Source organism: Pelobates fuscus, chromosome 3 (genome assembly GCF_036172605.1).
Source record: "Pelobates fuscus isolate aPelFus1 chromosome 3, aPelFus1.pri, whole genome shotgun sequence".
In the NCBI taxonomy this organism is placed as follows: domain Eukaryota; kingdom Metazoa; phylum Chordata; class Amphibia; order Anura; family Pelobatidae; genus Pelobates; species Pelobates fuscus.
The window spans coordinates 100847637-100918729 of NC_086319.1; the positions used below are offsets into that span (position 1 = coordinate 100847637).

At 42.9% G+C, this 71093-nt stretch overlaps 1 protein-coding gene across 1 annotated transcript; it reads left to right on the plus strand.

Moving 5' to 3' along the window:
- The first annotated feature begins 19639 nt into the window (after positions 1 to 19639).
- On the plus strand, positions 19640 to 60601 carry LOC134601647 (protein kinase C delta type-like). The gene is made up of 8 exons (XM_063446166.1): positions 19640 to 19712; positions 57628 to 57786; positions 57953 to 58044; positions 58823 to 58885; positions 59112 to 59250; positions 59718 to 59900; positions 60113 to 60241; positions 60458 to 60601. Exons 1-8 carry the CDS (start codon positions 19677 to 19679, stop codon positions 60599 to 60601), a joined length of 945 nt encoding a protein of 314 aa, XP_063302236.1. The 5' UTR covers positions 19640 to 19676.
- Positions 60602 to 71093: the final 10492 nt, after the last annotated feature.

Sequence of the window (71093 nt, forward strand, 5' to 3'; positions counted from 1 at the left end):
AAGGGCCAGGAAAGTGTATGGTGCATGTGTTTGGAGCCTGCTTGAGGGATTGCGTGTGTGTAGAGTGTGGTGTGGTATTGTGTAAATAGGTCAATTTAATTTGTGTTTGTGGTGTAATATGTGTGGCTAGGGGCTGTAGAGAGTGTGTGTATAGGGAGCATAGTGTTATAGGGGATGTAGCGAGTGTGTGCATACGGGTTGAAGTGTGTGTATAGGTGACGTAGTGTGTGTAGGGGTTGTAGAGAGGGTGTGTTTAGAGAATGTTGTATGTGTTTGCTGACAAGGAATGTAGTGTGTGTGTAGGAGATCTACTGTGTAAAGGACCCAGAGTGTGTATAGGAGATTGTGTGTGTGTGTGTGTGTGTGTGTGGAGGATTAAGAGTGCATATAGGGTAAGGGATCTAGCGTGTATCTGGAGCGTAATGTGTGTAGTGGTGCAGTGTGAGGGGTGCTTTAGTGTGTGTGTATATATATATTTGGACATATTGTATGCGTGAGGGGCGCAGTGTGTGTGTATGTAAGAGGGGTGCTGTGTGTGAGGGTGTTTTTATGTGCCGTCACATGCTAGGTTTCTAATTTTCTTAGTCTGTTAACCCTCAGTGAGTTAACAGACAAAGAAAATTAGAAAGAGCTTATATATATATATATATATATATATATTTATATATATATTTTTATATATATATGTGTGTGTGTGGGAGTGTGCTGTATATGTGTCAGCGAGGGTGCTGTGTGTGTCTGAAGGTGCTGTGTGTGTGTCTGAGGGTGCTGTGTGTGTGTCTGAGGGTGCTCTGTGTGTGTGTCTGGGGGTGCTCTGTGTGTGTGTCTGGGGGTGCTGTGTGTGTGTGTCTGGGGGTGCTGTGTGTGTGTGTCTGGGGGTGCTGTGTGTGTGTGTGTCTGGGGGTGCTGTGTGTGTGTCTGAGGGTGCTGTGTGTGTGTCTGAGGGTGCTGTGTGTGTTTGAGTGCGCTGTGTGTGTTTGAGTGTGCTGTGTATGTTTGAGTGCGCTGTGTGTGTTTGAGTGCGCTGTGTGTCTGAGGGTGATGTGTGTGTCTGAGGGTGATGTGTGTGTGTCTGAGGGTGATGTGTGTGTGTCTGAGGGTGCTGTGTGTGTCTGGGGGTGCTGTGTGTCTGGGGTGCTGGTGCTGTGTGTGTATATATATATTTGGACATATTGTATGCGTGAGGGGCGCAGTGTGTGTGTATGTAAGAGGGGTGCTGTGTGTGAGGGTGTTTTTATGTGCCGTCACATTCTAGGTTTCTAATTTTCTTATATATATATATATAAATAAAATAACCCTCAGTGAGTTAACAGACAAAGAAAATTAGAAAGAGCTTATATATATATATATATATATATATATATATATATATATATATATTTATATATATATATATATATATATATATATATGTGTGTGTGTGTGTGTGGGAGTGTGCTGTATATGTGTGAGCGAGGGTGCTGTGTGTGTCTGAAGGTGCTGTGTGTGTGTCTGAGGGTGCTGTGTGTGCGTCTGAGGGTGCTGTGTGTGTGTCTGGGGGTGCTCTGTGTGTGTGTCTGGGGGTGCTGTGTGTGTGTGTCTGGGGGTGCTGTGTGTGTGTCTGGGGGTGCTGTGTGTGTGTCTGAGGGTGCTGTGTGTGTGTCTGAGGGTGCTGTGTGTGTTTGAGTGCGCTGTGTGTGTTTGAGTGTGCTGTGTATGTTTGGGTGCTGTGTGTGTGTCTGAGGGTGCTATGTGTGTCTGAGGGCGCTGTGTGTGTTTGAGTGCGCTGTGTGTGTTTGAGTGCGCTGTGTGTGTTTGAGTGCGCTGTGTATGTTTGGGTGCTGTGTGTGTCTGAGGGTGATGTGTGTGTGTCTGAGGGTGCTGTGTGTGTCTGGGGGTGCTGTGTGTCTGGGGTGCTGGTGCTGTGTGTGTGCCTGGGGGTGCTGTGTGTGTCTGGGGGTGCTGTGTGTGTGTCTGGGTGCTGTGTGTGTGAATGTATATTTTATTTACATTTAAATATATATTTTTTATTAATAAAAAAAAAAAAAAAAGTTATATCCCCATGTCTGTTCTGCCTGTGGGGAGAGGGGGATCCGTTCTGCCTGGGGGGTGGGGGGGGGTGCCGTGCAGCTTCCTTCCCTGGTGGTCCAGTGGTGAGAGTGAACTTTAGCCTGAAGGCTATAGTTCACTCTCGCGAGATCTGAGCGTTGCCGCGGTAACCGCGGCAACGCTCAGACCTCGCGAGAGGACCCGGCGGAGCTGCTGGCTAGAGCTCCGCCGGTCCTCTCGCCTGCCTTCCTACCTCACACCCTCTCATGCCGGCGGCCGCCTGTCAGTGTCTCTGGGCCGGTGAGGGAGATCTTTGATCTCCCCACCGGCCCATGGAGACACACAGCAGGGCCGGCGCTCGGGTAGCGCTAGCCCTGCAGGGGCTGGCAGGGGAGATCCTGTGATCTCCCCTGCCGGCCTCGGCCCCACGGCCATCGCGGCCCACCGGGCATTTGCCCGGTATGCCCGATGGCCAGTCCGGGCCTGTGTGTGTGTGTCAGTATGTATGTATGTCTTTGTGTGTGTCAGTATGTATGTCTTTGTGTGTGTCAGTATGTCTGTGTGTGTCAGTATGTATGTCTGTATGTCTGTATGTCTGTGTGTGTGTCAGTATGTATGTGTCAGTCAGTATATGTCTGTGTGTCAGTTTGTATGTCTTTGTATATACATGTTCTATGGGGTATGCTGACCCATACTCAGTTAGCACTCTGTGATTTTTATCATTGAGTGCAACCCTCTTTTCTCATTTAGAACAACACAATGCATCACAGTTTGCTGCATATGGGGCTGCGTAACTGCAGAACAGTAAAAGTGCCAATGTCCACCAAAGGACCATGGAGCAATGGAAGAAGGTTGCCTGGTCTAAGGAATCACATTTTCTTTTAGACCAGGTGGATGGACGGGTGCGTTTCCATCATTTACCTGGGGAACAGATGGCAGCAGGATACACTATTGGAAGAATGTGCTGACATTGATAGGGGTCTTTGCCCAATGCCGACTAGTATTGTCTTAGGTCTATGGCTAGATGGGCCAAACTGCGGGTCATGCATCAGGGGGAAGCCACGTGTGTAGGCAGTACGCCTGAGAGAGCGCTCTATTGGGTAGGGAGTGATACACGAGGGGCTAACCTGCCGTGCTATTCATATGGGCTTGGACCCTCGCAGGTGCTGAGTAAGGGTGTGCTAGCTAACTGGCTATTTAGTAGCTATGCCATCAGTTATGAAAAATAGAAAGAACAAGAAAGGAAAAAAAAAAAAGAACATTTAGTTTAACATGAGTCATGGGTAGCATTGTAGTGTTCTCCTAGTGCAGTTGGAAGGGTCTTGCTCCTGGTTTGGCTTCATCCAATGCCCCTTCTGGAGGGTTTCTGGTGGCTAGGGCATAAGTCCATTATCTCGGAAGAGTATGTGACTGTGACAAGTTCCCATCGCTGGATCCCATCGGTTGCCGCTCGCCGCCGGTTGTTACGGGTGCTCTTGTGTATATAGCCAGTGGGTTGTAGGTCTGTTGGGGGGCAGCCATAAGGTGCCATGTTCGGGAGTGTGCGGCCTTCTGCTGTGACAATGCCGGAGTTTTGTGGAAGGAGTGGTGAAGGGGAGCCCCTGAAGTAGGTCCTTATAGGGGGTGGTTGTTGGTGTACGGGTGGTGGCGTCCATGTTCGTGCGTCTCGTCCTTACCGGTATCATGCTACGGGGTTAAGACTCAGGCGGGTGGGTACCTTCTTGTTTCTAGGTCGTGATCGTTGCGTATGCGTCTGGCGTGGAAATTTGGGGGGGTGAAAGGGACGGTCAAGTCTGGGTCCCAGATGTGGGTGCGATTTGGGGAGCTGCTGTTGTTGCCGGCCAGCCCCACCAGGGGCAGGGAGTCCTGAGGTAGATTAAGGGTCTGCAAGAAGGCCGGGGCGTCGTGCATATCTTGGATGGTGTGCACAGTTGCACCTCGGTGGACCGCCAGTGTCCTAGGGGACCGCCAGTGGTAGTCTATCTTGTGGGCCCGTAGCGTTGTGGTGAGTGGCTTGAGCGACTTACGCCAGGCCAGGGTACCGTTGGACAAGTCCGTGTAAAACGAAAGTTCCATATTCTCGAAACTGAAGGGGGTCCTGCCACGGAGGGTGGACAGGATCGTCGCCTTATCCTTTCTGTTGCGGAGCGTCATGATGACATCCTTTGTGGCCTTGATTGGTGCGCTTGCTGGTTTAGGGATACGGAACACCTCTACTGGGGTGATCGTTGTGGCCTGTCTGGGAGGCAGAATAGCTGGGATCAGGCGCCCCAGAAGTTTAGGTAGGTCGGCTTCTGGGATGTCCTCCTGGATTCCCCTGATCTTGATGTTGGAGCCACGCCTGGCATCCTCAAGCGCCGCGAGGCGGTGTTCATATTGCTGGTTCTGCCTTTTTAATTCTTGTACAGTATGTTGCAGTGCAGTGACTTCCTGGGCCTGAGAGTGTATGGAGCCCTCTAGGTTGGAGATGCGGCCTGTCAGGCCTTTCAGGTCTGCACGGAGTGTTGTAATATCCTCGTGGATACTGCTTTTCAGGTCCAGCAGCAGTGCCTTCAAGACCGCTGTGGTGACCGGTTCTGAGTCTATTTGTTTGCCACGTTGTTTTGCCTTTTGTGGTGGTGGATGAGAGGGCTGAGTGGTAGCAGGTTGTGTGCATCCCTCTTCCTCCTCCTCCGACAGTTCCTCGGAGAAATCCGAGTATCCGCCATGCAGGGCCGCCATGCTTGATTCTGTTGCTCCCTGTGCCTGCCTCCACATCTGCCCTATCGTGAGTCCCGTGGCGGGCTTGTTCGGGGTTTTTTTGTTCCCCTTTTTCCCCATACTGTCCAGGAGGTTGTGCCCGGTTATTGGGGTCCCGCGGGGGGGATATTTGGGGTGTTTCTGCACTTTTTCTCAGTTTACCGCTCGGAGCTCCCCGTGTGTGCGACCGTTCGCTTCGGCCGTGCCTACCTTTCTATACAGAAATGTAAAGATTAAAACATATACTTACCTGAAGATTGCTTTTAATTTCTGTAAGATACCTACTTCAGTTGTGCGCTGAAGCCTGCTGTAGTGGTTATGGTGCGATGAGTGCCCTGGCACTATCTCAGTGTAATTTGTCAAACTGTCTTAGCATGGTTTGACAAATACCTGAGCCCACTTGGCTTCCAATCTACTTGAGCTGGAGAATCCAGATACCAATGTAGGTGTAGGTTCATTCATTGCCTGAGAGCGTCATCTGAGCGTTCTCACTGAATGAATGAATTAAACGAGTTCATGTATTGAACAAACTGACATCTAGCTTTTCTGATCTATAACGCAATGTTGTCACACATACTAGACCACATGTAGTTTTTGCTTTCTAGACTCACTTTAAATAACTTGAGTAATAAAAAAAACATTTCACAGAAAAGTATGGATTGACATTAAAGGAACTGTAGGGGTACGATAACAACATCATTTAGATCCTTTAACATTTTTCTTGGGGAATGGGCGTAGTAATATATTTACAATTCGGGTATAATGTTATTGAAATGTTTTCTGCAACCTGCAGTGAGTAACATCTTATTAAATCTATGGAGAATCTTGTGCCTCCGAGGCATCTTCATCATATAGTGGTCCATTCACAGTCTGCTACCTGTGATTGGCTAATTTTGCCTCTTTATAAATCGCTGGTAAGACCACACCTTGCATTTTCGGTGCAATTTTGGGCACCTGTTTTAAAGAAGGATAACATGGCACTAGAAAAAGTGCAGAGACGAGCTACAAAATTGATAAAAGGAATGGAGCATTTTAGTTATGAAGAAAGGTTAAAAAAATTTAAATCTCTTTAGTTTGGAAAAACTGTGCCTCAGAGGGGATATGATTACATTATGCAAATATATTCGGGGCCAGTACAAACCATTGTCTGGAAATCTGTTCATAAACAGGGCTATACATAGGACACAAGGTCACGCATTTAGGCTGGAAGAAAGGAGATTTCATCTAAGGCAAAGAAAAGGTTTTTTTACAGTAAGAGCAATAAGGATATGGAATTCTCTGCCTGAGGAGGTGGTTTTATCAGAATCCATACAGATGTTTAAACTGAAATTGGATAAATACTTGCAAAAACATAACATACAGGGATATCATTTCTAATTAGTGGGGTAATAGCTGCTTGATCCAAGGAGACATCTGACTGCTATTTTGGGGTCAAGAAGGAATTTTTTCCTATTTTGTTGCAAAATTGGAAGCGCTACAGACTAGGTTTTTTGCCTTCTTTTGGATCAACAGCAAAAACATATGTGAGGAAGGCTGAACTTAACAGTTGGATTTTGTGTACTCAGATGTCGGTCTGTGTGTATTCAGCAGTCTTTGTGTGTAGAAAGAAGTCTGTGTGTGTATTCAGCAGTCTTTGTGTGTGTTCAGCAGTTTGTGTGTATTCAGCAGTCTCTGTGTGTGTGTGTACTCAGAGAGGGCGTGCCTGAGTTTTTTCCTGCCTAGGGCAGCACAAAACCAGGATACACCGCTTAATACAGGTATACCATAAACCATAAAAGAATACAAAGCAGCCCTGGAAAAAATGGTATGCCAACCCTATAAGTCTATATAGCAGTCTATAGTTTATAGCAGTCTGTGTGTGTGTATGTATTCAGCAGTCTTTGTGTGTGTGTATTCAGCAGCATGTGTGCATGCCAGCAAATTCGCTTTACCGCGAATCACCTGTGTGAGCTGTCACACAATTAAGCCTGCATATCCCAGTCCTGTTACACGCATCTGGGTGCTGCTGTTTACAGGTACTAGTAGTCTAGAGATTGGGACATGGGTATATGCTCCGCTATCTGTAAAATACTATTATGCTATTCTCTCTATAATACAGGTCTGTGTATAATATCCTGGGACAGTCAGCACTCCCTGTATAGTGCTGCTCTCTGTATAACACAAGTTTGTGTATAATATCCCGGGACAGTCAGTGCTCCCTGTCAGGGGCGTACCTAGAGCATTTGGCACCCGGGGCGGGTCCTATTTTTGGCACCCCCTCCACCCCCCAACTTTAAAATGTAAAAAGCAACCACAATTTTTTTTTTATTTTTTTTATGTATTTAGCACTAAGCAGTGTTTATGCTTTTAAATGTAAGCATGTTTTTGTATGGAGTATGTTTGAGTGAATGTAGGATGTGTGTCTGTATGTGGTGTTGGCGTTTGAATGCAGGCATGCATTTTTATGTAGTGTGGTTTTTGAAGGCAGTGGTGTGGTTATATATAATGGTGACGTTGAAATGCAGGGTTGTATTTGTGTGTAGTGTTGGCGAGATTCTGAGATGTATGCACATATACACATACACACACCTAAATACACACTGACACACATGCAGATACATAGACACATAGGAACAATATATAGGGGGTAAGATACCACAATCCAAACTGGGGGGGGGGGGGGGGCACTAAAACTTTTCACTAAGGGATGGGGTAATGTGCTGCCATTGGCAGGATGCAGTGCACGTTGGCATCAGTCAACAAATTTGCATATAGTTCACATTAGCCACCCAGATTTCTTGTTCGTGGGCTAGCTGACACCTCTTAACGTCGATCTTTGTTTATCAGATAACTCCCTTATTTGCTCTGCTTATGTGGGATTGCCATATTTAGGGACACCAAATAAGGATAAGGGAGCTATCTGCTAAACAGAACCCTAATTTGGTATCTTTAAATATGGAAATCTCACATAAGGACACCAATTTAGAGAATTATCAACTAAACAGCTAAAAGATGAGTTAAAAAAAAAACCTTTTCCTAATTTCAGTTGTTTAGTAGATAACACCCTTATTTGTTATCCTTATGTGGGATTGCAATATTTAAGGACACCAAATAAGGGAGCTATGTACCAAACACATACACATTTATATACACACACACAATAACACAATAGGTGTATGTCTGTGTGTATATCTGTGATTGTGTGTGTGTGTGTGTGTGTATGTATATATATACACGTGTGTATGTATGTGATGTTTGCGTGTGTATATCTAATTATGTGTGTTTGTAATTGTATGTGTGTGGGTCTGTGATTGTGTATGTCTGTGTTGATGTGTGTGGTTGCGTGTGTATCTCTGTAGTTAAGTGTGTTGTGTGTGTATATATATATATATGTGTATATATATATACACACACACACACACTTAACTACAGAGATACACACACAACCACACACATAAACACATACATACACAATCACAGACCCACACACATACAATTACAAACACACATAATTAGATATACACACGCAAACATCACATACATGCACACATTTAATAATTAAGAGGTCCACCAGCCTCCCTACCTTGCTCTGGGAGGGCTAGAGTGGATCCTCAGTCCCTGGTAGTCAGTGGTTGCTGCTGGGATCTCTGTGCTCTTCATGCACACGTTCCTTGCACATCCTGTAATATGACGCCGATGCTTGGATGATGTTATGTGCCGACTCACTGCAGGGCGAAGACAGTCAGATACAGTCAGATGTACACAGTTATACGCATATACTGTCAAATACAGCCACATGCACACCGTACCAAACACATAGTCACTTGCACACTGTCAAACGCACAGCTGCAGGCAGACAGTAACACACACAGTTACAGACCGACAGTCACACACACACAGTCTCACACACACACAATTACAGGCAGACTGTAACATAGTTACAGGCAGCACACAGTCACACACACTCAGTGACATGCAGACAGTCCCAGGTAGACAATCACAGGCAGACATTCATACATACAGGCACAGGCAGACAGTCACACACACAGTCACCAAAAGTCAGTCTCATGCACAGTCACAGGCAGGCAGTCACAGACGCAGTCACAGGTAGACAGCCACAGGCAGACATTCACACACAGTCACAGATAGCCACAGGCAGACATTCACACACAGTCACAGATAGCCACAGGCAGACATTCACACACAGTCACAGATAGCCACAGGCAGACATTCACACACAGTCACAGATAGTCATAGGCAGGCATTCACACACAGTCACAGATAGTCACAGGCAGACATTCACACACACAGTCACAGATAGTCACAGGCAGACATTTACAGACACAGTTGCAGGCAGACATTCACACACATTCACAGACACAGGCAGACATTCACACACAGTCACAGACACAGGCAGACAGTCACACACAGTCACAGACAGTCACAGGCAGACATTCACACACAGTCACAGACAGTCAAAGGCAGGGATTCACACACAGTCACAGATAGTCACAGGCAGACATTCACACACACAGTCACATATAGTCACTCCTCCCAGCATACTGAGAGCCCGCGCGGGAGAAAACAGAAAGGAGGAGGGAGTCAGAGTGAGAACTCTGACTCCCATCAGGCTGAGCCACCACTGGACCCCAGGGAAGTCACACATGGTAGGAAACATTTTGTGTCTCTGTATGTGTGTATGTATGTGTGTCTGTGTCTCTGTATGTGTGTATGTCTCTCTGTGTGTGTGTATCCGTATGTATGTATGTATGTCTGTGTGTGTGTGTGTGTGTCTGTGTCTCTGTATGTGTGTCTGTCTCTGTGTGTGTGTGTGTATCCGTATGTATGTCTGTGACTGTGTTTGTATGTATGTGTGTGTCTCGGTGTATGTTTGTCTGTGTCTTTGTCTCTGTATGTGTGTGTGTGTGTATGTGTCTCTGTATGTATGTGTCTGCATGTGTGTATGTATGTGTCTGTCGGGGGTGTGTGAATGTGTTTGTGTCTGTATGTATGTGTCGGGGGGGAAGGACCCACAGTCAGGGGGGAGAGGGTCAGGGTAGGGGGGGGGGACACGGATCAGATTCGCCACTGGTCACAGGCAGACATTCACACACAGTCACAGACAGTCAAAGGCAGAAATTCACACACAGTCACAGACAGTCAAAGGCAGGGATACACACACACAGTCACAAGCAGTTTCACACACACACACTCTCTCTCTCTCTCTCTCTCTCTCTCTTACTTACTGGTGGAGGAGTCCAGTCAGTGAGTCCCTGGTGTGTTGGAGTTGGGGAAGCAGGGCCTCCTTCCTGCTTCCCCTCAGTGTGCTGCAGTGAAAGGCAGCAAATGGAGGCTGGCTGTAGCTCCGCCCCCGCATCCGGTTTGGCTCCGCCCCCATTTCTCCGTGCAGTACAGTGTACTGCTGAATTCCCAGCCCCCGCGTGTGTGAGCTGTGTGGCTCCCGGCGCCCTGTGCAGCCACACAGCTCACAGAGTCACAAGCCCTGGAGGCACCCCTTACCTGGTGGCACCCCCCTAACTGGTGGCACCCGGGGCGGACCGCACCCCCCGCCCCCCCCTTAGTACGCCACTGCTCCCTGTATAATACAGGTCTGTGTGTATAATATCCAGGGACAGTCAGTGCTCCCTGTATAATACAGGTCTGTGTGTATAATTAATACCCTGGGACAGTCAGTGCTCCCTGTATAGTGTATAGTGCTGCTCTCTGTATAATACAGATCTGTGTGTATAATATTCCAGGACAGTCAGTGCTCCCTGTATAGTGCTGCTCTCTGTATAATACATGTCTGTGTATAACAGTCTGGGACAGTCGGTGCTCCCTGTATAACACAGGTTTGTGTGTGTAATCTCCTGGGACTGCCAGTGCTCCCTGTATAGTGCTGCTCTCTGTATAGTACAAGTCTGTGTGTGTAATATCCTGGGACAGTCAGCTCTCTGTATAATACAGGTCTGTGTATAATATCCCGGGGCAGTCAGTGCTCCCTGTATAATACAGGTCTGTGTGTATAATATCCTGGGACAGTCAGTGAACCCTGTATAATGTATAGTGCTGCTATCTGTATAATACAGGTCTGTGTGTACAATATCTCAGGACAGTAAGTGCTCCCTGTATCATACATGTATTTTTGTATAATTAATATCCTGGGACAGTCAGCGATCCCTGTATAGTGTATAGTGCTGCTCTCTGTATAATACAGGTCTGTGTGTACAATATCCCAGGACAGTCAGTGCTCCCTGTATAATACAGGTCTGTGTGTATAATTAAAATCTTGGAACAGTCAGTGCCCCCTGTATAGTGCTTCTCTCTGTATAATACAGGTCTGTGTATAATAGTCTGGGACAGTTGGTGCTCCCTGTATAACACAGGTCTGTGTGTGTAATATCCTGCTGATCCTTCTCTCCTGCTGATCCCTGTATAGTGCTTCCTGCATAGTGCTGCTCTTTGTATAGTACAAGTCTGTATGTATAATATCCTGGGACAGTCAGCTCTCTTTATAATACAGGTCTGTGTATAATATCCCAGGACAGCCAGTGCTCCCTGTATAGTGTATAGTGCTGCTCTTTGTATAAAGCAGGTCTGTGTGTACAATATCACAGGACAGTCAGTACTCCCTGTATAGTGCTGCTCTCTGTATTGTACAGGTCTCTGTATAATATGCCAGGACAGTCAGCAGTGGCGTCAGCAGGTTGCTGGCATTTGGGGGGGCACAAGGGGGGGGCATTATGCTGTGCCCCCCCAAATGCCAGCAACCTGCTGGCCATGTGTTAAAAATTATATTCCCTCGGGCTGTAACAGCCTGAGGGAATGCAGGGCAGAGCAGCTGGAACTGTGCAGGGGGCTGTCTGGGGCCGGAGGGAGCACTGACAGGCTCCCTGGCACAGGCCCCCCCCCCAAACGAAGCCCCGCCTCCCGCACACAAGCCCCGCCCCCGCCGTTAAGCAGCAGCCCATGCTGCTGCTGGAAAGGATAGAAGATGGCTGACCCCCAGCAACAGGCTCCAGGGACAGGTAGGCTTAATGTGCTTGTGTGTGTGTGTGTTAGTGAGGACGTTTGTGTGTCTGTATGTATGGACTCAGCCTCCCTACCACCCTCAGCCTCAGCACCCCACACCACCCTCAGCCTCAGCACCCCCACCACCACCCCCACCAGCCTCAGCACCCCACACCACCCTTAGCCTCAGCACCCCCACCACCCTCAGCCTCCCCACCCTCCCCAATAACCTCAGCCTCCCCACCCTCCCCAGTACCCTCAGCCCCACCACCCTCCCCACCACCCTCAGCCTCAGAACCCCCCACCACCCTCAGCCCCACCACCCTCAGCCTCACCACCCTCAGCCTCACGACCCCACAAGCCTCAGCACCCCCCACCACCCTCAGCCTCAGCACCCTCAGCCTCAGCACCCTCAGCCTCACCACCCCACCACCCTCAGCATCACCACCTCACCATCCTCAGCATCACCCCCCCAACCACATCACCCCCTCACCCCAACCACCCACATCACCCCCTCACCATCACCCCCCACCCCCCTCAGCCTCACCCCTCACCCCCCTCAGCCTCACCCCCCTCAGCCTCACCCCCCTCAGCCTCACCCCCCTCACCATCAACCCCCTCACCATCAACCTTCTCACATCACATCACCCCCTCACTCTCACATCACATCACCCCCCTCACTCTAACATCAACCCCCCCTCACTCTCACGTCAACCCCCCTCACTCTCACGTCACCCCCCCTCCACTCTCACGTCACCCACCCTCCACTCTCACGTCACCCCCCCTCCACTCTCACGTCACCCCTCCTCCACTCTCACGTCACCCCCCCTCCACTCTCACGTCACCCCCCCTCCACTCTCACATCACCCCTCCTCCACTCTCACATCACCCCCCTCCTTCTCACATCACCCCCCCTCCTTCTCACATCATCCCCCCTCCTTCTCACATCATCCCCCCTCCTTCTCACATCATCCCCCCTCCTTCTCACATCACCCCCCTTCCTTCTCACATCACCCCCCTTCCTTCTCACATCACCCCCCTTCCTTCTCACATCACCCCCCTTCCTTCTCACCATCACCCCGCTCTCCCTCTCACCATCACCCCCTCACACCATCACCCGCCATACACACAACACACTTCAGTCTCAGACAAAAACGCAAACATGCTCACAGAGACATACATTCTCACACACAAGGATACTCTCTGTCAGACACACTCTCAGGCACATACACAGGTACTGTGCATCAATGTGTATATGTGACACTTTTTTGTTAATGGGGCCTCATGTTTGAGTTCGCCTAAGGCCTCAAAGTCTAGAGCCGCCTCTGCTCAGCAGTCTGTGTGTGTATGGACTCAGCAGTCTGTGTCTGTGTGTGTATGGACTCAGCAGTCTGTGTGTGTATGGACTCAGCAGTCTGTGTGTGTATGGACTCAGCAGTCTGTGTGTGTATGGACTCAGCAGTCTGTGTGTGTATGGACTCAGCAGTCTGTGTGTATGTCTTTGTGTCTGTGTGTGTATGGACTCAGCAGTATGTGTGTGTGTATGGACTCAGCAGTATGTGTGTGTGTATGGACTCAGCAGTCTGTGTGTGTGTCTATGTGTATGGACTCAGCAGTGTGTGTGTGTGTGTGTATGGACTCAGCAGTGTGTGTGTGTGTGTGTGTGTGTATGGATTCAGCAGTCTGTGTTTGTGTGTGTGTGTGTGTGTGTGTGTGTGTGTATGGACTCAGCACTGTGTGTGTGTGTGTATATATGTACTCAGCCCACTGTGTGTGTGTATGGACTCGGCAGTCTGTGTGTATATGGACTCAGCAGTCTGTGTGTGTGTGTGTGTATGGACTCAGCAGTCTGTGTGTTTATGTGTGTGTGTGTATGGACTCAGCAGTCTGTGTGTTTATGTGTGTGTGTGTGTGTATGGACTCAGCAGTCTGTGTGTTTGTGTGTGTATATATGGACTCAGCAGTCTGTGTATGTGTGTGTGTGTGTGTGTGTATGGACTCAGCAGTCTGTGTGTGTATGACCTCAGCAGTCTGTGTGTGTGTGTGGGGGTGGACTCAGCAGTCTGTGTGTGTGTGTGTGTGTGTATGGACTCAGCAGTGTGTGTGTATGGACTCAGCAATCTGTATGTGTGTATGGACTCAGCACTCTGTGTGTGTGTGTGTGTATGGACTCAGCAGTCTGTGTGTGTATGGACTCAGCAGTGTGTATGTCTGTGTGTGTGTATGGACTCAGCTGTGTGTGTGTTGGATTCAGCAGTCTGTGTGTAAGTGTAAAAATCAGCCTGTGTGCATTCAGCAACGTCTGTGTGCATTCAGCAACGTCTGTGTGTGTGTATTCAGAAGTTTCTCGGTGTTCGTATTTGTGTACTGTGTGTATGTTCTCGGTGTTCGTATTTGTGTACTGTGTGTATGTACTCAGCAGTCTATCAATAATTACAATTTTTATTCCTGTGAGTTGTTGTGTAGGAAGGGCCCAGTGCACTGCTTTGCCCGGGGACCCTTAACACTGTTAAGATGGTACTGCTTGTGTGTGTCAGTGAGCTTCTATTTATTGAGCATGTGTGTGTCCCTGAACATCTTTGTAGTGAGCCTTGTGTTTATACAAGTGAGTTTGTCTGTAGTAAGCCTGTGTGCGAGTCAGAGAGTTTTTTGTCTGTCAGTGAGCCTATTTGCGCATGTCAGTGAGCTTGTGTGCTCACTGTACTATATATATATATATATATATATATATATTGACCTGTAGGAATGGTATACATTTTTTTCCAGGGCTACTTTCCAGTTTGGCTCTGCCAGCGAGTGCGCTTTACCGCTGAATCATCTGTGTGAGCTGCCGCACACTTTAGCCCTGTTACACGCATCTGGGAGCTGCTGTTGACAGGTACTTGTAGTCTAGAGATTGGGACATGGGGTATATGCTCAGCTATCTGTATAATACTATAGTGCTGTTCTCTGTATAATACAGGTCTGTGTCTGTATAATATCCTGGGACAATCATTGGTCCCTGTACAGTGCTGCTCTCTGTCTTAAGATATTATACACAAACAGATCTGTATTTACAGAGAGCAGCACTGTACAGGAAGCACTGACTGTCCCAGGATATTATACACACAGCCATGTATTATACAGAGAGCAACACTATACAGGGAGCACTGACTGTCCCAGGATATTATACACACAACCATGTATTATACAGAGAGCAGCACTGTACAGTTGGCGCTGAATGTCCCAATTTCTCAAATGTTGGCAACTTTGGCACTATATCAAGGGAAATGTTTGTTTTTTAATAATCCCTGGTGGAAAATAATGAATCCTCCACCAGGGATTATTTAAAAAAAAAAACAAACACATGGGGCGGGGCTTAACATGCGGCAGGGGCGGGGTCAAACTGCGGCGAGGGCGGGGTTAAATGTGCCCCCCTACTTTTGTCCCTGGCCCACCATGTGCCCCCCCTAAAAATGAATCCTAGAGACGCCACTGACAGTCAGTGCTCCCTGTATGGTGCTGCTCTTTGTTTAATACATGTACAATACCCACAGACTACAGGAACTAGAAGAATCAGAAGCAGTGGAGTGGTAAGTGAAGACTCAATCTGAGACATTCAACATGTTGAATTAGGGGCATGAAAAGGGGTTAATGGAATATGTGCATATGTTTTCCTTTTGCTCCCATTTTTCTCATTAATTCGATTATGTAAATTCTCCTTCTATATCTTTCATTTCCCATTTTCAGCTTTTTTTTTTTACTATATTCACTCCCCAATATAATTATTTTTGTGAACTAATGTATGTTCTATGGTGTAGACACAACTCTCTGACTGAAGCACATGTGCACAAGGTCTTTCTATATTTGTACTTGTACACCACTGATACCCAACTCACCTAAAAGTGATAAAATGTACCTGCCTTATATAGATGCAGGGCCCACACTTCCTATAAGGCGACTTAGGCAGAGCCTCAGGCGGCTGCAGCACTGCGCGGGCCGGCGCATCTATTAGGGTGCACCGGCCCAAGTATGAGGGATCATCAGGAGAGAATCTCCTCTCCGGTCCGCGGTACAGGAACAGGACTCGGTGTGCACCGGCCGGGTACAGGAAACAGAAGCTCCTTTACCGCGGACCGGACAGGAGCTAGGCCATGTTACACAGGGTGGGGGCGGACAGGAGAACGTGGGAGGGTGAAGAGAATGGGGGGGAAGAGACCACTAAGGGAGGGTCTGACTGTGTGTGTGTGTGTGTGTGTGACTGTCTGCCTCTGTGTGTGTGAGTACCTGTGTGACTGTCTGCCTCTGTGTGTGTGTGTTTGGCTATCTGCCTGTGTGACTGTCTGCCTGTGTGTGTGTGTGTGTGTGTGTGTGTGAGAGAGAGGCTGTATGTATGTGACTGTCTGTCTCTGTGTGAGTGTCTGTGGGGGTGAGGGGGGCGCTGCAAAGATTTTTCGCACAGGGTGCCTAAGGGCCTAAGGCCGGCCCTGTGTGTATGCCTCTGTCAGTGTGTGTATATGTCTCTGTCAGTGTGTGTGTCTGTCAGAGAGTGTGTGTCTGTTTAGGTACCTGCCCCCCTCCGATCACATTGGGGTTTTTACTCACCTTTTTCCCCCACGCGGTGCAGGTTTTGCCGTGGCTTGTCCTGCCTCCGTTGCCGAGTTCATCAATCTTTATGATCTCAGCTAAGCCAATCATATAGGAAAGCATTGGGAGATATTGCGCATGTTCTGTATGGGTAACATTCAGCGCCTCCATGCAGAGCACTGACACAAGACTCTCTAGTGGCCGTCTGAGTGACAGCCACTAGAGGTCTTAGTAGGTAGCAATGTAAACACTGCTTTTTCTCTGCAGCTGACAATCATGCAGCGTTTACATTGAAAAGGCTACAGGGACAGGCTATAGGCACCAGAACCACTACATTAAACTGTAGTGGTTCTGGTGACTATAGTGTCCCTTTAAAAAAAAATAAAAAAATAACTGGATCCTAACTTTTTTAGCTGGCTCCTAGATTCCAAACAAATTTGTCAAGCTCTGCTATAGAGTATTCCTTTAAGAGCCATTGGAAGAAGAAGGAAAAAAAAATAGACAAGGAACATAAACCCTCAAACTGCCAATGGATTAATAAGCACACATGTAAAATGTGAGGTTACGTGTACGGTCTTGGTGATTACATATTTACCTAATGTGTTTGAAATTATAAGGAGAAACAAAAAAATATTGCTAGAAGTTGCAATTTCATGTAAGCAAGGCTATGGTGAAAAAAATGGAAACTATAGATTTGAATTTCATTCTGAGGTTTGACCCTGTGATTAAATATTTACGACTCCGGCTTTAGTTATCAGCATCTCTGACTTGTTAAATTGCAATCTTGCATTCAAATAAAAAAAAATCTAGAAATTACATTTTAAATATTTATTCAATGTTCTCTAAGGAGTCTGGAGTTGCATGAGAGCATTTTTACTAGAACCAGATAAATAAACGCATTGCCATAAAATAGTCATTCGAAAGGACATATGACTTTAAAAGACAAACCAATTTGCCATGTTGGATAAAGAATGGTTTTACACTAGTTATTGTGTTCTTTATTTTAAAAAGAAATAATTGCATCCAGTCATTTTAGCAGCTATTTAAGCACTGCGTCAATTGATTGCAAGTTAGAAGAAAAAAGTAAATTATAATTTTTTACTATTACTGCAGCATTTCCATACAAAATCATGATCTTATGACTGCTTCAGTATTATTTCACATTACTGGTGGGTCCTGGGCAGAGCATTTATTTATGAGCCGCCTCTCCGACCCGACTTGTATTGATAAGAACTTGTCAGGCCATATAATAAAATGTAAATTAAAAGTATAAATATTTTTTAAAAAATGCACAAACAGTTGTTCCCCATGCAGTAAACCCGATTTAAACTGCGTCACTCTACATTTTATTTTACCTTGTATTCATTGAAGAGTTTTATCCCATACAAATGTTTTACACAAATACTCTTATTTCTTTGTATCATTGGATAAACAGCTCTTTTAATATCATCTGTAATTTGTAGTAAGTATTGAGGTCACCATGAAGAAAAGTGAGAAGAAACTAAACGTATTGGAAATTTGAGGATTATAGTCTAACTAAAAGAACTTGGATTTTAATTGCATGTCACAAAATGATTGAAATCCTGTTTTAATTGCATATAATATAAATCAAGACTGGTGTCAGTAATATATCTTACATTCTGGAGCACACATCCATCTGAAAAATGATCAATAATTTGTCTAAAAATAGTATCTACAGGTTTTAAAAACTGGATATCTAAGTGTAACAGACAGGGCCGCCATCAGGGGGTGACAACCATAACGGTTGTCACGGGCCCGGCGGCCCTGGGGGGCCCGGCCGCCCGGGCCCCACGTGTAGCGCATGCTGATGGGGCCCATCGGGTGGCCCACTCACTTAGGGCCACCCCATGGGCCCTGTATCTTCAGGGGCCCGGTCAGCGCTGCGGCCATGCAATAGCGCGACCGGGCCCCTTAAAAAAAAATCCCAACCGCAAAGTACTGCTGGGAGGAAGTGGCCGTCACTTCCTCCCAGCTCCCTCCCCTCAGCACCGCGCGGGAGGCAAGAAGGACAGGCCTGCAGCCCGCAGGAGCCACGCCGACTCCCATCAGCCACAGCCTTCCACCTGCAAAAAAAGGTAAGAAAAATTAGCTGTATTTGTGAATGTATGTCTGTGTGTATGTCAGAATGTCTGTATGTATGTTAGAATGTCTGTGTGTATGTTAGAATGTCTGTGTGTATGTTAGAATGTCCGTACGTATGTCAGTATGTCTGTGTGTATGTTAGAATGTCTGTATGTATGTTAGAATGTCTGTGTGTATGTTAGGATGTCTGTATGTATGTTAGAATGTCTGTGTGTATGTTAGAATGTCTGTGTGTATGTTAGAATGTCTGTACGTATGTCAGTATGTCTGTGTGTATGTTAGTATGTCTGTGTGTATGTCAGAATGTCTGTATGTATGTTAGAATGTCTGTGTGTATGTTAGAATGTCTGTATGTATGTTAGAATGTCTGTGTGTATGTTAGAATGTCTGTATGTATGTTAGAATGTCTGTGTGTATGTCAGAATGTCTGTGTGTATGTCAGTATGTCTGTACGTATGTCAGTATGTCTGTACGTATGTCAGTATGTATGTAAGAATGTCTGTATGTCAGTATGTCTGACTGTATGTCTGTACGTATGTCAGTATGTCTGTACGTATGTCTGTGTGTATGTCAGAATGTCTGTACGTATGTCTGTGTGTATGTTAGTATGTCTGTATGTATGTCAGAATGTCTGTGTGTATGTCAGAATGTCTGTGACTGTCTGTGTGTGTATGTCAGTATGTCTATATGTATGTATGCCAGTATGAATTAATGTATGTCTGTGTGTATGTATGTGATGTCGGTGTATGTGTGTGTAAGTCCTCATGCATGTGTGTCTGTATGTATGTATGTTAGTATGTGTCTATCTGTCACTATGTATGCCTGTGTGTCTGTATATGTGTGTATGTCTCAGTATGTGTGTGTCAGTACGTATGCCTATATGCGTGTATTTCTGTTTCAGTATGTGTGTCTGTTAGTATGTATTTTTGTGTGTGTGTGTGTGTGTCTGTGTCCTTTTGTATCAGTGTGTGTTTTTGTGTCTGTGTGTATTCCTGTGGGCGGGATTTGGAGGCGGACCCTGTGGGCGGGATTGGAGGCGGGCCCCAGGGGGCCCAGACCCTGAGCTGAGTTAGGGGCCCCAAAATTTCTGGTGGCGGCCCTGGTAACAGAGTCTCATTAAAACAATGCAAGGCCAGGCCTGGCTCATATTCGTATGTAAGATGAATGTGCTTTACTTAGATGGAAAATATATTGCTGTTTTTTATCAGGTGGAGGGCTGAGGGTCAAACCAGAAAACCAAGGGCATTTATATGATGCAGAAGGTCAACAGATTACGTTGTTACAAGGTCAGGATCCCAGTGTAAATCTGTGGCAATTATTTAGCTTATTTTCCTCAAGGCTAAATGTTTTTTTTGTTTTTTAAGAAACAGAGGTTTTAAACACTCTTTTTCACTCTAATTAACTTAGTCAAATTGCAATCATATATTTTCATCCAGGGATCTAACTTGTGGACACCTGTGTCCTATTGCTTTGAGATCTTGGTTTGACCATTGGGGTACACTGACCTCCTTGTTATATATTTTGTACCAGTTCAAGATGGCAATGTGCTGTGTCCAAAAAAAAGGCCTTTATCAACACATAGAACACCACAGCACGCAATGTGTGTTGTGTTGTGTTTTTCTATGGTTGATAAAGTTTTTTTCTATAATAAATGTTTATAGAAATAAACTTTATACATACTGAACATAAGACAGGAAAAGGATGTACTTTCACATTATCCTGATCAAATATGGTTTTCAGTCCACATTACGCAAGCATTTACATTTTTTATATAATTTATTCAAGCACAGCTTCATACTTTAAAATCTAAATGTGTAGTCGATCATGATGTGTAGCGATGAAAGTTTGACACATTGCGTGTTCAGAAGGGCTCTTTCCATAGCATTGATGTAATGCGTGGTTATTTTAGTTATTGTCACCTTTCTGTCAGCTCGTGTCAGTCTGTCCATTCTACTCTGACCTCTCTCACTGAAAGCCATTTTGTAACCATAACAACAACTATTTATTGAATATGTCCCTTACGGTTCCTATTAAAACACTTCACTTTCTAATGGTAAAAAAAACCACCATAACATAAGATAGCATAATGAAATGATTGAGAAGATAGTCACTTTATTGAGACACTAGATGGCACCAAATATTTGAGTAAAGCACAGTTCGTAACTCAAATAGGGATAAGGATCTTTTCTTTCAAATCGAGAATCTTCCTATAACAGAGATTATTTCAGAACAATGATTAGATTAGAAGCACATTTTTTTTAATCTAACTAGTTCATTGAATCTACTACCATCATCAGCATTATTCAAATGATTAATTCTCATCATGACACAATCTGTAAAAGAAATAAATGAATTACAAATATGTCAGTGATTACAAGTTGAAGCTTACACGCTGCGTCTGGAACTGGGCTTGATGTTTTATGACCCCCCTCCACCTGTTCAAATGCCTTTTCAATATCATGGGATATATATCATGGGGGGGAGAGCTGACAATCAAAGTGGAGGGTGTTTGGAGAGTTGTTTGGGTAAAAGTGCCCTAAACATGTTTTATATTTGTAGCTTTATTTTTTTCAAGATCTGAGCATGTTTCAGTCATATTACTCAACATTTTTTTCAATTATTCTGAATTTGAATAACACTGGAGAATATCCCCTTCTTGTATAGCTACAGGCTAGATACCATTGTAGGTGTATGAAAATATAGGATAGGAGAGGTTGACTATGGATTTAAATGTGAGATGTTGGTGATATGGTAATGTGGGAGGTGTGTGCAAGTGGGGAGATTTGATATGTGAAGACCATATTGATTGTAGTCAGGGCACAGATGTAGATGCAGTTTGGCGCACCCCCCAAAAAAGCATCTTCACCTGTGTACCTCTTAACACCTCCTTTTTTATGCCCTCTTTTAAATGTATTACCCCCTTTAGTGTATCTTATCCCCTATTTTTCCCCACGCACGCGTCTGACATGGGTGTGCACACTTATACTAACTGCGCATGACTCCCTTTTTTCTTTATTCCTATTTTTCCCAATTGTGTGTCTTACACCTCCCTTGTGTATCTTTTACAACCCCACTTTGTGTATCTTACTCCCCCAAGCCCCATTGTTTATTTTACTCTTCCTAGCTCCTTTGTGCTTCTTTTTCACCCCCAGCCCATCTGTCTCCCCTCCTCCCAGCCCCTCTGTGTGTCTCTTTTTCCCCTTCTCCAATTCATCTGTGTGTCTTTCACATCCAGCCCCTCTGTGTCTTTTACCCCCATCCCCTCTGTGTGTCTTTTACCCCCAGCCCCTCTGTGTGTCTTTTACCCCCAGCCCCTCTGTGTGTCTTTCATCCACAGACCCTCTGTGTGTCTTTCTCCCCTCAGGTCCCTCTTTGCATCTTTCTCACCCCCAGGCCCATCTGTGTGTTAGCCATTCTCAAAAGTTGAGGCTTTCCCACAAAAAGCTCTTTAAATTAAAATATGATAAACGGGTGGAAAAAAAAAAGTTTCAAAAGCTGCAGATATTTAAAGGATCACTATAGTGTCAGGAAAACAAAGCGGTTTTCCTGACACTATAGTGCCCTGAGGGTGTCCCCACCCTCAGGGTCCACCTCCCGTGGTGCTGAAGGGGTTAAAGCTATGTTTGCATCTGAAGGGTTAAAGCCTGAGGGACCTGGCACCCAGACCACTTCATTGAGCTGAAGTGGTCTGGGTGACTATAGTGTCCCTTTAAGCATACATATGACCTATCCCCTCACCACTCTCATAACTTTATTTTTAACTATATTTTTTTCAGTGAATGAAGATATCATGATCACTGAATCTGGTGCTAAGGGAGACCTGAAGACCATGTACATCCAGCTTGAGTCCTACCTACAAATGAGGTAACTAAAGGCCAGCAAAGGAAACGGAGTAGGTAACCAATATCAATCTTCTCTGCAATACTTTGTGTTTTAAACATCATACTTTCAGCACCAATATAACATAACTGACATCACTCTACCTCACAGCCAATCATTGTCCGCTTATGGTTTGTACCATTTCCTCTTGGCTCAACATTGAGATACTATACAGATAATAAGAGGAGATTGATTGGTTGTGTGGTGTAGTCAACACTGATTTCTCATTGGCTGAGCTACACGGTTATCCCTTGCGCTCCAGATGGTTTTAGAATAGTTCGAAAACATAGACATAAACAGTACGTATATATGATTTATATGTGACTTCACTTATGGGCTTTATTATGTTCTAGACGCAGTAATCTATTTTTTGTATTTGTCTTCTGTCTCTAAAATTGTTCGGCCGTTTAAAATAAGCATCCCTTCTGGGAACGTTTGGTCAGGCTGAAATTCGAACACATTTCTGTCTCACACAGAGACATCATTGCTAAATCTAAACAATGTTAAAGATAAACACTATGAAGAATGTCTGGACCAAAAGGCTCTATGCAGAAACCAAATGGTTTCATCCCATTCAGTATGGGGCTATTCAGATATTATTAAATAACCTTGTAAATTATAAGAAGTATTACTGTGAGACTATGGGAGTGTTAAATTGGTGTTTAATAAAACTACAGTATTGACATAGAACATATTACACCTCGATGTTCATTTTGTTTTGCTCACTGTGACAAACACTCCTTAACCTGGACATTTGTCATGATCTCCTGGAGGAGCCTGCAAGGTTAGCCTCCTGCCCAAGGACTATGAGCCACATACAAAGACCCTGTTCGGGAGTTTAACCTCCCCAGCCTCCATTACCAGCTTTCCCTGGGTACTAAAGGGAACAAAAGTTACCTAAGAGCCAGGCGGAGCACCCTGTATTGCGGCCACAGGAGCTCCAGAAAGTTGACTGGCAAAAGCACCAAGTGCCCCGGAACTGTCTTGGGCATAAGACTATGTGTGCGGCCGGTCAGAACTTTGACACTGTGGCGTTTCCCCTACACTGCATGGATCTGAGCGCTATTTGGACAACTTGGGCGCTCAGATCCAAGCTATCAAGGGATTTAACATTTGGGGGTTCCTATATGATTATTATGTATTTTTATTTTATGTAATTTATGTTTAATCATGCTGACACTGTAAATCGTAGGAGTGTTCTGGGCGTGTTCTCCAGCCTCCTGATTTTGTATATAAGTGGGCCAGTTGGCCAGAATAAAAACATTTGTTTCTACCCTTCATCAAGTCTAGGGTGATGTTTGGGGAATTGGGAGCTATAATCACTGCTTCATTGAGGATTTGGGAGAACTACAGCGGATATACTCAGCCGGAGTATAGGGGATCCGTTACACACACTAAATATTATTTTCTTAGCTACATTATGTGGCTTTTTAAATAACCTGCATCACTGGAGATTAAAGGCTACACTTTAAATCTCTATTTAATTTTAACCTGTAGAAATGCAGATACGTTACCAGTAATGGTTCTGTAATCTTTACTTACATATTTATTGCAAATCCGATAATCTCCTGGAATTGAAACCAAACCTTTCATTAACTTTCACATTATTTGTGCAGGAGTGCAGAATCTGATATTAAATACAGCTGAACTTCATAAAAAGTTGTTGTGCGTTTTGTATTGTAAATAAAATGTTTAGATACCTGTGCTCTTAGTTCAGACCTATTAATATATTGCTTATCAAATAGCTGGTCAAATAGGATAGGAGCCCTAAATCAGGACAGTCTCGTTGGAGCTGGGACCATGGGAGGGCTGACAAGGGAGGCAGGCATTTCATTGCCCTCTGCGCCACTAGCATTGGAGGGCTTGCAATGGGATGTGGGCTGCCACCTTGCACACCAGTTGAAAATATCAGAAGGCTAGGGTGTCTGTGGACAGAGTATTGCAGGAGGTAGGCAGCAGTCAAGCATTGTGCTGTGCGTTTGCTAGTCAACTGGTGTAGGTTTGTGCATAGGCTTATGGCCAGCAGTCACAATGTTCTCCGTGCCTGATCTGGCCCAGTGGGATTTTCACAGAGACCTGCAATAGCCAGAGTTGACCAGGCTGTTAGTTTATAATGTGCTTACAAATGGCTGCAGTCTGAAATGAGACAGTCCACATTAGATTCATAATACACTCCAGATGTCGTATGTAACAATGGGAAACAGAGATCATACTTATGGAGGTTGCGGGGATATCATGTCACACCAGAATCTTTCATTTATCAAATCCACAGCACCATCTATACTGAGATCAGTAAGTTTTGTTCACAGAAAGGCCATTCATTTGTACTTGCCCTTCAGTCCAAAAGTTACCATCCCTCCCATTGATCAGGTATGAGTATGAGATAGTGATATAAAGGAATGAGATAGACAGACAGACAGACAGACAGACAGTTGGCATTCTAAAATAAACCTATGCAGAATGGTGTTGACAGGAATGCATTTCCCATTTGGTAGAGTAGGTACCTTTCTAAAGGCGTCTGTTCTGTAGGGGGCATCTATTAACAGCCCTTAGAATGTGCCTTTTGGAGCTTAGGTGGGCCGTGGGGAGAGATAAGAACCAGGAGCCTTGGCCAGTGTCCTCTCTAGTGTAGCCAGCCTCCTGTGCTTAATAACAAAACTGCAGGAACAGGTATATGTTGTGTAAAGCTCAGTGCTGTCTCACTCTCTCCAGTGTATGTGTGTGAGGATGGACAGGAGGTGTAAAGGATCACTTCCCATCTGCCCATTAACAGCCTCTCACACAGCTTTGCAGTAGCTGTAGAGATAGTCCTGAATGATTCACACTGTACTACCAGCTACTATAGTTCTTCTATCAATCTTAGGAGGGTGAGTACTTTGCAAATAACCTTTCTAACTCCACATGCTTGTGCCCTTTTTCTCTAACCCTAGATTTACCCCTCACAAAACCTAAACAAGTTCTTTCCTTGGTCCAAAATGTAAGTACTCAAAGCCTAAAACAGAAAAAAAAAACTCTTAATGGGACACTATAGTCAGCAGAACAATACAGCTAGATGTAGTGGCTCTAGTGTGTATAGTCAGTCCATGCAGGCTTTTTAAAGTAAAGTCTACCTTTTCAGAGCCTCTAGTGGCCCCTCCTGTGCAGCACTGACATTCAACATCTCCACATTCTGCATGGAGACACTGAACTTTCCTATGGAAAGCACTGTGATTGGCTGAGATTAGCAATTCTGATAATGTTAATCAAGGAGGTGAGTTAGAGGAGAAACCCTGCGTGGCACTTGAAAAAGGTGAATAAATACCTTTCTAACCCAAAGTAAGGGGGGCGACCATCTAAACGGTGGTTTTAGTACTATAGTGTCAGCAACATTTGTGTTCTTGACACAATAGTGCCCCTTTAACCTGAGCCTACGTTTAACTTTTCTTAAAAATTAAACACATTATGTTCCCTAATACAAAATCTAAATCCAATAATTCTAAACACTCTTTATAATCCAACTCTGATATCAAAGCCCTAACCATTTCTAACATTATGTTAAACCCTGCATGTATTAACAGCTGCATACACTCACTATATGTACAGATTCAAACACAATACATTACAAGTAGAAATATGCACTTCTTGCCTTTCTTCCATCTCTGACTGGATGTCCTCCCACTTTCTGAAACTCAATCTCTCAAACTGAGCTCCTTGTCTTTCCTCCTCCTAATACTGATCCTCCTCTTTCGCTCTCCCTTCAAGTTAGTGGTACCCACATCAGTCCATCCTTGCAAGCGCGCTGTCTTTGTGTCATACTTGATTCTGGCCTCACCTTTGAGCCTCACATCCAGCATGTTGCCAAATCCTGTAGATTCCATCTTAAAAACATAGCCCGCATCCGCCCCTTTCTTACGCAAGATGCTACCAAGGAGCTTGTCCATGCTCTAGTAATTTCCCGCATGGATTATTGTAACCCTCTACAGTCCATAATGAACGCTGCTGCCAGACTGATTTTCCTCTCTAGTCGGTTCTCTCACACCTCACCCCTCTGCCAGTCCTTACATTGGCTTCCTGTATGCTATAGGAGTCAATTCAAGGTACTAATTCACACCTATAAAGCACTGAACAACTCTAGCCCCTCTTATATCTCCTCACAGATCCATAGGTATGTCCCTTCTCGGTCTCTCCGCTCTGCCCCTGACCACCTCCTGTCCGTTATGTGCACCCGTACTCACACTTGCAGGACTTCTCGTGGGCGGCTCCCTTCCTATGGAATAGCCTGCCTACCGCCATCAGACTCTCCCCTAGTCTTGCATCTTTTAAGAAGTGCCTTCAAACCCATCTCTTTAGGAAAGTTTATGGCCTCCAAGACTAACCTCTACCTCACATACCTGTCTCTTGCTCTCTCCTAAAGGGCAGCCCAACTTATTTGACTGCAAATGCCTGTCCTAATGTGTTTTACACCCCACCTTCTATAGAATTTAAGCTAGATTGAGCAGGGTCCTCTGCAACCTATTGTTCCCGTAAGTTTTTTGTAATTGTCCTATTTATAGTTAAATCCCCCTCTCATAATATTGTAAAGCGCTACGGAATCTGTTGGAGCTATATAAATGGCAATAATAATAATAATAATATATGTGGTTGTTAAATTTGAATACGTTTTTTTTGTATATATTTTTTTATGCCTGCAGTTTTCTGTTATTAAATACATAAAACTCACTTTCTTTGCATTTTCTGTGCCTACTGGCAGCTGACGTGTAATTCCGGCCCTGGATGTTAATATGTCCAATTTGCTTATTCATGATACAATACATACAAGACAAATTGTGATTATGTTAACATGAAACGTCTTGTTTGCCAAAGACAAGTACTATGTCTTCCCAGCCTGGTAAACATGCAATATGAACAAGATTAACAGGATGAGATAAAATGCAATATGCACGTGTCCTCTCCATATCTCGTTTTATGAAAAGCCTGAAAGAATATCTATACTGTTCTAACTGTCTAAATTAATTACATTTGAAGAATCACATTTCCTTTATAATTTATAAGTGAAATCTACTACAAGTGTGCCAAAGGTTGATTTTACTTATAAAATCATCAATTTTTTTTATTTTTTTTAAATCAATATCAAGCAAGAATAAAAACAGAAACCCTTATTATAAACCACTCCACTAGCTTTTTCTATATTATATTATAATAGATTAGAATAATTTCTGATGTTGATTTAAATGAATTAACTCAATGCCAGGGGCAGACTGACCACTCGGGCAGATCAGTCAAGGACCAAGGGCCTGAAGCAGTCAGGTGCCCAAACGAACAATCATACTCTGGCTAAGGAGATCATAGATCTCCCTAGCCACATCATTCAGTTCTTGCTGCCAGGTCTCCAAACCCTGAGCGGTGCTCTCTGTGAGGGGGAAGAAGCGGAGCCAGTGGGTTTGGATGTGACATCACTTCCTGCTCTATCCTGCAGAGCATTTGGAAGATATGTTTCCCTGCACCCACCTCAGTCCCTTTAAACCCACAATCCTGTATCTCTATACCCACTTCAGCCTACCAGCACCCACTACAGACCCTATGCATCCACTACAGCCCGTATGCCTCCCTGCACTCACCTCAGGCTCTCACTCCCTGTACCCACCTCACACACTACAGCTCCTATGCCCCTGCACACTCACCTCACCCCTCATCTCTCCCTGAACCAATCTTAGCCACCGTGCCCTCCCTGCATACACCACAGCCCCTATGAATTCTTGCATCCACTAAAGCCCCCATCTCTCCCTGCAGCCACCTACAGCCCCTTCACATTCCTGCACCCACCACAGCCTCTATCCCTCCCTGTACCCATCACAGCCCTTACCCCCACTGCATGCGCCGTAGCCCCCATCCATTCCTGCACACTGCCACTATTGCGTCCCCAAGCACCCACTACAGCCCCTATGCCTTACTGCACCCACTACTTTCGCTATCCCTCCCTGCACCCACCTACAGCCCCTATGCCCCCTACTCTGATCCACTGTGCCCACTACAGCCCCTATGCCCCCCTGCACCTACTTCAGCCTCTATCCCCCCAGTGCACACTCTACAGCTACTATCCTACTTGCACACTTACTGCAGCCTCTATACCCCCAACATACAGCAGAGCCTCTATTAACCATACTAACACACACACATACTACAGCACATGTGACCCACAGATGCTTACTAGAGCATCTATCCCACATACACTACAATAAAACCAGCCCTCTCCACAATATACACTGCAAACAGCCCCACCTAAACATGCAAACCCACAAGGAGCCTCACTGAATGTGCACAATCCCACAAGCAGCATCCCGATACATGCAGAACCACATGCAGCCTCCCTACACATACACATTACAAGAAGTATCCCCACCATTACAATATTGCATGCAGCCTCTTTACACACACAAATTATTACAATCACTTATACAGCACCAACATATTCTGCAGCGCTGTAGAATAGGTAAAACAACAAACAATTAATACTAACACAACACATTGACATACAGGAACACAACATCACTAGCAGCATCCCACACAGTCCCACACATGTGTTTGGAGGCTGCTTGTATGGTTGAACATGTGGGGAATACTGCTAAATCTGTCCTTGTTTGGGGGCCCTGTGGGTTTGGGAGTAATGACTGTCTGGCTCTCTCACAGCCATTTTGGGTGCTCGGCAAGCGCATATAATATCAAGTGTTCTTGGGCAAGATATCTAACAATCTATATACCCCTTCCTCAAATTCTCATTTTAAACTGGTTTCAGCAGGGACTTAAAATAATCCCTTTTAATAACTGTTAAGTGCTGTACAAGATGTTGGTGCTAAATAAAATGTTAATAACAATCTGAAGTACTCCCATGAAACCCATGACTTTACTAAGGCTTGCTTGTTAGCCGTAAAGTTAATATGTATTGAATGCCTGTTGTTAGGTATTCAATAAGAAACAACAATTATAAATAGGAAAAGTATTCTGAAAAGTAGAAGAATATCTATTTGTCATTTGTCTCTAACTTTCTTCCACAATTTTCACATAAAGATTAATGCTGGGAGATTATGTCTTAAAATGTGTGTTTCTTCATATAATATCAAGTGGAGATTATAGGCTACACTTTAAATCTCTATTTAATTTTAACCTGTAGAAATGTATAGGTTACCAGATACAAAGATGAGCTACATCCATCCTTTAAGAAAGCAAGAAAGGGAGATCTGTTCAACTGGAATTACAACTGATGTTTTATTCACACTATCTCCACTACATAAGAATGGCTTTCTTGAGTTTATCCCACCCTCCTCCGGATGGAAAGCATGTGGTCAGGGCTCTCCAAACCCAGAATACCATGGTATTGTCTATGTAAGTGAATCTCACACGAATCTCTATTAATGTTAATGAGTAAGCTAAACACAACCAGACAAATGTGGACACACATCATCGGAATCTCACTGACAAACGGTGGATAGATCCTGACTGAAGCCATCACTGTAAAAGCTCTGTTAATAATTTATACAGTGCTCTGTTGGGTATTCAAGCATGCTAGCACCTATTTTGATACTGAATTGATGTTGGCAAAACTAAACCAACTTTTTTTTAAATTACTTAAGTAACCATTGACCTGACTAGACTATTTGTATTTGAGTATCTCTAGCATACTAGTCCATGACTTTGTATCTTTTAATCATTTGTATCATTTTTAGGATTAATGAAACACTCTAAGCACCACAACCATTTCATGTTATTGAAGTAATTATGGTGCCAGGATATTATCACCATAACAATTTCATCTTGTAGGTTGTAGGCGCTGATCACTGGGAGAAAGTGCTTGTAAGTCCAAAAACTGTCCTTGTCTCTGCGACAATTGGTAGGCATGCACAGCCATTGGCATGGCTTTTAGGAGGAGCTACACTTCTATTATGGCCCAATTGTGTCAGATTGAGAAGTTAATTAAATTAAATACCATAGGAACAGTATCCTGATGCCAATGCTACTTTAATAATCTAAACTGGTTTTGGTGCCTAGAGGATTCTTTGAAGTGCTACTATTCTACGGCTCAGTTATGTGTACTTCAGTTTTCTTTACGTTACTATTTGGTATTAGGTTCTAGGTCTAGCATGTTCTGCTGCAATGGTTCTTTAAGACGTACAAGTATTTTGTATCTTAGCAGATCTTCCTTCCGTCCCTCCCTCCCTGCTTCCCTCCCACGGTTACTGTCAGCAAGCCTTGAGTATTTCAAATCAACAGCACCTGAACCAAATTTGCATTTATGTCAGCAAACGGGATATTTTCCATCGACGCATTACATAGTTTACAAGCATGACATGTCCTCCTGTTCATCAATATCAGCATTTTCTGAAAACAACAAAGGGAAATTTATTGTCTTGGAACAAGGAGATGAGACATCCATCAGTAGTCCTGATTCAGTGACATTGTACTTTTTGTTTGTATTAACATAACGATGATGCCAGAACTGTAAGGGCATTTCATAAACTGTGATTTCATTACAGCAAAAATACATGCAAATAGTGAAAATCGTATTGTAGCTTCCGTAGTTCAGTAAGCTCAGTGAGACTTATAAATGTTAATAAAGAAAGGCAGAATATTTAAAATTATTAAATGGGTTTTGTAAAAAACAAGAAAAAAGTGGCAAAAAACATTAAAACTACGTTCTCTGGTGACTATACAAGAAGATGGCCTGTATCTTTGGCCACACAGATGGGTCTAGCAACAGAGAGGCAGATTTGCCATAAGGTACAGGGGGGCACTGCTTGAAAGGAGAGTGTGGTCTCAGGCTCATATCCAGAGGGAGCACCACTGCAGGAGCTAACCCTCAGCCACATACGTACTCTTGCCCAGGGCTGATATCAGAAATGTTGGCACCCCTGACACAGCTCAAGGTCTGGGCCCCTTGGGCCTGCCCCCTAGTCCACTCACAGGGCTCATCCTGAGTTTGAACATTTGAATTTTGAATTTTATTACCACCTCCCTGCTTTTTACCTGTCCATGGGGGGGGGGGGGGGGGAGGGATGGTGGTCCAGCGGCATGGTTGAGGGGACCCAGCAACGCTTTCTTAACCTTCCATCATCTCCTCTGACACTCGTGAGACAGCCTGCGTGCCGTGTGGAGCTTTGCAGACAGCTTTACAGACAGAGGTGCTGCTGGGCAGTGAAGACTGACTGTACTGGGCCCCCTCTCGCGTAAACAAGTAGTCGGGGGCCCTCAGTGCACAAATATATAGCTATAATCGCTATATAAGTGCACTTAAAGGATCAATCCACACCCAAAAGCACTTCAGCTTGTTGAAGAGCTTTATGGGTGAGGAGTAGCATAGTTTATAAAAGTTCTTTTGGAGTTCTTTTGGAAATCAGCAATTTTATAAATTTGCTAGGAAACACCTCCCTGGCTGTCAATCAAACAGCCAGGGAGGATTCCTTCCTACTTCCATTAGTTCCCGATAGCTAACGGAAGTGGCAGGCATGCTCTACATGAGCGTGCCTGTCTTCCCACTCACCAGCTTTTCAGCTTCAGACCAGACATTCGCGCACGCATGCATGAGCTGGCACATGCACATGTAGCTGTGTGCACCAATTCAGAGGCTTCTCAATGAGGCAGTGGAGTGGAGTGCTCCTTTAAGGAATGTGGGGTTGGGGACTCCCAGAGCAGTCTGGGCAATCCAGGACCACCGGGCCCATGACAACCATCATTATGTGTGAAAAGTGTGTCCTCTTTTTTTCATTTAGCAAAAATGCAGATTTCAATAGAAATTTACACTTCTATAAATTAACCTTGTTACTCCCCTTGGCTTTCGATCAGACAACAGGTCCTGGTTTGGTTAGCTCAGTGGAGCTAAACTCAAGAAGCAGCAATTGCTCAGAGCACCTGCCTTGCAAAGACCTCTCATTGAGCTGAATTGGAAAGACTGTGATTGGACAGCCACATAATGTCTGGGTGTGGTTAGAAGGGGTGGGCTTGCAAAGGCTGCAGACAAGAGAACTGAAGGTTTTGTAAACTATTTTTAGAGAAAAACCCCAAATAAAAAATGCATAATAAAATAAATGCAAGTTTTCATTTGGGTATATCTACTAAACGGTGATTTAAAAAACCAAAAAACGTTTGTATCTGTGCAGTGGAATATCTTTTTTAATGTCTGAAAACATAAATCAGTTTGGATTCACATTCTGATGATTCCTAGTGGACAAAAAAATCCATCATGCCCAATCACTGTCTGGCTAGAGTTTGGGGGATCTCACATTACATGCATCTGCTGAATGTATTTTTTGGATTACAATTCAGGTCAAGGTCAGTCAGTAGTTTTAGTCTAATATCAAATGCAGAGTATGTGTATATCACAGGGCTCTCTATACTGGTCACATTGACAGTATGTACAGTATTTGTATTTGAAAGGCAAGCATAGAGACTGTGTGTGTGAGGGGGAGAGTGTATGTGTTCATGTGTGTCTGCATATATATATATATATATATATGTTTGTATATAGTGTGTAAGAGAGTGTGAGCGCTTGTGCAAGAATGAGTGCAAGTACAAATTAAAAACCCGCACAGACAATCACACTCAGCAAACACACACTCAGCCACCATATACAATTACACTCTGTCTCACCACACACAACCACCACTCAGCCAACCCCACACACAGCATAATCAGCACAAATCACAATTAATCATACTCACTCAGATGTGCTCTGTGATAAACCCATGCACTATGCACATATGGCTGTGGAGCTTTGAGATACACTTTAAAGGTTTGCATTATTGTTAGTTGTGTTGCTAAGGAGTTTGATGATGTAGTCCTGCACGCTGCACATAACTGTGAACTTTATTGCTTTGGAACTCTGCAAGATACTCAAACATACTGCTCATTGCTGTGAGTTTTATTAAAATGTATCATATTATTAAAAGACGGTAGGCAGGATTTTGTTTCTTTTGTATGGTTATCCTGGGTCCCTTGCTGACACATACTGCATAATATATATATACGGGGTGCATTGAGGAAACTGGCCTTGGGGCAGCCGAAAGGCTAAATCCAGTCATGGAAACAGATGAGTTATTGGTTTCCATTAGTTTGTTCTCCTGAGACTGATTCCATGTTGCTAGATACCTTTTTAACAATACCATCTCTGATAATGAGATGTTTGCAAGTTGGCTCTTGTATAAATGCTTTGTTTTAGTGATAGGATGCAAATAAAATTTTCCTACTCTATACGTAAAATAAAACGTTTTTAAAAAGTCATTACAAGTGACAGAGTGATTAGTCAGTATACTATTCTTGGTCCGTCTACCAATTTTGTAGTAAATGTGTAGTGCTTAACTTGGCAAAGTCTTCCATCTATTTATGTATTTATTTATTAGATCAGCCATGTTTGTATACTATGCACATATATTATATGTATAGTATATTTAAAGTCATTGTATGCAAGAATGGGATTCAATTAATTGTCCAGTGTGAAGCTTTAATATCACTGCATACCCTGCCTAGACTCTGTATATACAGGGGTAGGCAAACTTTGTCACTCCAGGTGTTGTGGACTAAATCTCCCATGATGCTTTGCCAGCATTATGCCCATAAGGGCTTTATGGGAGATGTAGTCCACAACATCTGGAGTGCTGAAGTTTGCCTAGTATTCTCCCAATGTGTCCTTGCACTGGTTTATAAGGGACAGTGTCAGAATGTGGCATATTCTCCCAGGACAAAATGGGAGCACACTGACAATGTTTTTTTTTTTTTTTCTACCCAACACGTAGACATCTTCTTACTTGACTAGCCAGCAAGAATTTTCCTTATTCTTGTCAGGAAGTGACAAGGGAATGATATTTCACATCTTAGGAATGAATTAAAATATAGAAAAGAAGCGACTATGGTATAGAATATATCAGGAAAGACATTAAAGTAGACAACACACGAAAGTTGTTCAATATTTTATCAAGAGCGGCCCGACAGCTACACAAAAAAATACTTAAAATCATAAAAGGAAAAAAAATACTTACCTTTAGAGTACTTGAAATAGCAGTACTTTCACAGGCAAGTATAACATAAAAGAAAATAAGTGGTTGGAACAATTCTGCATATCAGCAACAGGCCTGCCAAGGTTCTCTCTTCTTGGCTGAAGTAGCGATATAGAGTAGCAGTGGGGTGGTCGTTGCGCTTTGGATAAGTGAACATGTATAACAAAAAACAGAAATCGTCCAATGGTGGAGTATATTTGACTATCTGGACTGGAATAAAAGTAGAAAGGAACTCACATATAATAGAGCTGCCTTGATTAAAGGATGGCATGGGAGACTGGCCTTGGATGTAGCCTTGAGGGAAGGGTATCACATTTTGATATGAGCTAATCAGCTCCGGAAGGTTTCACAAATTAGCAACTCCCCTGCATGCTGCTATTAATTCATTCACAGCCTGATTTACAGTGAACAGTGATTTCCTGCGCTGCTGACTGGGCATGTTGTGGCTGTGGGTTGAGTAATCTACATGACTGCTGACCCATGTAAACCTCCCATTCCCCAATAAATACACAACACCGGTATAGTGTATAAGGGCAACGGCCACAGCTTTATTGAACTTTTGAACCAGTATTAACTTCCAACTGTCAGCTGATGGGGGTGAGCCTTCAGCCCAAGCAAGCGGCGACTCCCCAATCCGAATTGGCACTTGCCTTCACATGCGCTGGCCAGGTATCCCGCTGTGACAAAAACAAAACAGAGACAACAACACACAGAAGATCACCACAACCACCACCAACCATAAGCAACGCACATTGCAATATCACAGGGAGGGCGGGAAAGAGCTCCTGTCAATTACACTCCTTCCTTTAACCCCTTAAGGACCAAACTTCTGGAATAAAAGGGAATCATGACATGTCACACACGTCATGTGTCCTTAAGGGGTTAAAGTGGTAAGCGCCCTCCCCCAGACTCCCTTTTATCTGTACCCATTTTTGCAAATTGTACAATTTGTGCAAATTTCCCTTGATCCAGCTTCCTTCCTTGGTATACCCTCTTAAACAGGGGAGGGAGGGATATCCATGCAGGTACCATACCCATATATTGGACACAGGTTGGATGACAAAGAGTGAAGTAAATAATTAATTTCAGTGCAGGGAGTATACTTATTGCTGCTATAGCAACATGATCATTTGATTGGAGTAGGGCACACTCAGAGCCTGCAGTCCTGTCATTTATTTTGTTCTAACTATTCTACAAAAAGATAACTTGGTGGAAGGAAGAGCAAGCAGGAGTAGGGGCTTGTAACAGTGATATTGAAAATGTTAGATGCATGTTGAGGTTTGGATGTATGGGTGCCTGAGGGGGGAACATTTGATATGGGATACCTCAAGGTAAACCCACAGTGGGGGAACATTTTTAACAGAGGTGTTTAATGTAATTAACATGTTTAATGAACTATGCTCTACTTTTACATTTTGAGGAAGTGATTGATTTTTATTGCTTATGCTTAGCGGTTGTGTTTGTTTTTACTTATCACTCACAGACATCGAGAACAGTTTAAGAACAAGTTTAAATTTAGATTCTGTGCATGTGATTAAGAACTAGCTTACATTTTCCAATTTTTATCCAATGAAATGTAAACATGGTGGTTTTCTTTTTTTTTTTTTTTTTTTTATTCTTTATTTGTTCCGAGACAGGGTAACAAAAATAATGCGTACAAAACAAGATAACAGTGCGTACCATCATAACTTTGTACAATCATGATTTCCATGTTCATTTACATATTGCCAGCAAAATTACAGCCAGTAACATTGTAACAATAGAGATCTTGAAAAGCGTTAGCGACCGTGTATCGTGAAGTAGAGCACGGATTCGTATAGTAGCATATATCCCGTCTCGGGGTTTTGTTTAAATAAAAAGGAAAGAAGTTCCTATACCACCATACACACAGTTGTCAGAGAACATCGAGATGTCCCGTTTAGAAATGCCCTACAGTAGTATTGTATCTGCAAGCGTTCACACGTGGTCTCTGCAGTTCGTTAGCGACCATAAGTCGTAGATTTGTAAGTGATAAAAGGGAGAGAGAAGATGAGAGTAAGAAGAGAGATAGAACAGGATGTCCCTCAAATAACAAAGAGGGCATAGAGTGGGGTAAGAGGGGGAGAATATAGGAGGGCACTCGGGGCGGGGGGGCATCCATAAATATTGTTTGTGATAGATGAAAACAGTGTGGTATTATATTTATTCATGCTTTGGGGCATTTCAGGTCTCTAGCATATCCCAGGGGGATCCCGCAGGTCTCTAGGCAGAAGATGACATGCATGCGGCTATGGGTCGTTAACGAAAGTGAGATGGTCGGTGCGCTCGGGGGACCGAGCCCAGCTCGCGCCTCATTTAGTCGCTCGCTATGCTAGCCAGCCAGGGGTCCCAAATCTTTTCTAACTTTCTGCTTGTCCCGCGGACCTGTGTTGTTAATTTGTCCATTAGGAATGTATCTTTAATTTTTTGTATCACCATAGAGATATTTGGAGTCTCTCTCTGTAGCCAAACCTGTGCTAGTGCTCTTCTAGCAGCTAGGTTCACCCTGTGTAGAAGGCTTTGTTCCGCTTTTGTCCAATCTTCTACAGATCGTGCCAATAGGAACACCCATGGGTCCAATTTGACCTCTCTATCGAAAATATCGCGGAGTAATACCTCAACCCGTTTCCAAAAGGCTTGCGCCCCTGGGCATTCCCACCACATGTGGATAAAGGTACCCTTTTGACCACATCTTCTCCAGCAGAAGTCAGTTGAGTTTTTATCCATGTGGTGCAGTTTTACCGGGGTAGTGTACCATCTAAATAGGGTCTTATAAGATTGTTCCTGCAAGGAGACACACACAGAGGACGTTGCGGCGGCCTCCCATATCTCCTGCCACTCCACTCCCTCCAGCACTTCACCCAGGTCTGCCTCCCATTTATCTATGTATGTAATCTCTCCCCATTCTAGTGTGTGAGTGCTCAAGTGGGAGTAAAGACACGAAATGAGGCCGCTCGGAAATCGTTCCCTCATGCACATTTTTTCGAAGAATGTTAGCTGCGTTAAGGTGGCCTTTTTAACTTGAGGGTCTTGGGCATAATCCCGAAGCTGAATGTAACGAAAAAAGTCATAGGTGCGTAATGGTGCCCTGGTTTTTAATTCGTCAAATGTCACCAGAAAGCCACCGTCAAATAGATGGCACAATCTCTGTAAGCCTGTGTTCTCTATACCACTGAAATCTCGTGCCTGCATTCCGGGGAGAAACTCTCTATTCCTCAGGAGAGGGGTCAACGGGGGGGGGGGGATGATGCTAGGCCATATTTAAGTGCAGAGACATCCCATAGTTTTATAGAGTTCAGTATGGCTGGGCACGGTATTTGAACTTTCGGTCTGTGTTCCTTAGGGGTCCACATGAGAAACTGAGGCATATCGAGCCCCAAGAGGGAGGACTCCAGATCCACCCATCTTCTCTCCTCTGGGGAAGAATGCCATAGCACTACTTGGGCCAGTTGAGCCGCCAAATAATAAAAGTAAAGGTTCGGGAGGCCCAAGCCCCCTCTATCTTTCGCCCTATAGAGCACATTGCGGGAGACTCTATGCCTCTTATTCTGCCAACGAATTTACCTATGGCCTGTTGAAGCAACCCCAAGTTAGATTTAGTTATTCGTATGGGGAGGGCCTGAAAGAGAAACAGTATTCTGGGGAGCACATACATTTTTATTGAGTGTATCCGTCCAATTCAGGAGATTGGTTTATCCGCCCATTTCTCCATGTCACTCATTAAGGTCCGTATCAACAGGCATAATTGTGTTGGTATAGTTGAGAGGGGTCTGCCGTCAGCCGTATGCCTAGGTATTTGATATGTTCCTTCGATATGTTTAGATGGTATGTCGTCCCTATACTCGCCACGTCTGCCTCAGTCATACCTATGGGGAGTGCGCTAGATTTAAGTTTACTTTGTAACCGGCCAAATCGCAATAGTTCGTTAAGATGCCTTTCAGTGGCATCATAGAATCTTTTGGGTCCATTAGTGTCAACAGAACATCATCTGCAAAGCCCGAAAGAACATATTTCTGTCCTCCTGCTGTGATCCCTTTAATATCCGGGGCGGCCCTCATTTTTTGCAGCAGTGGTTCCAGCGAAAGAGCGAATAGCAAAGGCGAGAGAGGGCAACCTGCCTAGTGCCATTACTCAGTATGAATGGGGTAACCTTTGCTCCCGTGATTCGTATTTGTGCTCTGACATTGGTATACATGGCCCGGACAGCAGTAATAAACCTTGCCGGTATACCAAATTGATACATGGTGGTTTTCTATCCAACCATGCATTTCTATTACCAAAAGAAAGACTCCCTTTCTGAATTTTGTATTGAATTCTCCCCATTGATCACAGGTTTTCTTTTCCGTCTGAAAATCAATAAACCCATTTCTGAATCTGTTACTCTGACTTTGTGGCTTACTGGAAGTGAAAGAATGCTAACAGCATTTTTACAAAAATGGCTGCAGTCATATGCCAAATTGCGCAGGTAGACAGAGATTCACTTCGACGATGCAAAGTTCCTATGGTATTTAGTGTAACCTTTTAAGACTGCTCTCAACTACAGAACATAGACAGCTTATCTCACCTAAAATACCAGCTGATCTTGCAGGCTGTGTTACTTTTCCCAGAGACAGAAACAAATTGGTTCTGCTGACATGATATGACAATGCAGCTGGAGTTCTTCAAACAGTTGGTTATAGCAATAATTAGGGAACTGAGCTCTTGAATTGCAGTCAGCAAGACCCGAGATTTCCCCGGTTACCTCAGTTAAGCATCTGTCAGAGTACAGCCGTGTTTTGTGTTGAAGTGAGAAAAATGGAATAGGCCCAGAACTATAGTTTCCTGCCCACAAACAATGTGTGTTCTTTGTGTAAAATAAGTAAAAGTCGAATGTCCATGGTAACACAAGGCTGCCATTAAACAATTTGCTGTAAAGAAATATTTTGCCTACAGCTTTGGCAGCAAAATAGTTGTTGATTTTTCTGTAAAGAGCAGCTCTATTGACAAGTACCTCAGAGGGGCACCATTAATGGATGTATAATACCCTGAAAACTAGCATTTATATTTAGGACAATTTTAGGAATATTGAACTAAATTTATTGCAGAGAGGAAAGCTTTACTTGTGGTTACACTGTTGCAATATTTATATTATGCAGATATTTTTGCATGTGTGGATATTACTTGTCTTTAATGGTCAAATGCAAAAGGCTCCATTATAATGATCATTTATTTATATTGCACCAACAAGGTTCGTAGCTCTGGAAACAAAAATAAAAGGGATTAAGTCTTAGGGAAGGGTTGGCCTGAATATAAATTCCCAGTTTTACAGCAAAACTACAACTGCCTTAATGCTTTATCAGTCTTTTAGCTGATGAAGCAACATAGAAGTCTACGATAGCTAGTGATATGATATGGTGCGAGAGGGATTTGAGTAACACCCCACCTATTATTTTGTCAAAAAAAATTTCCAGGCAATTTCAAGGAAAAAAAACTCCATTCCGTGTATCCAAAGCTTGGTATGAGTTCTACTTTCTATTTTTTCATCAAAAATATTTGCACAGGATAAGTACATTCATCTGCATCAGGCTATGTTTGTCTGTTTTAGTTTTTTTGTCAATCTAAATTTGTATTGAGGTAGTATGTTTAGAAACACAGTTGTACAGTTGTGACTGAGAATAATTGCAGGTATTCTTACAATAATGATACAGAGAAAAAAACAGTGTATCTAACATCATGAGGGAGAATGATATGTCACTCACAGTTTGCAGGCACCTCATTTTTAAATTAAAGAAAATTATATTGGGGGCGGGGCCTGACAGCCAAGATGGCCGGTCGCACACTCCAAGAGCTCTCTAAACACAGAGCATAAGAACGCTGATATTGATCGACACAAAAGCCTCGGCGGCCCACGGTGACCGGAAACAGATATGGCACAACCAGACAAACAAAATGATACCTGTCCGACACCGGCGGGACACCAAAAAGCCTACAACGGCCATGCGGCCTAAGCAGGAGCGGAGCCTGAGGCCTGGGGGAAGAGGCCGATCCCCTGGCGCGGGATGCGCTCACAAACAAGACTTCACCTCAGCCCTGCTACCCCCCCTTTGGACCAGCGGGGGACATCCCGGTCCTCGCAGGGGACGGTCATCCCCACACAGCTGTCAGACCAAGCGACACAACCCACAACTAAGCGAGACCGACTAGGCCTCACTGAGATGGAGGTACGGACGCAACCCAAGGCCAAACATACAATTATTAAGCCACCCAGGGACACCCTGGAGTTCTTCAATCAGCTATGCACACACCTATGGAGGGGGCACAATACCCAGAGACAGCCCTACAAGCGAGTGATAAGAGAGATGGCGGCCTGGATCCGCCCGGCTACCAGGCGCCGCATATGGGAGATCCCCCCACGAGAAGCAAAGGCGGCTTCCCAGTGGAAACGCAGCCAAGAATCAACTGGGACCAAGGGCGCTCCGAGTTCGCCGGACTCCGGCACTCACACCCCCACGCCCCAGAATAACTCCCGCCAGTGTGCCCGGCCTGTTTGCTGCCCGACGGCGCCAGCAACCCTCGACAGAGCGGGCACCTCCCTGCACAGGGGAACTCTAAAACCTCACCGCAACGCCGAACAGGACACAGCGAGATTGCTGGCTAGCGGGATGCACAACATAATCGAGGTACAGTGGGGAACCCTACCAGCGAAAGCCCATACCTGGCGATCCTCAATAATCGGGGGCAGCGGGCAGCGTCCACCTTGGCTTCGGGACTCTATACACCCTCAGACGGGCATAGGATGAAAATGCCTGAACCGCAAGGACTTAATTACCGTCCACCTTACCCACAAAAAAGGGGGATTTGGCATACAGTCCACATACAAACTTGACGCTTTCCTGGTTTTTATTCCCCCTGACTTTCGAAGTGAAACATATTTCCAGTATACCCAACAGCCATGAGTACACCTCTCTCAAGTTACCTATTGTGCCTCCTATTGCATGCTCTCTATGTCCCACCCGCGTGATAAGCAATACCTGTATGTATACTGTTATTGCCTTGATAATTACGTAGCTTCAGTTTTATTTTTATTCTAACCACACGAGTATTCTGATGTTCAAGCTTAATTTTATAAACAGTGCAGGGAAGCAGATGTATAATGCACGCTACTAGTTGACAATCCCTGTTACCAAACGCATAACTCTACTTGTCGTAAACCACCACTTGGATACACGTCAGCCTGAGCTGACCTTACACACCCAGGGACACCTTGTCTCTGATTATTCAAGGTCCACATACACATAGACTCAGAGCACCCGTTGCAGTTACATATTGCTTGTATTTAATCATATAATTTTGCTTAACTTAATTTTTAAGCTTACACTCAACGCTGCAGTCAGCGCACCTGTTGAATGTATTGTTTGACTTTAATCTAACTTGATCTAACTTAAATGTCAGCTATCACAGCACTCTCAAGCTTGTAACCCGAGTTAAATTACACTGCCATAGCGTAACAGCCTTGCTTTTCGTAATAATATTTTAAAAATGTGCCGTTATCTCAAAGCCACATATGTGACCTTCTGTGTTATTGCTATACTTATTAATGCTGTTGTGGTAACATAAGATGTTCTGTTATTCCATGCACGCAGAAAATAAAGAATTAAAAAATAAAAATGATATTGCAAGAGGAACATATATAGTGCGTTAGGATTTTTACAAGTTAGTTATATATAAAAGGAAGCATGTCTTATGCACTGGTAGCTCTAAAGATATGGTAGATTGCGTTGGTGATTATTATAAAACATGTTGCAAGTTTAAACCACTGGGGCCTTTTTGCGTGGTGGGTGGCCTCTAGACTAGCATATGTGCCTTAATAGCTGTATCAGGCAGCAAAAAAAGGTTTCCAGGCACTCAAAGTCTGATTTATTGTAACAAAACAGACAGCAACATTTCGACCTACCAAGAGGTCTTTGTTACAATAAATCTGCCTGCGGCTTTCACACTTTGAGTGCCTGGAAATCTTTTTTTGCTGCCTTAATGTGTTGGGATTGCTGGTCCTGCTCCGGAGCACATGTAGCCGCTGGGGGTGAGTGCGGCTCCTGTGACCAATTTTGCTTAATAGCTGTATCAATGAGCTTAGCCATAGTGGTATAGTAGTGTCATATTGTAACAAAAGAAAGTAAGATAAGAGGGCAGCAGGCTGAAAGAAACCATGACATTTATAGTAGATGATATTCGCAGTTGATACTGGATCTCAGCCAGTTGGTGCTACGTCCTTCCGAGGTGGCTTGGCTTTCAGCCTATACCCCGGAGTGGGAGTCCCTTCAGGCCCTAAGATAGTCCATGCCATGGCAGGAATGGTGCCTCTGCTCTCACCCCTCCAGTGTCCAAGTCTGTTAGGCCTATGGACGACTTCACGCTGCCAGGGTGTGGGTTCGCGGGACCTCCGCAACGTGTGTCTTCGGCCCAAGGCCTTGGTGGGAAACCAATTGATTACTGTAAACCATTGATCCCTTCATCAGGATCGTAGGCCAATGGACGGCGCTGGGGGGTTACCTTCAGTTGGGCCCCGGCTTGGAAGAAGAGTGGGCGAAAGTCCAGCCTTACCACCCCTTTGTGCTGCATGGGGTGTGGGAATGTGCGAGCAGTGCTTCCGGCAGACTTTAGGCTGATTTGAGGGAGTGGTTCCCAGCATCTGATTGTTAGGCTTTGAGGTGGTAGGAGGTGATATCACCCGTGGTCAATTACCCAGACATTAAAAAAACCTCTGGCAGACAGCTTCGAATCTGTCATTGAAAGCGTCCAGCCACTCTTTAGCCCCCTAGCTCAGTCGCGAGGCAGTGTTTCATGGTCGGCAGCAATTTTAATTTTGTCTCGTGGTCCTTGATTATGTGCGCAGTGTGCTGCTCGAGGGTCTGCAAGCCCCTGTGGGGCCCGGGATAACCCCCACCGGTCCAGGGGGGAGGGGAAAAACAGGAGTTGTGGCAAGTCCCACCTGGTGCTGCACCGCAGGGTCCGGGCGATCTGCCACCTCACATGTCTGTCTGCGGAATCTCCGCCAAGAATACCCTCAGAAAGGTCGGTCCGGTATCAAGAGCTCCCAGGCCTTTTGTGGGTGAGACGCAGTTGAGTGCTGTGACTTTTGTGGGCTGGCTCCCTCTCACGATGGGCAGCCAGCCGCCATGGCGCCCAGGCCCCGCCAAGCCGTTTGTTTTTTTTATGTATCAACAATTTTTATTGAAGTTTTATAGGGGTACAGAAGAAAAAAGGGATGGGGGGAATATTTGTTAGTAACGTATCATGCATACATTGCTTAAAAGGCGATAAGCATTATACATACATATTATGGTCAACATATTGATACGTAATTAGCGTGTCGTGTTAGGTGTGTTTGACATGTCAGGTCTTCCCAGCGTTGTGGGGGGGTTTTAGGTCGAACCTTGCAAGGTTCCCCTCTTTGTCTTGATTTGTTTCGTTTCTCCATGTCGTGAGCACCCCTTGTGTGGGGGAGTTGGGGGGGTGAAGTGACAGGTAGAAGGGAAGTAAAAGGGGGTGGGGGGGTGGGGTTTTAGGATTTTCCCAGGTTCCTGTTCAGTAATGGGTACATCTGTCAGGTTGTCAACATTTTCTTTTCTTTGGTTTTTACTATATATTGGGGCTGATGTGTGTTGTAGTCCTTGCTGCTTAAGCGCAGGACTTCTCTTTTTGTATTTGTATTTACTTTGTATCACACAGCCTGGTTACAATGCTGCTACCCATCCCATGTGTTCCCTATTAAGGGTTAATAAGTAAAGGGGTGTATATAAAAAAATACCCCTTTCTGTCTCATTAGAGATATCTTTGCCAGAAGCTCAAGGAAGCAGGCTGAAGGGTCAGTGTTAGGACCCGCTTAGGGGGGTCTGCCTTGACGTTGGCAGGCGGGCATCCCTCCAATGGCCATTGGAGCAACTAAATGACCTCCATTTGTCTAAATATACATAGGGATTAAGGAGAAAGCGCAAGTAACATTTTCTTTTCTTTGGTTTTTACTATATATTGGGGCTGATGTGTGTTGTAGTCCTTGCTGCTTAAGCGCAGGACTTCTCTTTTTGTATTTGTATTTACTTTGTATCACACAGCCTGGTTACAATGCTGCTACCCATCCCATGTGTTCCCTATTAAGGGTTAATAAGTAAAGGGGTGTATATAAAAAATACCCCTTTCTGTCTCATTAGAGATATCTTTGCCAGAAGCTCAAGGAAGCAGGCTGAAGGGTCAGTGTTAGGACCCGCTTAGGGGGGTCTGCCTTGACGTTGGCAGGCGGGCATCCCTCCAATGGCCATTGGAGCAACTAAATGACCTCCATTTGTCTAAATATACATAGGGATTAAGGAGAAAGCGCAAGTAACATTTTCTTTTCTTTGGTTTTTACTATATATTGGGGCTGATGTGTGTTGTAGTCCTTGCTGCTTAAGCGCAGGACTTCTCTTTTTGTATTTGTATTTACTTTGTATCACACAGCCTGGTTACAATGCTGCTACCCATCCCATGTGTTCCCTATTAAGGGTTAATAAGTAAAGGGGTGTATATAAAAAATACCCCTTTCTGTCTCATTAGAGATATCTTTGCCAGAAGCTCAAGGAAGCAGGCTGAAGGGTCAGTGTTAGGACCCGCTTAGGGGGGTCTGCCTTGACGTTGGCAGGCGGGCATCCCTCCAATGGCCATTGGAGCAACTAAATGACCTCCATTTGTCTAAATATACATAGGGATTAAGGAGAAAGCGCAAGTAACATTTTCTTTTCTTTGGTTTTTACTATATATTGGGGCTGATGTGTGTTGTAGTCCTTGCTGCTTAAGCGCAGGACTTCTCTTTTTGTATTTGTATTTACTTTGTATCACACAGCCTGGTTACAATGCTGCTACCCATCCCATGTGTTCCCTATTAAGGGTTAATAAGTAAAGGGGTGTATATAAAAAATACCCCTTTCTGTCTCATTAGAGATATCTTTGCCAGAAGCTCAAGGAAGCAGGCTGAAGGGTCAGTGTTAGGACCCGCTTAGGGGGGTCTGCCTTGACGTTGGCAGGCGGGCATCCCTCCAATGGCCATTGGAGCAACTAAATGACCTCCATTTGTCTAAATATACATAGGGATTAAGGAGAAAGCGCAAGTAACATTTTCTTTTCTTTGGTTTTTACTATATATTGGGGCTGATGTGTGTTGTAGTCCTTGCTGCTTAAGCGCAGGACTTCTCTTTTTGTATTTGTATTTACTTTGTATCACACAGCCTGGTTACAATGCTGCTACCCATCCCATGTGTTCCCTATTAAGGGTTAATAAGTAAAGGGGTGTATATAAAAAATACCCCTTTCTGTCTCATTAGAGATATCTTTGCCAGAAGCTCAAGGAAGCAGGCTGAAGGGTCAGTGTTAGGACCCGCTTAGGGGGGTCTGCCTTGACGCTGGCAGGCGGGCATCCCTCCAATGGCCATTGGAGCAACTAAATGACCTCCATTTGTCTGAATATACATAGGGATTAAGGAGAAAGCGCAAGTAACATTTTCTTTTCTTTGGTTTTTACTATATATTGGGGCTGATGTGTGTTGTAGTCCTTGCTGCTTAAGCGCAGGACTTCTCTTTTTGTATTTGTATTTACTTTGTATCACACAGCCTGGTTACAATGCTGCTACCCATCCCATGTGTTCCCTATTAAGGGTTAATAAGTAAAGGGGTGTATATAAAAAATACCCCTTTCTGTCTCATTAGAGATATCTTTGCCAGAAGCTCAAGGAAGCAGGCTGAAGGGTCAGTGTTAGGACCCGCTTAGGGGGGTCTGCCTTGACGTTGGCAGGCGGGCATCCCTCCAATGGCCATTGGAGCAACTAAATGACCTCCATTTGTCTAAATATACATAGGGATTAAGGAGAAAGCGCAAGTAACATTTTCTTTTCTTTGGTTTTTACTATATATTGGGGCTGATGTGTGTTGTAGTCCTTGCTGCTTAAGCGCAGGACTTCTCTTTTTGTATTTGTATTTACTTTGTATCACACAGCCTGGTTACAATGCTGCTACCCATCCCATGTGTTCCCTATTAAGGGTTAATAAGTAAAGGGGTGTATATAAAAAATACCCCTTTCTGTCTCATTAGAGATATCTTTGCCAGAAGCTCAAGGAAGCAGGCTGAAGGGTCAGTGTTAGGACCCGCTTAGGGGGGTCTGCCTTGACGTTGGCAGGCGGGCATCCCTCCAATGGCCATTGGAGCAACTAAATGACCTCCATTTGTCTAAATATACATAGGGATTAAGGAGAAAGCGCAAGTAACATTTTCTTTTCTTTGGTTTTTACTATATATTGGGGCTGATGTGTGTTGTAGTCCTTGCTGCTTAAGCGCAGGACTTCTCTTTTTGTATTTGTATTTACTTTGTATCACACAGCCTGGTTACAATGCTGCTACCCATCCCATGTGTTTCCTATTAAGGGTTAATAAGTAAAGGGGTGTATATAAAAAATACCCCTTTCTGTCTCATTAGAGATATCTTTGCCAGAAGCTCAAGGAAGCAGGCTGAAGGGTCAGTGTTAGGACCCGCTTAGGGGGGTCTGCCTTGACGTTGGCAGGCGGGCATCCCTCCAATGGCCATTGGAGCAACTAAATGACCTCCATTTGTCTAAATATACATAGGGATTAAGGAGAAAGCGCAAGTAACATTTTCTTTTCTTTGGTTTTTACTATATATTGGGGCTGATGTGTGTTGTAGTCCTTGCTGCTTAAGCGCAGGACTTCTCTTTTTGTATTTGTATTTACTTTGTATCACACAGCCTGGTTACAATGCTGCTACCCATCCCATGTGTTCCCTATTAAGGGTTAATAAGTAAAGGGGTGTATATAAAAAATACCCCTTTCTGTCTCATTAGAGATATCTTTGCCAGAAGCTCAAGGAAGCAGGCTGAAGGGTCAGTGTTAGGACCCGCTTAGGGGGGTCTGCCTTGACGTTGGCAGGCGGGCATCCCTCCAATGGCCATTGGAGCAACTAAATGACCTCCATTTGTCTAAATATACATAGGGATTAAGGAGAAAGCGCAAGTAACATTTTCTTTTCTTTGGTTTTTACTATATATTGGGGCTGATGTGTGTTGTAGTCCTTGCTGCTTAAGCGCAGGACTTCTCTTTTTGTATTTGTATTTACTTTGTATCACACAGCCTGGTTACAATGCTGCTACCCATCCCATGTGTTCCCTATTAAGGGTTAATAAGTAAAGGGGTGTATATAAAAAATACCCCTTTCTGTCTCATTAGAGATATCTTTGCCAGAAGCTCAAGGAAGCAGGCTGAAGGGTCAGTGTTAGGACCCGCTTAGGGGGGTCTGCCTTGATGTTGGCAGGCGGGCATCCCTCCAATGGCCATTGGAGCAACTAAATGACCTCCATTTGTCTAAATATACATAGGGATTAAGGAGAAAGCGCAAGTAACATTTTCTTTTCTTTGGTTTTTACTATATATTGGGGCTGATGTGTGTTGTAGTCCTTGCTGCTTAAGCGCAGGACTTCTCTTTTTGTATTTGTATTTACTTTGTATCACACAGCCTGGTTACAATGCTGCTACCCATCCCATGTGTTCCCTATTAAGGGTTAATAAGTAAAGGGGTGTATATAAAAAATACCCCTTTCTGTCTCATTAGAGATATCTTTGCCAGAAGCTCAAGGAAGCAGGCTGAAGGGTCAGTGTTAGGACCCGCTTAGGGGGGTCTGCCTTGACGTTGGCAGGCGGGCATCCCTCCAATGGCCATTGGAGCAACTAAATGACCTCCATTTGTCTAAATATACATAGGGATTAAGGAGAAAGCGCAAGTAACATTTTCTTTTCTTTGATATTTAATGTGGATAAGTGCAAGATCTCGGGTGTAAAAATCCAATATTTGATACACTACTATCCTCAACATCTGAGGAAAGGGATTTAGGAGTAATTATGTCAGATGACTTTTATTAAAGGTAGGAATACAATGTAAAATAGCAGCAGGAAATGCTAGCAGAATGCTTGGTTGTATAGGGAGAGGTAGTAGCAGTAGCTCATGCCATTATACTTAAACACTGATGAGACCTCACTTGGAGTATTGTACGCAGTACTGGAGATTGTATCTCCAGAAGGATATTGATACTTTAGAATGAGTTCAGAGAAGGGCTACTACACTGGTTCATGGATTTCAGGATAAAACTTACCAGGAAAGATTAACCCCTTAAGGACTGGACTGTTTTTGCGATGTTGTACATTTGCGACCAGGCCTCTTTTTACACTTTTGTGGTGTTTGTGTTTAGCTGTAATTTTCCGCTTTCTCATTTACTGTTCCTATACAAATTATATGTTGGTTTTTTTTTCAGAACAAGAAAAGGCTTTCTTTACATACCATTAGTTATATAATCTCATGTAATTTAATTTAAAAAAAAATAAAAAAATATGATGAAAAAATGAAAAAAATACATGACTTTTACTTGAGAAATCTTTTACTCATCTACAAAAGCGAATAAAAAAAACTGCTAAATAGATTCGAAATGTTGTCCTGAGTTTTAAAATATCCAGTGTTTACATGCTTTTTTGCTTTTTTTTGCAAGTTATAGGGCTATAGGTACAAGTAGGATATTGTGGTTTCAAAACATCATTTTTTTTCAAATTTATCAATAGTGACATTGTAACACTATTATCTGTCAAAATTCTCTGAATAACACCCCACATTTACATATTTTTTTTTAAAGTAGACAACCCAGGGTATTCAATATGGGGTATGTCCAGTCTTTTTTAGTAGCCACCTAGTCGCAAACACTGGCCAAAGTTAGCGTTCATATTTGTTTTTGCGTGAAAAAGTAAAAAACTAAATTGAACGCTAATTTTGGCCAGTGTTTGTGACTAAGTGGCTACTAAAAAAGACTGGACATACCCCATTTGCAATACCTTGGGTTGTCTTCTTTTGCAAATGGTATGCCATCATGGGCATAATTCTCATTCCTGGGCTACCATACGCTCTCAAAGGCAACGTAACCAACCTGGCCATTTTCAATGTAAAAATATTTGACCCATATATTTGACCCTGTAACTTTCAAAAACGCTATAAAATCTGTACATGGGGGTACTGTTAAACTCAGAAGACTTTGCTGAACACAAATATTAGTGTTTCAAAACAGGAAAACGTATCACAACAATTATATCATCAGTAAAAGTGCTGTTTGTGTGTGAAAAATTTGAAAAAAGTCACTTTCACTGACAATATCATCGCTGTGATAGGTTTTACTGTTTGGAATCACTAATATTTGTGTTCAGCAAAGTCTCCCGAGTAAAACGGTACCCCCCCATGTACAGCTTTTAGGGTGTCATAGAAAGTTACAGGGTAAAATACAGTGCTAGCAAATTAAATTCTCTGCAATTTCGGCCTGGGTTGGCAGGCAGGTCCCTCAAATTGTAATTAATAAAATTATTTAATTATGTAAAAATATTACATAAATACGCACGTAGAATTTAAATATATATGCACATTTATATATTTGAAGTCTACGTGTATATTTATATAATTATTTATGTAATTTTGTATTTAAACAAATGTATGTTTCGTATTATTTTTATTTATTTATATATACTTAGATATATATATACAATTTTATTCTAAGTGTATTTTGATATAAATGTATATATTTTAATATCAAAATACAGTTAGAATAAAATTTCATATAGATATATAATTTTTTTTATTTTTGTATTATTATTTTCAAAAAAATTAATTTAATTTAATTTACTTATTATTTGTATTTTATAATAATATATATATACAATATATAGTTATTATATATTATATATATGTGTGTAATTTAATTATAAGTGTATTTTTATATTACTATATATACATATTAATATAAAAATACACTTAGCATGACATTATATATATGATATATAGACATATATTATATAGATATAATATATGTCTATATATCATATATATACAGATATATAATTATTATTATTTTTTATTAACATTAATTTTATTTTTATGATTTTACAGTTGCAGGGAGACTGCCTGTCAGCACAGACAGTCCCCCTGCAGGCAGAAACATGGACACCTATTGTGACCATGTGGTCGCCCTATTGAGCGATCACATGGCCCAAGGGGTCCTAATTCGCCATGGGGTGACTGTCTGGGCTGCAGGCAGTCTCCCCACAACGGGAGCACCGCCGATTGCCGCCGGGGGAACGACGGCGATCGGGTAAGTACATCTTAAAGTTAGGACGGTTCAGGACCGTCTTCGGTCGGCAACGCAAAAATGCCGATGATGGTCCTGAACCGTCCTAAGTCCTTAAGGGGTTAAAGGATCTTAACATGTATAGCTTGGAGGAAAGACGAGACAGGGGGGATATGATAGAAACATTTAAATACATAAAGGGAATCAACACAGTAAAGGAGGAGACTATATTTAAAAGAAGAAAAACTACTACAACAAGAGGACATAGTCTTAAATTAGACGGGCAAAGGTTTAAAAATAACACCAGGAAGTATTTCTTTACTGATAGGGTAGTTGATGCATGGAATAGCCTTCCAGCTGAAGTGGTAGAGGTTAACACAGTGAAGGAGTTTAAGCATGCATGGAATAGGCAGAAGGCTATTCTAGATATAAGATAAGGCCAGGGACTAATGAGAGTATTTATAAAAATGGGCAGACTAGATGGGCCGAATGGTTCTTATCTGCCGTCATATTCTATGTTTCTAAATGGACTTGAATTTGGTCTGGATTTCAACCGTACTGAACTCCAGACCATTTCGATTTTGCCCATATATATAAAGTGGACAAGCAGCATTTGCAAAACCCTTACTTATGTGTGTCTGTAATATGAACATAGACCATTTATAAAATCCTATTCTGTGTGTATATTTAGACCAATAAAAAGATTAGTGGGAAATTAGTCTGCTTTTTCTATGTTGTATGACTCTCAATCTCAGAAACAGAAAATGCAGCTGTTCTAAAACAAACACATTAAATTACAGTGCAACTTACTTGTTAACAGGATGTACTAACTATTGTTTGATGTGGGTGTTATCTTTCATAAACTAACCACCCCATATAATAACATATAGAATTAAGGAGATTGGAAAACTAGACTTACAAGGCCTGTGTGAAGCCATCTCTCTGTACTTTATAGACATATAGAGAGGACCATCTCAACGTGTATATGTTCAGACAGTGTATATACAATATATACCAGACTATGTTTGTATATTGTGTGTTCCAGTATGTTTGATTGTGGTGTAAATGTATGAATTTGTTTGGTTTTCTGAGTGAAACCATGTGCACATTCTGTGTAAATATATTTTCGTCTGTGTTTGTGAATTGGGTATTAAAAAGTTGAAAATGATGTCTAGAAACACACTGGACATTACAGCCCAAGCAATATACATACTAACAAGAGGAATTAATTAAAGTGTTAATATAATGTTTATTACAAATTCTCTTCTTTAGTTCAAAATGGCCTCCGGACTTTTATTTCTTTCCAACTTTGATTTGTTATAATGTCATTATTCACTTATCCTACTCTTCTCTTTCTTGACAAGTCGAGATCCACCTGGAGTGAACCTGTATCATAGAGCAAATCATCATTTGCCCTTTTCTGATGCTCTATTTAATGCACAAGACTCTCTGTATCTGAAATGTAATGTATAAAAAAAAGTCATATATATATATATATATATTTTCTACTGTCCTTTCAAGCACATGTATATAAGTGAAAATTTAAACCTATTGTGTTTTATTTTCTTGCCAAAGGTTAACTAAAAGTAGATGCTTTTCTTTGTTGGTTTTCTTAGATCTTAGGTAAATTCTACTTCTGTGGGGTGGGCAAGAGAAATGGCATTAACACACCTTTGATCTTAATATTATTTTTAAAGCTTCTATACACTGAAAAAAAAATCTAGAACCTTACTGCTATTGGCTATTTACTACTCTAGGTATGTCTCAAGTTGGCTATTAGAGCCGTGGGTTTAATCCTAAATGTTAGTGAAAGTGTTTTTCTTTTTTGCTGATTTAATTTTATAAGCTTGTACCAAGGTTTTATGCTAGGTATGTATATTATATGGATGTAATTTTGTATCTGGTAAGCTCAGAGTTAATGATACTCAATTAACAATTTTGTTAAAACTGAAATAAACAGTGGTTAAAAATGAAGAAAAAAAAAAAGTTGAAAATGTATTCTCTATATTCCACAAGACAAGTGCCGTTTATGGCACAAATACACAACCCAATTACAGTTGTTTTGTTTACATAAATGTATATGTGAAGGAATTCCCCTGTTTGGCGTTGGGGTGACAGTTTGTATTCCCTTGTTTCATGTTGGCAGTTGACTCCTTGAGCCTGATTTTTCAAATATTGTCAGTTGACTCCCTGGTTTTCCTTTCAACTTGTCAATAAATCTTCAGTTCATCTTTGTACCCTTCTTCTGTCTACGTATGCTGTTTGGGAGTTCGTGTGTCTTACTGAGGGAATTATACAGGGACACTATTTAAATTACACGGGGATTCGTCTACCATTACTACCGAACGGAGGGCTATGTTCACTAGGCTCTGGTGGTCCGGGAGGAAACTACCGATTGAGGTTTAAATACACTTGGTTTCCTTACAGTATATAACTGCATATTTTGTTATTTTACTCTGGTGTGCTGGATCAGGTTGCAAATCAAAACCGTCCAAGCAGATCCAGAATCTAAATCCAGGACCTACTGTGTTGGGTATAGATTTGGATGTTGTAAAAATAGTTGCCTTTGGTATGTTTGATGTGTCTTGTCTGAAATGGTGAGAAATAACATACCCACCTATATAACAACAACTAAAGCTGTTAGAGACTGTTTTATTTGCCCCATCCAAATGCTGAGCAATGCATATAGTCATTATTCCTCCATTAAAGAAACACTGTAATGTTATGGATTTATTTATTTTCAATGGTAAAGTGTTCCTATTTTTTTAGGATTATTGGGCCCCCTGTAAAAGATAAAAATGCAGGTAGATCCACATTTCATCCAGCATCATCTCAGTCTCATATAAATAACATAAACAGTGATGTACAGAAGCTTGAACTTGGTGAAGTTTACTATGTTTAATATTAAGTTAGAAGGTTTATTAGCATCTCACTCTTCTCTCCTGGTTAAGTATATTCATGACATCACAATATGTTGCTAGCGTTAGCCAGGCAGTTGGTGTATGGAAACATTCCAAAGCAGTTGAGATCTTTATGGTCCTAGCTACGTGCGAGTCGTATTTTATAGACTGTGTGTATTTAACTTAAAAAAAAACCATGATTATAACATTTGTGATACTTATGTCATATTTGGGTAAAATATTCTCACCTAAGAAAAAGGAGTATGAAGAAGGAGAAAGTGATCCACCTATTTCTCAGGAGAAAAAGAGGAGGATGAAAAGAGGTTATGAAACAGTGTACCAGAGCATTCAATTTAGCAGTGACTGTGAGGAGCAGGAAAAAAGACCAAAACATGTATCATCAATAAAACAATTAAAGAATAGGCAAGAGAAAGCTTATATATGTGCAAAACGGAAAGAGGAAAAGGAATATAAAGAAGGAGTGAGAAAGAGAGCAAGATGGGAGGAAAGTACGGTTCAGAAGTCAACAAGATGGAGTCAGCAGAGCTCACTGACCCCATTAGACTTCACGTTCCTCTATGAACTAGGAAGCGGTGCTTTTGGGAAGGTGAGTCACACGTGGTGTGATGTGGTGGAAATGTTAGAAAAGCACAGAGAATATTGCAAAATAATGTCATAGGAAGAGATTTTCACAGGTAGCAATTACAATGTACAAATTCCACATCCTTGCCATGCCACTGCAAATGTGTGTGTGCTTACTCTTTATCCCTGCTTATATATTACAGGGGGTATTTGATCTCCCATTGAACTTGATTCCATTGCTTATATATCTGATAATTTCTGATACATTTCTTTTTTTTTTTTTTTTTTTGGTTTTAAAATAATTTTATTAAGTTTTGTATGCAATACAATATAGATAAAAAGATAAAGACATAAAGATACATTTGGTAGTACAGGTCAGAGATGTGAAATTGTTTTACAAGTTGTAACCACATGTGAATATGCGTTTGACAAATCGTATCAACAAATGCTTACATACAAACATAAAATTTAATATGAAAACTCGGATTTGACACTGTTAGGTTGTGTGTACCGTGAAGAGAATATTTACAAGGTTGAGTTATATTGTTAAGATATGGTTATTGTTTTACCAAATTTTAAAAGCTATATCTGGTATGCGAATAGATATTTGATATTTAAAATATAGAAAGATAATTTGTATATGTCGAGTTGAGGTTGGAACGTGGTGATTGTGAAAATCGTGCCTGTCAAAAGGGTGTGATCGTTAGGTTTTTCTTGGTATGTCCCTAACAGTGAAGGAATCCTTCGGCTGAGAATATTTTCAATTTTTCCCAAATTTGTGTGTGTGTTGCCATGTTTTTGGTGTAAGCAGAGGAAATCTCCTCCATCTGTCTAGTATTTTCTACTTTTTGAATCCACTCTCTGATGGTTGGGGTCTCAGCTTGTTTCCAGTGGATAGGGATTATGAGATTTGCTGCTATCAATAAGCGTGTGAGTAAAGCAAGATTTTGGTTCCTTTTGTCGTTTGGAGGGGGGAGAAGGAATAACATGTATTCTGGGGCAAAGGGATAGTGTACGTCCGTTATGGTTTGTGTGAGTGAGTGGATGCGCTTCCAAAATTTAGAAATGATGGGGCACGACCACCACATATGTGATGAGTGAGCTTTGGGGGTCTTACAGCGCCAGCAATTGTCTTCGAGATCCTTGTGTATATGGCTAAGTTTGGTTGGAGTATAGTGCCATCTGGACAGTCTTTTATAATTGCTTTCTTGTGTAGCTAGGTTTGGAGATGTAGAGTGTATCCTATTAATGATTTGTTGCCATTGTGCTGAGGAAAGTGAGATTGGCAGTTCTTCAGACCATTTGTCTATGTAGGTGGGGATTGTATTAGTTTGATGTGACTGGAGCAGTTTATACATTGTTGATAGGGTTTTTTTCTTTAGGGGGTGAGTTGTACATAATTTTTCATATGGTGTGAGATTTCTCGCTCCTCTGGGGAGTAAAGAGAGATGTCTGACAAAGTGGCATATTTGGTTGTAGAACAGGTGGTGGGTGCCAGTATGGGGGGATTCTGGGAATAGATCCTTCAAATTCTTGATCTTACCCTCTTGAGTGATATCTCTTAGCGAGAGGTATGAAGGTGTCTCGGTTGCTTGTGGCATCCGTCGAGGTGTGTCTATTGGTAAGAGTGGATTGTGTGTTATTGGATATAGTGGTGAAGGAAATGTAGCCACTCCATGAGAGGCATCCGCAGTGCCGCTCTTGTCTGTAGTTGCTGTTCCCTGCTGGGGAGATTCTCACATCGCCAATGCTGTAGATCCTCCAGAGCTCCGCCCCACAGCTCTTGTCTGGCAGTCTCTCTGTAAGTGATGACACGGTTGCCCCAGGCTGGCTGAGGGTTGGACCATAGATGGATGCTCCTAGTGCTTTCCAAGGACCATCAGCACCGCACCAGACACCATAACCACCGCTGACCCCATGAACCGCCGCAGCTTGGTTGGGGTCTCGCTGTCTCCTACCCACCCTGGACCTACAACAAGGCTCCAGGTTCCAGTGGGTGAACCTCTCTTTCCCCAGAGAGTGAAGCAGGAACAAGCTCTTACAAGAGTTTAGTGCTTATTCAAGGGAGTATGAAAAGCATAGCTGTAATGCTTACTTGAGATGTATATGGAACACAACTGCAGATAACTGAGGATTTAGTTTAATGACTAGGATACTAGAGAATAGTACAGGTACTGTACCTTTAATTAAGTGGAGGTTTGTTAACTGGAATAAGCAGCTTCAGATTTGCATGCAGTATAGCAGAAAGGAAATTGCTAGTCCATGGAGTCAGAGCAAAATAAGAGTGGTAAGTTGCAGCAGGTAATAGTTAGTTTGGAGTTATAGGAAGTAAACAGACTTGCAAGCAGGCAGAATCCAATTACGGATGATATTACTACTTAGCTTTACAATGGGGGAAGTCCAGGGTTGCCTAAGTTCTTCTCCGAGGAGGAGAGAGGATTTAGCAGAGAAGGTCCTTTTTACAATCCGTGGTCGAGGTGAGGAGAGAGTGGGTCAACAGGTTCCAGTCCGGGTTCGGTACTCATAAGGGGTAGAAGATTCTTGATAGCCGGTTTTGAGTTTCGCGGTAAAGCTGTTCAATAATCCAGCGTTTTGAATCTGGCACGGTCTCCCTATGTAGCGTGGGGAGACCGCGTCAGAGAAGGGGGTGTGGCCGAGCTCCGTCTACCCGGAAGTGTCAAGGTAGCGGTAATGCCGGCAGTTAGGACATGACAATAGCAATCCCTGTAGTGATTATAGCTGTCTCCCCCAAACATGAGACGAGGCTGCGAGTTGAGGGTCAAGTAGAACTGAAGTTTTAATGGTACAGCTCCTTCTTTTATACAGTTTTTCCCACAAGGTTACCGCCCAGGTGGACCTTGTGGGGCACAGGACATGAAATGCACAATCCAATAAAAACAGAGTTTTACATTTGAACACTCCCAGTTACTGTACACAAACCCTCCCTTCTGCCTTTGATACAATTAACAAAGACAATGGACTAACTCAATTACCCGCAGGCAGAAACACATTTTTACCCAAAGTCCAGAAACACCCCAAAACTCCAACATATTCCCATAATATTTTGTATAAGATCCAGATTCAAAAGCATTGATTTTAATCTGGACATCGACTGCATCCAGGTGATTGCTGCAGATTTGCTCGTTTTGTCCAAATTCTGACTATATTTGACTTTAGTAAATATGAGAATTGCCATTGCTGTCGGAATTCTGTCATATACAAAATTCGGTGAATATCCCCAAAAGTAAGAAAAAACTCTCACAATCACTTGCTGGACACAGACATGGGAAACATAAAGTATGATTAAATTATAAAGATATCAGTTTTATTATTTACAGCCATGTTAAGCCACTCAGAATTCAATATAAAGTTAATACATGATATAGCCCACTGCTCCTACAGACAACAATGGTAGGACCAGCATTGTTGTGGAAAGAGCAGAAGCAACACAACATTTTTTTCAGGCAAATAGGCAATGAGAGATGTGTACATTTTGGAGTTTATCTTTAGCACATTATGTGTTATGTAGCATGATTGTGTCTGAAAGCTGATCTGTTTCAATACACTGGCAATTATTGACAGATAATGATGATTAAGTTAGTCTGACACTGGTATCATATCTTCTCTATCTGTAGGTAATGATGGCGTCATGGAGGAGCAGAAAACCTGTGGCAGTCAAGATAATGAGGAAAGATGCAATCAGGGCAGACATCATACTCCGGGAGCGACGTGTCCTTGAGATTGCCAGAAACTGCCCCTTCCTGTGCGAGGGTTTAGCCGCCTTTCAGACTAAGGTAAAGAATTTCTTGTCAATAGATTCACAACTTTGTCCAATCTTCTAACCAGCTGAAAGGTTTGCCTTGAAACTCTGCTGTAATCTATTTTGTTCATACCACATATCTGTCTACTTTATGGTGTTAGTCTACATGTGCCTTTAATACTTTATGTTTCCTGTATCAGATGCACACCTTCTTTGTCATGCCCTACATGTTTGGTGGCAGCCTGGATTGGTATCTTACGATAAAGCGATCCCTCCCGACCTACGAGGCAATGTGAGTGAGGGAATGATGGATATTGGTCTTGAGATATTTATTGAAGGAAGTACAATTTGGGTTACCGAGTCCTCTTTCTTTTTTAGAGATTCATTCATTGACACCTTATTCCTTAGCAAATTATAGCACTCAGGGCCTTATTGAGTAAACTGAGAATTACGTCCAATTGGCATTTGCCGAGTTTTATGCCAAATGTAGAAATTCTCAAAAGCGTGTATTGAATCTTGCTTAGGTATTTTTTCATCTCTGCTAATATGGCCTAAAATGTGCAGTTCTCATGTCACGTCTCCACAATTTATGGTTTTGTGAAAAACAGCAAACTCATGTCTTTCTTTTTTTTCATGTCTCATTTTTATTAAAGTTTTATCATGACATACATCGCATTTCAGATTGGTACAAAGTTCAAGTACATGTTTAATCTCCATCAGCATACACTTAGATAATTGGTGAGATATATATCATGAGATGTGCGTGACATCCTTAGGAAATGACTGAAACTATAGAAACGTATAATCTATATTAGTAATCAAAACAGAGAACAGTGCTCTTCATGCATAGTTGTACTAAGGCAAGGCACGCAAGTACATTTCATGAATTGAGTATATGGTAGCTACAATGTAGTTGTTCGATATGGTGTAGTTTATTATTAACTGCGATGTGGTTGGTTATAGGTTGGCCTCCCAGTGAATCGAAGTAAACGCTTGTCTTACACATAACTAACTTATTCTTATAAGTCTGTTCAATTCTCTGTTCATCTCTTTCTACTTTTTTAAATTAGGTTTTATGCTGCAGAAATAACATGCGGCCTTCAATTCTTACATAAGCGAGGAATCGTTCACCGGTTAGTCCATTAGATTTTCTTCTTCTCTATATTTTAGTCTGCTTTGTTCTATCTGAACAACATTTTATACCAATGTTGCATATTTTCTCTCTTAATCAGCTATACTGCTTCAACCCCCAGGCTGCATCTTCTGTATGTCTTCATATGATCTACTCCCTTTGTTTTTGTACTTTATAAACATTTGACATGAGCAACACATTAAACAGTGATGGGCCCTTTTCCTTAGGGATATTAAGCCGGATAACATCATGCTTGATGAAGAGGGCCATGCCAGAATATGTGATTTTGGACTGGTGGCAGAAAACATCACAGGAGGAGTCCTGGCCCAGGGTAGCACTGGGACTACAACCCACATGGCACCAGAGGTTAGGATCTTTTCTGTATTTACTTCTCATATTTTTATAGGATGTAGAAAGCTGTTTTGTTTTTTTTCAAAATTATACTATATTTTTTAAAGATAAAACTAATTCTGAAGTTCTTCAGTGGAGTTTTGTTTAAAAAAAAAAGAGGCAGCTGTTACAGCTGGATTCTCATAGCACAGTAAGAAATTCCTCTGCTTACTGCAGATCAATTCATGCATTGAAACGATTGGAAAAGTCCTATTTAGTAAGTAGAGTCAATTCTTACTGTTCTAAGAAAAACTAGCCTTCAGAAGTGCTGGAAAGTTGCCCAGATGGTATCGAGATACATCGTATCATATTAACAGTTGCACATTCTATTTGTAGTTTATCACAATTCCTTATACAGTGATTAAACCCCATATGTATCGCACTGATTAGACAATAAGAGAAGCTATTTTATATTTCATTAATATATTTAATTTTTTTTAAAGGTGGCTGCAGAGAGGAGATATGGTGCGTCATGCGACTGGTGGTCACTGGGAGTTACCTTACATCAAATGTTGACCGGACATCTCCCCATTTACATCAAATTACCTGGGCACAGGTGCTCATGCTCCAAGCAGCTGCGCTTCTCTCCCCACCTGAGTAAAGAAAGCAAAGATGTCATGTCTAAAGTGAGTCTTTTAAAACTGTCTGAGCAGATTGCAACAGCTGTTGTATTGGGTATATGCGGCAAACTAATGCAGTTATGTATTAGGGTTCATATAGCACTGCCAGGTCATCTTTTTCAGAAAACTCTTGATAACAGTAAAATGCATACTTAGGATGCTGGAAAGTTGTCCACATAGCAGTGAGATGTGTTGCCTTTATCTTTATCACAATGCAGCTTCTAGAGGAAAGCCCCAGACTGAGGCTTGGAGTACGAAGCAACATCAGGCTTCACCCATTTTTTGGAGCTATAAATTGGAGGCATTTGGAAGCCAAGGCCATTCCACCCCCATACAAGCCACAGAGGGTAAGCACACTCAGGACAACTACAGTTTAATCAAAGTCACGTGGGACAGAAGCACTATAAGTTGACTGATTGCTCAGAGGTTTGATCATGTCCTTTCACTGGCTCTAATTTGATATGCAAATCTTTTGGAATGCTGGTTGGTATCGGTTGCCTCAGTTCTTCTCTCCACGGTAGATGCGTTGATGTGTTAATAATATAAAGTTTCTGTGCTTACAGGGGCCAGCTGAGAACCCCCTTTGGAATGTCCGGAAGAAGCATTTCTCTTTTATGGAGCCCATGAAGTATCACACCTTTTCAGGAGACAGATGGTTTATACCGAACTTGTCTTTCACAAGCTCCAAATTGAGAGACTATTGCTAGGCTCCATATTTAATACCAGGGTAGGGAAGGAGGGTCGGAGTCAGAACACGTACTCCCGGAATATATAGTAAGCACAATCTTAATGAATCGCTATCGATACGTTCCGTTTCTACATGAAGATGGAGATTCGATATTTCTATACAATCAATTGTAGAATTGTAGAATGCAATCATTGTTACAAATCCAGCTATTTAATGGAAGTCTGTCCATTTTTTAATAAACTCTTCTTACATTGAAAACCAGTTTTCAGTTTTACTCTTTCATATATACATTAATATATAAAATGAAGCTTTGTGCTCAAACTCCCACTACTCCTGTGGAGCAGCAAGGACCATAGTACGCATCAGTCCCAATACCTAGAAAAAAAAAAAGTTACCTGCACATTTTAAAAACTGGAGGTTTTTAGTATCACTGCAATGGTCATTAAAGTGTAAGCTCACCTGCCACATTATTGCAAACCTTCTACACTAAGAAGTCACCTTTCTTCCTTGAGCTAAAGGCAAAATCTCTGATGAGACAGAGAGGGGAATTTTTCTAAACCCCCACTCACTCATTAATAGGGAATACATGGGGTGGACGGCTGTATTGTAACATGGCTGTGTAATAAAAAAGCAAATACAAACATACAAAATTAAGCCCTGCACTTAAACTCCCACTACTCCTGGTCAGCAGCAATGACTATTGTACACATCAGCCCGAATACATAAAACAAAAAAAAAAATATCTGACATGAAGTATTGGTCCAGTTATATAGACACAAAATAATGACGTATCGCAGTTTGTAATGACAAGCTTTTTGGAGTTTCTCCCTTTATCAAGTCTAAAACATTTGCAACTACAGTAAAAAAGCAAACTAAGATAGCTGTAATGCAAAGGGTTAAAGCAACAAAAAAAGAAATAAAAAATAATATATATATATATTCCAAGGTGTCCTAAATCTGCATTGGGATGGGGGAATTGGGAAAGGAAAACAAGAGCTAAATGAAGAGATAGCAAGTTAAGGAGTGGGGAGATAGATAACTGCCAGAAACAATGGTATAAATACACAGACATTGTGATAGTAGTGTAAACAGTATATACTAGCTTGATGTGAAGGAGCAAAGTACTCATATAAAACAGATGTGTTGAAGGTACCATTGGAGAAAGTCACAGTAGTGTCCAAAAAAGTGCATGGAGATCTTTTAGATTTGACCAAAAATTCATAAACCAGGAAACCCTGGCAGACCTATACAAGTCCTGGAAACATTTACTGATATACCGTCGTATTGGTTCCCCTGAAAAACAAATTATATATACTTGACTTTTTCTTTTCTTTATGGTTACAAATGCTTTCTGTATATCTGAAAGATCATCAAATCCCATTGCAATTAAGTTGTTTATATGTGATATTCTTATATAAACAAAGACAATTTCTCTCACAGAGGAGAGAAATGTTAAATATGTAGTTCTAATTTCTCTATATTCTGCTTACTCTGCAGAGATCTATTTTAAAATAAGCAATTTTTCTCTGTAATTAAAAGCCATTTAGAAAAAAAAAGTGCATTAGAACGACAGCGTTTTACTGGGTTACGATCCAGCCAACATATCCTAACAGGTACATTGTCACAAACAATCCAGCCAGTTCCAAAACCTTCTTCTCCATGTGAAACTGCCACCTTCGTCCAGGTTATTCACTAACGTGTGAAATGTCATATATGCAAAGTTAAGTAACAGTACATTTCCTATTTATGGGCAAAATAACTGAATATAAAAAAAATTCTCTCCCAGGCCAAATTTACACCAGTTCTTTGGTGCTGTTTAATCAGATAAAACCATTGTAGTGTACCTCTATGAATTATTTATTGCTACATAGCCGAAACGTCACATTTTATTTCGAGGAGAATTACCCTCCAATAAAGAAAACCATCACAGACCTCGGAGTGTCGCCTATGTTCCTTGTTGTTGAGCTTAGACTGCAGGGGCATGATCTATATACCCAAAACATTTATTAAAGGAAAGTTGTTTTGCTGCCTGTACTATCCCTTTAAGAGAGATCTCAGATATACAACAATATACTTTTTGAGCAGCAGAAAAAACGGTGTCAGAGAACACATTAACCAAATTTGTGCCAATTCCTTTAGTTTACAGAATTGGTTAATATGACAGTTATTAAACAGTTTTAAACAAATATACAAACCAAAATAAAGCAAAAAAATAAAAAATTTAAACTTTGAAAAGTACATAAATAATAAACATTTATAAACTTACTATAAACTTAGTCAGATTGCATTGTTGGGCACTAGGGGAATTGCGTCAGCCTCCACAGTGTGTATGTGTTTCATATGTTTTTTTTAGCAGTTTTAACATACATTTAAAAGAGAAGAGATCATCACATGAAAAAGGTTAACACAAATTTAAATCTGTTTAATTTGAAAAAAATGTTTCATCAGAGGGGATATGATAGCATTATACAAATATATTCAGGCCCAATACAAACCATTGCCTGGAAATCTGTTTACAAACAGGGCTATATATGGGACATGAGGTCACGCATTAAGATTGGAGCAAAGGAGATTTAGTCTAAGGCAGTGGAAAGGTTTTTTTTACAGTAAGAACAATAAAGATGTGGAATTCTCCGCCTGAAGAAGTGGTTTTACCAGAGTCTGTACAGAAGTTTAAACAGCAACTGGATGCAGGGCCGTCTTTAACATTAAATGGACCCTGGGCAAGCATTTGCTTGGGCCTCCTGGATCCTGCCTCCCCCCCATACTTGCACCCCCTGGCATGCAATCATGCCCTCTACCCCAACACAGTGGCAGAACGAATGTAGAGAGGGCTCTGGTGCAAGAAAGTTTTTGGGCCTCCTCTCTAGCACAAGAGAAGAGATTATCATCTGTCGTACAACTCCCACAATGCTATGCCAGCTGGGGATCTACAATTTGGACATTCTAGCAGGGCTGTATTTGAGAGCAGTTTTTGTGCATTTGAATGTAAGCATGTTTTGTATAGAGTATGTGTGTGCATGTAGGGTGTAGTATTGGTGTTTGATTGAAGGGGTGTATTTATATATATACTTTTTGAGTTTGAATTCAGGGGTATGTTTGCATGTAATGTTTGTGTTTGCATGTTGTGTTTAATCGCTGGGATGTATGCACATATGTTCTATACATTCACAGATATACATACACATTAGCACGCAGATACACATGCACACACTGACACAAACACACTGGCGTATACACACACACACACACACACACTAGCACATACACTCTGATACACACAGACACATACATATACACACACACACACACACACACAGATATAAAACACTGGCACATTCACATACAGAGATACACACTTACACAGATATGTACACACTCAGATACACAGAGACACACAGGTACACATACACAGAGGTACACATGCAGGGATGTATTTATGTGCAGTGTTGGCGTAGGAATGCTGGTTTGTATGCATTGCCACACCCACAGATGCACATTTACACAAACTCTGAGATACACACAGGATCACAGATATACATGCAGTGGTGTATTTGAGTGCAATGTTAGCGTTGGAATGTAGTAATGTTTTTGTGTGCAGTGTTGGCACTGGAATGATGGGATGTATGCATTGCCACATGCATAGATACACACTTACACACACAGGTACACATACACAGACATGCAGGTACACATACAAACTGACACACAAGTACACATATACAGACCCAGGTATACATGCACACATATACACATACACACTGACACAGAGGTACACATGCACTGACACAAACACAGTCAGATACACACACACACACACAGTCAGATTCACACTGACACAAACACAGCCTGACACACACACACAGTCAGATACACACATACAGTCAGATACATATACTGACACACACACACACAGCCAGATACACACACACACACACACACACAGATACACACACTGACAAAAACACAGCCAGATACACACACTGACACACACACAGTCAAATACACACACTGACTCAGACCCAGGTACACACACACATAGCCAGACATACACTGACTCAGACCCAGGTACACACACACATAGCCAGACATACACTGACTCAGACCCAGGTACACACACACACATAGCCAGATATACACTGACTCAGACCTAGGTACACAACATATAACTATCAATGTATATTGTTTATTATTATTATTATTATTATTGCCATTTATATAGCGCCAACAGGTTCCGTAGCGCTTTACAATATTATGAGAGGGGATTTAACTATAAATAGGACAATTACAAATAAACTTACAGGAACAATAGGTTGAAGAGGACCCTGCTCAATCGAGCTTACATTCTATAGGAGGTGGGGTGTAAAACACATTAGGACAGGAATTTGCAATCAAATAAGGTGGGCTGCCCTTTAGGAGAGGGCAAGAGACAGGTATGTGAGGTAGGGGTTAGTCTTGGAGGCCATAAGCTTTCCTAAAGAGATGGGTTTTAAGGCACTTCTTAAAAGATGCAAGACTAGGGGAGAGTCTGATGGCGGTAGGCAGGCTATTCCATAGGAAGGGAGCCGCCCGCGAGAAGTCCTGCAAGCGCGAGTTGGCCGTACGAGTGCGGACAACGGACAGGAGGTGGTCACGGGCAGAGCGGAGAGACCGAGAAGGGACATACCTATGGATCTGTGAGGAGATATAAGAGGGGCTAGAGTTGTTCAGTGCTTTGTAGGTGTGAGTTAGTACCTTGAATTGACTCCTATAGCATACAGGAAGCCAATGTAAGGACTGGCAGAGGGGTGAGGTGTGAGAGAAACGACTAGAGAGGAAAATCAATCTAGCAGCAGCGTTCATTACGGACTGTAGGGGTGCAGTACGGCTATTGGGAAGACCAATCAGGAGAGGGTTACAATAATCCATGCGGGAAATTACTAGAGCATGGACACGCTCCTTGGTAGTATCTGGTGCAAGAAAGGGGCGGATGCGGGCTATGTTTTTAAGATGGAATCTACAGGATTTGGCAACATACTGGATGTGAGGCTCAAAGGAGAGACCAGAGTCAAGTATGACGCCAAGACAGCGCGCTTGCAAGGATGGACTGATGTTGGTACCACAAACTTGAAGGGAGAGCGAAAGAGGAGGATCAGTATTAGGAGGAGGAAAGACAAGCAGCTCAGTTTTTGAGAGATCGAGTTTCAGAAAGCGGGAGGACATCCAGTCAGAGATGGAAGAAAGGCAAGCAGTGACACGTTGCAGGACAGCAGGGGAGAGGTCCGGGGAGGAGAGATATAGCTGGGTGTCATCAGCGTACAGGTGGTAGTGGAATCCAAAAGAGGTAATACGTTTGCCAAGAGAGGCAGTATAAAGAGAAAATAGAAGAGGACCAAGGACGGAGCCTTGGGGGACTCCAACCGAGACAGGGCGAGGGGAGGAGGTATCATTAGAAAAGGAGACTGAATGAGCGTTGGGAGAGATAAGAGGAAAACCACGAGAGGACAGAGTCACAGAGACCAAGCGATTGAAGAGTTTGAAGAAGGAGAGCATGATCAACGGTGTCAAATGCCGCTGAGAGGTCGAGAAGAATTAGTATGGAGTAGTGGCCTTTGGATTTAGCTGCGATTAGGTCGTTAGTAACTTTGATAAGGGCAGTCTCAGTAGAGTGGAGAGGGCGGAAGCCAGATTGAAGAGGGTCAAGGAGAGAGTTGGAATTGAGGAAATCAGACACACGGGTAAAGACAAGTCTTTCCAGAAGCTTTGAGGAAAAAGGGAGCAGGGATATGGGACGGTAGTTAGAGAGGGTGGATGGGTCGAGGGATGTTTTTTTTAGTATAGGTACTACAGTGGCATGTTTAAGGTCAGCAGGGACAATGCCAGAAGAGAGCGAGCAGTTGAAGATGTGTGTTAGAGAAGGCACGAGACAAGTGGAGAGAGATCTGATAAGGTGAGATGGGACAGGATCAAGCGGGCAAGTGGTGGGGCGAGAGGAGCAAAGAAGAGCAGCCACCTCTTGGTCAGTAGCTGGGGAGAATGTCTGAAGGGTAGGAGAGGCATGATCTATGTGTGATTGAGAAACACAAAGGCAAGGAGGGGAGAATTATTTCCTTAGCTGTTCAATCTTGTCAGTGAAGTAACATGCAAAGTTATCAGCAGTAAGGTTAGTTTTAGGGGTGGCCACAGCAGGGCGAAGAAGAGAATTAAAGGTGTCAAAGAGACGCCTGGGATTGCGGGAACATGAACTAATGAGAGAGGAAAAATAGGACTGTTTGGCAAGGGCAAGGGCTGCACTGTATGAACACAATATGAATCTATAATGGAGAAAGTCTGATTGGGTACGAGACTTCCTCCAGGAGTTCAGCACAACGGGAGCATCTTTGCAGGTAGCGCGTTGGTTTAGTATGCCATGGTTGGGGGCGGGTCCTCCTTGAGGTGCTTGTTTGGAGTGGCGCTGCAGTGTTCAAGGCAGATGTAAGAGTAGAGTTATATATGGAGATGGCCAGTGAAGGACAGGAGAGGGAAGGGATGGACAGCAGTTGTGAATCAATGTCAGCTGACAACTGTTGGAGTTCAAGAGAATTAAGGTCCCTCCTGAGTTGAGGGGGGTTAGGCTGAGGTTGTTGGGTGAGGGGGTACGTGAGAGCAAATGATAAGAGGTGGTGATCAGAGAGTGGATATGGAGTGTTGCAGATATTAGATACTGTACATGCATAAGTGAAGATTAGGTCAAGGGTATTGCCAGCTACATGGGTGGGAGAATTTGCCCACTGCGATAGCCCGAGGGAGGAAGTAATTGAAAGTAGTTTAGTGGCTGCAGAGGTCAAAGGTGGGTTTATAGGAATATTGAAGTCTCCGAGAATTAAGGATGGAATGTTAGAAGAGAGGAAATAGGGTAGCCAGGCAGCAAAGTGGTCAAGGAAGAGAAGAGGGGAACCAGGGGAACGGTAAATAACAGCAATGTTAGCAGAGAAGGGTTTGAAAAGGCGAATTGAGTGTATTTCAAATGACGGGAAAGAGAAGGAAGGGGGGGGTGGGAAGAGGTTTAAAAGAGCAGTGAGGGGAGAGGAGAAATCCAACACCACCACCTCTACACCACCTTTAGCCACCCTTCTGTCTCCTTACCTTTACAGAAGGGTGGCTTCCCTGGGGTCCAGTTGGAGCTGGATGGCTGAGGTTGATGGTAGTCTGAGGAACCATCTATCTCAGTCAGTCTCTCCTCCTCCTTGGTGTGTGCCTCCTCCTCTTCATCCTCCTCCACAGCGTGTGTGCTTCCTCCTCCTCCTCGTGCCTCCTCCTCCCCAGCGGCACTCTGTTACTTTTGAGGAAGTAATCTGACATCACTTCCTCCCACCAGGCAGAAAGACAGGACCCGGTGTGGAACACACTTAAAGGGCCAGGGGCCCCTGATCACTTCACCTGCTGCAGCCCACTGGAACATTTCTCAGGATGCCAGTGGGCTATCAGGTCCTGATTGCAGGCAGGGGGGCTATGGGGCAGCTGATTTGGGCCCCCAGGAGTAATTGGGCCCAGGGCAGCTGCCCCGTTTGCCCCTTGTTAAAGACGGCCCTGACTGGATGTTTAAAAGAGTTCAGAGAAGGGCTACTACAGTGTTTCATAGATTGTAGGATAAAACTTACAAGGAAAGGTCAAAGGATCTTAACATGTATAGCTTGGAGGAAAGACGAGACAGGGGGGATATGATAGAAACATTTAAATACATAATGAGAATGAACACCGTAAAGGAGGAGGCTATATTTAAAAGAAGAAAAACTACCACAATAAGATGACATAGTGTTAAATTAGAGGGGCAAAGGTTTAAAAAGAATATCCGGAAGTATTACTTTACTGAAAGGGTAGTGGAAGCATGGAATAGCCTTCCAGCTGAAGTGGTAGAGGTTAACACAGTGAAGGAGTTTAAGCATACGGGGGATATCCTAGCTATAAGATAAGGCCAGGGACTAATGAGAGTATTTAGAAAATTTGGCAGACTAGATGGGCCGAATGGTTCTTATCTGCCGTAACATTTTATGTTTCTATGTTTACCTAAGTTATCTCAGACTTTGAACTAACAAACTAGAGATTGCCTTCTAGCAGCAAGGGGAGTTTGCGTTTTTCCAGAACAGGAGTGCTGCAATCAGGGGCGGGCTGAGACTGGGGGTGGGGGGGTAGAGAGGCAATTGCCCCCCAGTCCACGCCTAAATCATTTTGTAAAAACGTCCGGCTCTCTAATTAAGCAGCCTAAGGCCTGCCTTAGGGCAAACTATGTCACTGACTGAGGACCCGACACTAGGAGGTGGCCCGGCGGATTGCTCATTAAGCCGCCTGGTATGAGGACCCTCCTGCTGCCAGGCCCGCCTGGAGAGTGCCTATGGCTGCTGGTCTGCAGCTCCGCAGTGTGCAGAGCTGCAAACTGTGTGTCTCACGAGATCTGGCCAATCAGAGTGTTGAGCGGGTTACCACAGTAATATTTTGACCAGGACTCGCGAGATACATGGTCTGCAGCTCTGCACACTGGATTATCAGGGAGCCCACACTGGACCACTAGGGGATGACAAAAGGTATTTAGTCCCCCCTCCCTCACACCATCACCCACCTCACTCACACTTTATTACCCCCCCTCAATCTCACCATCACCCCCCTCACTCACACCATCAACCCCCCTACATACCATCACCCCCTCCCTCACACCATCACCCCCCCCATCCTACACACCATCACCCCCTCCCTCTCACCATCACACCCTTCCCTCACATCATCACCCCCTTCCCTCACACCATCACCCCCGCTCACATCAACCCCCTCCCTCATCACCCCCTCCCTCTCACCAACACCCCCTCACTCAAACCATCACCCCCCTACCTCACACCATTACCCCCTCCTTCTCACCATCACCCCCTCCCTCTCACCATCACCCCCTCCCTCAGACCATCAGCCCCCTCCCTCTCACCATCACCCCCACATAAACCACATTGTATCATATTTGTCTTGCTTCATAACATCAATATCCGTTATAAAACCAGGAAAAGGTGGACTTGGATGGTGAGCTGATTCAGTGGTGCAATGGACCACTTGACTGGATTTGCCCCCCAGGCCTAAGGCTGCCAGCCCTCCCCTGGCTTCAATCCGGCTCAGGGTGCACAGAGCAGTTGGTATCTCTCTGCTGACGGACCGGTAACCCCTTGACTGTATTGCTGGCTAAAGTGTACCTTGTGTTTTATTAGTGGGTCTTGGAAACAAGCACCACATTTACATCTTGTAAGAGTTTCTATAAGGGGAAATTAGGAGGGTTTTAATAAATTTGCTATGTTACACTATGTTGCTATTTCTTTGTGATTTTTAAGGTGGATACAGAGTGACCTTGAATTGATACAGAAATGGATGCACTTAACCCTCTATGCTGATACCCCTCCATTAACATCCTATATTGGAACTTGGATTTTTAAATTTGTGTTGTGGTACCCTAGAAAATATTTTCCTAGGGGCATATCCACTAAGCGCTGACACTTTTGTTTAAATAATCACAATCATATTGTTTGGCTCTCACGTTATGGGTCAATGTGACATATGCACGGAGAGCATTCCTTTTCACACAAGTGAGCTAAAATTTATCCCATAGAGATAGCAAGTTAAAAGTAAAATATATGAAAATAGGTATTTTAAACAATGTGCCTCTCCAAATGGATACTGCAGTCAATAAAACCTTTTCCTTTATTTCATACAACTTTGATGTTATTTCGAGCAGTACAATTACGTCAATGCTGTGGTATTTTAAACAGTTGCAGAATAAGCAACATTGCCTCTATAGATGCCAAATTACACAGATGTGAACAGTCAAAATAGCACTGCTTGTAAAACGTTATAATTACTTGTAATGCATTCCTCGAATACAGTAAATCCATAAATAGATACATTTTTGTTTAAATTGATTACATTCTGAATATCTTTTAATGTAATCACATGGGTCCAAGTCAGGTGACAGTGTTTCCATGAGTCTTTAGGCATGACAAGAGGCATAAGTTACCTGGTCCCGAAGAGGAAATATATGTTGGAAGAGCCTCCCAACCAAGCTGTTGATTTTTTTTGTTTGTTTCTTGTTCCACACTCCACAACCCCATTTTGTTAGTGAAATCACACACTCACATTAATAAACAAGCAAGCACTCACATTCATAAAGACATGCATTAAAATGACTTAATTTTAATTAACCCCTTAAGGACCAAACTTCTGGAATAAAAGTTATCACCATGGGTGACTTTAATCTTCCTGATGTGAATTGGAAAACAAAAATAGCTACTTGTGCCAGGAGCACACATATTCTAAACTCCCTACTGGGATTGTCTCTAAAACAAGTCGTTGAGGAGCCAACTCGTAAAGAGGCCATACTAGATTTAGTGTTAACAAATGGAGATTTGGTATCAGATATTACTGTAGGTGAAAGTTTAGGATCCAGTGATCATCAGTCAGTGTGGTTTAATATAAGAACAGTGACTGAGTCACACCACACAAAAACAAAAGTTTTAGACTTTAGA

What these genes read in the sequence shown, in the direction of transcription:
- LOC134601647 (XM_063446166.1), top strand. Translation starts at nt 19,677, where the DNA reads ATGATGCAGAAGGTCAACAGATTACGTTGTTACAAG. An exon ending in CTCCCGACCTACGAGGCAAT is followed by an intron (nt 58,045 to 58,822) that starts GTGAGTGAGGGA and finishes TTTTTAAATTAG; the next exon opens with GTTTTATGCTGCAGAAATAA. An exon ending in CAACCCACATGGCACCAGAG is followed by an intron (nt 59,251 to 59,717) that starts GTTAGGATCTTT and finishes TTTTTTTTAAAG; the next exon opens with GTGGCTGCAGAGAGGAGATA.